The sequence below is a fragment of the Mixophyes fleayi genome, chromosome 9 (assembly GCF_038048845.1).
Source record: "Mixophyes fleayi isolate aMixFle1 chromosome 9, aMixFle1.hap1, whole genome shotgun sequence".
NCBI lineage: Eukaryota > Metazoa > Chordata > Amphibia > Anura > Limnodynastidae > Mixophyes > Mixophyes fleayi.
In genome coordinates, this window is record NC_134410.1 from 74,298,400 (window position 1) to 74,370,488 (window position 72,089).

The window sequence follows — 72,089 nt, forward strand, 5'->3', positions numbered from 1 at the left end:
CCCGCAAGTGGATTTGGGCTTCAGCGGCTTCCACCCAACAGGTTGCGGCCCTCTAGGAAAGTTCCCAGTGAGACAGATTAGAGAAGTGGTTTGGCAGCGTTCAGAGAAATACAGTTCTAATAGCAGATGATGATCATAGCAATTACCACTAAAGAGTGGAACATGTATACAAAGTTCAATGGAATGGAGAGTGAGCAGCATAGGATGAACTACGGCTATACCACTGGGAAGTGGGATGGATCAGCAGGGTTCAACGGTACATGCTGAATAGATAGCGGACATTGATCACACAAATGCCACTAAGGAGTGGAACATGTATTCCAAGTTCAGAGGAGTACAGCGTAGACAGCAGACGATGAACCACGGCTGTTATCACTGGGGAGTTGAAACGATCAGCGGAGGTCAGCAGTGCATGCAGAATAGATAGCGGGCTTGATCACAGCAAAGACCACTAAAGAGTGGAACATCTATGCAGCGTTCAATGGAGTACCGGGTATACAGCAGACGATGAGCCACAGCTATTGCAACATGGATGTGGAATGAATTAGCGGAAATCAGCGATGAAGGCAGAGTAGATAGTAGGAGATGATCACAATGATACCACTAACGAGTGGAACAGGTGAGCAGAGATCAGCGGTATCCAGGTATGTAGCAGACGGTGAGCCACAGCTATTACCACAGGGATGTGGAACGAATCAGCGAAGGTCAGTGGTGCATGCAGAGTAGGTAACGGGCGTTGATCACAATGATACCACTAACGAGTGGAACATGTGAGCAGAGATCAGCGGTGTCCAGGTATGCAGCAGACGGTGACCCACAGCTATTACCTGTCACGACTGATAGTGGGTGTATGACTGATAGTGGGTACCTGCTGTTGTTGGCGCAACTCAGAGGAAGGCGCGGAGTCTAACGTGCCCCTGGTATTCACCAGGAACCCCCGCAAGGAAGTATGGACTCCGCTGCAGGGACACGCTGGTCGCGGTCCTTCCTAGAGTCCACAGCGAGATACAAGGGGGTGTCAGACAGGCCGGTTCAGCAACGTTCAGGTAGAGGAGGTACAAAGGGAAATCCAGAAGAATGGTGAGGCAAGCCGAGTCGGTAACTTTCAGGGAGCGCAGTACAAAGGCAGAATCCAGATAGGGGTGGTCAAACGGTCCGGGTCAAAAGGGTCACAAGCAGCACGAGGAATGTCAGGAACAATACAGCAACTGGTACACACAAACGCTGGAGACAGGAAGACCTGATACTCTGGCACTGATTAGAGGACAGGAAGAGGTTTAAATAGTGTGGGGATCCAATCAGCATCAGCGCTGCAGCGCTGTCATGCCTGCCGCCGGGAATCACATAGCGTCCCGTTGCCTAGCAACGGGGCGCGTCATACTGCTAGGAGATGGATGTCAGGGGGGATCCGGAAGTGATGCGTCTGGTTGCATAGCAACCAGACGCGTGGTCAGGCAGTCAGGCGGCCGTGCGGACGGCGCCTGACAGTATACCCTCCTCTTCTTCCTCCTGTTTGAAGGAACTTTTTGAGAATTCTAGGAGCGTGAAGGTCCTGCTTGTCCACCCATGATCTCTCCTCTGGGCCAAATCCTTTCCAATGGACAAGAAATTGCTGTTTGCCACGAAGAATGCGAGAGGCCAAGATCCGACTGACTTCGAATTCAGTTCCAGAAGAGGTTTGTATTGGTGGGGGACGACCGGGAGGTCGATAGAATTTATTGAGTACCACTGGTCGTAGTAATGAGACATGAAAAGTATTATGACATCTCAGAGAAGGAGGAAGTTTCAATTTAAAGCATACAGGATTAATGACTTGCATGATGGTGTACGGGCCAATAAATCGAGGAGCCATCTTCATAGAAGGAACATTTAGTCTTAGGTCCCGGGTGGATAGCCATACTTGGTCTCCCACCTTTAAGAGAGGAGTGGCCCTCCGATGACGATCTGCAAAGATTTTGTGATGCTGAGTAGCCTTGAGTAAAGTCGTCTTAGTCTTAGCCCAAATGAGAGAAAACTCCCGATAAAGAGTATCTACGGCTGGAACCGGTGAAGAGGACACTGGAAAAGGATCCGGAAACACAGGATGACTTCCGTATACAATAAAGAAAGGGGAGAATCCGGTAGACTCATGAATGTGTTGATTATGGGAGAACTCCGCCCAAGGAAGGAATTGAGACCATTTATTCTGGTTGTCAGAGGTAAAACAGCGGAGGAATGTCTCGAGATCCTGATTGATTCGCTCCGTCTGTCCGTTGGTTTGCGGATGGTATCCCGAAGAGAATTTCAATTCTATGTTCAATTTCTTACAAAAGGTTCTCCAAAACTGGGATGTGAATTGGACTCCGCGGTCCGAAATGATCTCCTTCGGGCAACCATGTAGTCTGAATATCTCCTTGATAAAGATATCTGCCAGACGACTGGCCGTGGGCAGTCCAGTTAGAGGAATAAAATGTGCCATCTTCGAAAATCGATCAATAACCACCCAGATAGTGGTAAACCCTTCACTGAGGGGTAGGTCTGTGATAAAATCCATGGCCACACTTTCCCAAGGAGCATCGGGGATAGGGAGTGGACGAAGAAGGCCTGCCGGAACTCTTCTACAAGTTTTGTGTTGAGCACAAGTAGTGCAGGAAGCAATAAATCTCTCAACATCGGCACGTACATTAGGCCACCAGAAGCGTCGGCAAAGCAGCGATGTTGTCTTCTTTATTCCAGCATTGCCGGCAATGCGGGATGAATGAGCCCACTGCAGGGTCTTGAACCGGAGATGGGGTTCCACGAATGACCGGCCTGGAGGAGGAGAGGACGTTTTGGTCCTAGTAAGGGCTACGATATTAGAAGGGTCAATAATATGCTGAGGAACCAACGGTCTTAAACGATCGGAATCGTCAAATGAGCGAGATAATGCATCGGCACGTCCATTCTTGGCTCCCGGGCAGAATGTGAGCTTCATGTTAAATCGAGCAAAGAAGGATGCCCAGCGGGCTTGCTGAGGATTAAGGCAACGAGCCTCTTGAATGAACACTAGGTTCCGATGGTCGGTAAACACAGTAACAGGAAATATAGCCCCCTCCAACAGATGTCGCCACTCCTCCAGAGCCGCCTTGATGGCCAGTAACTCCTTGTCCCCTATTCCATAATTACATTCACTTGGAAGAAATCGTCTGGAGAAAAACCCACACGGGTTGTGTGAGCCAGCCGGAGACTCTTGAAAAAGCACCGCCCCAATGCCTACCGAGGATGCATCTACCTCTAAGAAGAAAGGTCGTTCTTGATCTGGCTGGGACAGAACTGGGGCTGAAGAAAATGCTTTCTTTAACGTTATGAAGGCAGACATGGCCTCCGAGGACCAAACCCTGGGGTTGGCAGTCTTCCTGGTTAAAGCTGTAATGGGGGCTATAATGGTGGAAAATCCCTGAATAAATTGGCGATAATAGTTTGCAAAGCCGATGAACCTTTGAATAGCTTTAAGGCCTTGTGGCTGAGGCCAGTCCAGAATAGCTGACACCTTGGTGGGATCCATACAAAGACCTTGACCTGACACGATGAAACCAAGAAAAGGTACCTGGCTAATCTCAAACACACATTTTTCCAGCTTGCAGTAGAGGTGATGTTTCCGGAGTCTACGTAAGACCTCCTTTACTTGTTCCCGATGAGTCTTCAGATCTTTAGAAAATATTAATATATCGTCTAAATACACTACCACAGAAGTGTATAACAGGTCATGAAAGATATCGTTAACAAAGGTTTGGAAGATGGCTGGGGCGTTGCAGAGGCCGAAGGGCATCACCAGGTACTCGAAATGTCCATCTCTGGTGTTAAAGGCCGTTTTCCATTCGTCTCCTTCTTTGATGCGAATCAAATTATAGGCCCCACGGAGATCTAGTTTGGAAAAGATTTGAGATCCACTGAGTTTGTCAAAGAGGTCGGAGATGAGAGGTAGTGGATATCGATTTTTGACAGTGATGCGGTTGAGAGGACGATAATCAATACAAGGCCGAAGAGACCCATCCTTCTTCTTAACAAAAAAAACCCCTGCACCCGCTGGGGAAGTAGATTTGCGGATAAATCCCCATTTCAGGTTTTCTGAAATATATTAAGACATGGCTGACGTCTCTGGACGAGATAAAGGGTAGGTCCTCCCTTTGGGGATGGGTTGGTCAGGAGATAAAACAATAGCGCAATCCCAGGGACGATGAGGAGGCAAGATCTCCGCTTCCACTTTACTGAATACATCTTGGAATTCCATATAGGCCTCAGGAAGGTGGGTTAGCTCGGAATGAGCCATTACTTGACATTTTGGAGGCAAGACTCTAGACAGACATTCAAAGCGACATCCTAAACCCCACGACATAACTTGAGCGTGGTCCCAATCCATCTGAGGAGAATGTTTTCTCAGCCACGGTAGCCCCAAGATGAGGGGATTAATGGACCTCGGCAACACCAAAAGTTGGATCATTTCGCTATGAAGTACTCCTACCCTCAACCGAACAGGAGAAGTCACGGAGGAGATGGAGCCGTGAGTGACACGACTTCCGTCGACTGCCGTCAGAGATAACGGTTGGGGCAATGGGTTTAGAGGTATTTGGAGCTGCGAAGCTAGATCCGCCGAAATGAAGTTCCCGGAGGAGCCGGAGTCCACAAAGGCCGTGGTGGAAAAGGTACCCTTGGGGGTGCTCAGGATGACAGCCATCTGAAATTCTGGGGAATTTTCTTTAGAATAGGGAGCAACTGTGGATTCTCCTAAAACGGCCTCCCCGCCACCGTTTAGGAGGAAGAGTTTCCCGGTTTCTTGGGACAAACTCTTAGCAGGTGTCCCGGATCTCCACAATACAGACACAGGCGTTGTTTGAAGCGTCTCTCCCTCTCTTCAAGGGATAATTTAGAGCGTCCTACTTGCATTGGTTCATCCACTGGCAGGATGGGATTTTGGAACTGGGGTGCTAGCCGTGGTATGAACCGTTTGCCAAGAGAGCGTTCCTGCGTGCGCTTTTGGTAGCGCAAATCCACCTTGATGCACATGGAGATGAGAGAATCTAACTCAGCCGGGAGTTCTCTGGAAATTAACTCATCCTTAATCCGGTCCACCAGACCTTGCCAAAAGGTTGCCACCAGTGCTTCGTTATTCCATTTTAACTCGGAAGCCAGGGTTCCAAATTGAACTGCGTATTGCCCCACGGACAGGTCACCTTGGCGGAGGTTTAACAAGCTGGTAGCTGCAGAAGCAACTCTTCCGGGATCATCGAAGACTTTCCTGAAAGCTTCAATGAAAGAGTTGGAGTTATTAAGAAGTGGACCCCCTTGTTCCCATAAAGGTGAGGCCCAGGCAAGGGCTTGACCACTGAGGAGGGAGATGAGAAAAGCTACTTTGGTGCGTTCTGAAGAAAAGGCCCCTGGGTTGCACTCAAATTGGATGGCACATTGGTTCAGAAAGCCCCTGCACTTCTTGGGATCACCGTCAAACTTTTCGGGTGTCGGAATGCGTACACCGGAGGCCGCTGTAGAGACCGTAACCACACTGGATGCTGTGGATGCCGCAGAGGTTATGGCTGGTGTAGCGGGTGCAGCATTCTGAAATGTATCGAAGCGGGTAGCAATCCCTTGGACACATTGTAGAAGATGCGCTTGGGCTGCTTCTTGTTGCTCCACTCGTTGAGCCAAATGCAGGAGTAAGTCACGAGCAGACGGTTCACCAGACCCCTCCGTTGTCATGGCCAGAGTATACTGTCACGACTGATAGTGGGTGTATGACTGATAGTGGGTACCTGCTGTTGTTGGCGCAACTCAGAGGAAGGCGCGGAGTCTAACGTGCCCCTGGTATTCACCAGGAACCCCCGCAAGGAAGTATGGACTCCGCTGCAGGGACACGCAGGTCGCGGTCCTTCCTAGAGTCCACAGCAAGATACAAGGGGGTGTCAGACAGGCCGGTTCAGCAACGTTCAGGTAGAGGAGGTACAAAGGGAAATCCAGAAGAATGGTGAGGCAAGCCGAGTCGGTAACTTTCAGGGAGCGCAGTACAAAGGCAGAATCCAGATAGGGGTGGTCAAACGGTCCGGGTCAAAAGGGTCACAAGCAGCACGAGGAATGTCAGGAACAATACAGCAACTGGTACACACAAACGCTGGAGACAGGAAGACCTGATACTCTGGCACTGATTAGAGGACAGGAAGAGGTTTAAATAGTGTGGGGATCCAATCAGCATCAGCGCTGCAGCGCTGTCATGCCTGCCGCCGGGAATCACATAGCGTCCCGTTGCCTAGCAACGGGGCGCGTCATACTGCTAGGAGATGGATGTCAGGGGGGATCCGGAAGTGATGCGTCTGGTTGCATAGCAACCAGACGCGCGGTCAAGCAGTCAGGCGGCCGTGCGGACGGCGCCTGACATTACCACAAGAATGTGGAACGAATCAGCGGAGGTCAGCGGTGCATGCAGAGTAGATAGCCGAGGTAGATACAACGGAGAGCAGGAAGCTGATACAGACCAGGTGACTTGAAGAACCAGCAGTAAAAAGGTGACGGGAGGAGCCTTATAAAGGAGGACTGACCAATGGCTAGACAGGCCAAACAGGTGAAGCAAGCACAGGTGCAAACTGTTTCTGACAGCCTGCACAATGAGGAAAATTAATGTGAGAGTCAGTGTACTGAGGCTCGGGTGGAGATACCAGGAGAGCGGTGTGTGACAGGCGTTCACAGTTGGTATGGACTAATCACGGCAGCTATAGCTGCAGAGTTGAGCATTGTGGATGAAAGTTCATTCATCTATAATACCCTCATGTTTGCAGCTGTGTCAGAAGAATCATTAACCTGAACATTTTGTAGTATACAAATGGATACTGTGATTTGTTTACCTGATTTCATCGCTATTATAGCAAGGTAAGTACTTTATAGCATGAAACTTTCTGTATTTTTTGTTTTGGTGTGTGTATGTAAATATGACAAAACATGTTTTATGTTTTTTTAAGTAGATATTTAAGATGGCATCTGACAAAAGTGTAGAACTCATGAAGGACTTTATTGAGGCCTACAGATCTAATCCTTGCTTGTGGAAAATTAGATCAAAAGAGGACTCCAACAGGCATAGGAGGACTTTGGCTTTGGATGAAATTATAAAAGTGTTTTTGTGTGCCCAAGTTGGGGTATTTTGACCTCCTGCATTTCACTTGTGATTACGAAATAGCAAGACAGTCTACCTGCAGCATGGAGATGGACAATAGTAAGTAAAACATACAATATTGTTAATGGGAAAAATATTTTTTTATGTAAATTAAGCTGACAATTACATTTACAATCAAACATAAAATGTGAATGCACATACATTACATAATGTCATTCTTCCAGGACACAGAACCCTCACCACAAAAAGAATTCCAAATAAGCCTCCTTCGTTAACTTTGCAATTTTACTGAAATTTCTCACTTGGATAGAAGACTCCAGTGGTATCAACCCCACCACTTCCTCAACTACTACTGTGCTCTCTATATTACTAGGTGCACTGAGCATGCTGTGGCTTTTACACCTAAGAAAGTTGTGTAGGACACAACAATCCATCACCACCTTGTCTACTTTGTCTAGGAGTAAATTTATGGTGGAATGGAAAACTCTAAATCTGTTGCTCAATATACAATATACCTAAAGCATTTTCCACAACTCACTTCGCTCTTGACAATATATAATTAAATATCCTCCTATCTGGTGTGAAATTTCTTTGGGAATAAGGTTTTACTACTTTGGGGTGCAGCGCAAAGGCTTCATCAGCTACAAAAAAAAATAAATTAGTCCAAATTGTGTTTTGGTTCTTGGTGGCAAACTAAGTGCATTGTTTTTAAGTTTGTCACGGAAAGGAGTCTTCTCTATAGCCCCGCCATCTGTCACTTTTCCATTTTTTCTAATGTCAATGAATAGTAATTCATAGTTGGCATCTAGTATGGGCATCAGAATAATGTTGAAGAATCCTTTATAGTTGTAGTAACAGGATCCACTTTTTGAGGATGGCATAATTCTAACATATTTGCCATCTATGGCACCAGCACAATTTGGGAAATATCAAAGGGTTTCAAAATCTTGCGCAATAAGTTTCCATTCCTCTACAGTCGCAGGAAACTGTAAAAGAGAGATTGTTGTAATGCTAAATCAATACATGCGTGTACTGTCATACTAATTACTCTACCTTCTGTTTTAATTACACAGCCAACTGTCTTACGTGAAGAAGGATTTGTTGATGTTGCAGAGCAATGTGGGACAACGTCACATGTCACAAAGCTGGCAAAAGACAGCCAGAAAAGCACATTTCTACCCACACAGTTAACCACAAACAGACCCACACAGGACAATGGTAAAGCTACCCAGTCACAATGGGATCAAACTGACAGGAGGGGCAAATAAGCAAAGTGAAGCTCTTACCAGAAAAATGATATAAGTCTGTGACCCAATTAATGTCAAAGGAGCCTGCTGAATTTTACTTGAAGCAACACTTGCAAAAAAAAGAGGAATGCGAGTGGAGAGATGTGCATACAGATGGAACTTTTGGTTTATGACATCATTTATAGAGTACAGAGGGCGGCGGGATCTCTCATAAGATACTATATTGACACAATCTCTCCACACACAGGAACAAAGCTATTTCAGACCAGCCCAATCCTATTCATTTTGCCATTTACCACTCCACAGGCAAAATCCTGTCATGGGAAGCCAAGCAATTACCAGTCCTGCCTATGGGACTTCAACACCTATGGGAAGCACAAGTATGCTACATTACACAGGGAGTTCGTCATCGTTGAAAAACAGTGAACATTTCCATTATGAGCATCTGTGTTTTGTTTTGTTTTGTGATAATTTTTAAAAAAAAGTTTTTATATGATTAATGTGTGCCCTATTTAAGTTAAAATTTTAATTGTGCTTTCTCTTTTTCAGCCCATGGGGAGTGGGGTGAAAAGCTGAAGCAGGGGTCATTCATCCTCAGGAAATTCCTAAAGTCATGACTCATCTGGATTGTTGTCCTGTACATAGCAGGGGCGGATCTAGAAAAATGCTGTACCCGGGGCGATTTAGGGGGGGGGGGGGGGCGATTTAGGCCCCGTCCCTTTCTAGCATCTTAGGCTGCCGACGGCTGCACACTATGTGCAGGTCCGTCCAGCCGTGACAGGCAGGGACAGCGTGTTGCCCGGCTGCTCTGATTGTGTTTTAAACACAGTCAGAGCAGCCGGGCAGCACACTGTCCCTGCCTGTCACGGCTGGACGGACCTGCACATACTGTGCAGCCGTCGGCAGCAAGTGTCTGCTAGGGGGGGCGATCTCCCCGATCGCCCCCCCCCCCCCCCCCCCCCCCCCTGGATCCGCCACTGGTACATAGGCAAACCAAAGTGGGGGTTTCCTAGTGCCTGGAAACCCCCTTTCAAGCCTGACCCACTGTATAATTTAAGTGGCTGGACCCTGCCCCCGTGACCAGCCACTTTGCAGCTTGTGTGCAGATCATTTCTGTCTGCACTGTTCACAGCCGCCTCTGCCTTGCTGTGAATTTCTCCCACTGCCTGCATGTCTAATGTGTGCAGCAGGAGAACACAAGACACCGCTAGATGAAGAGGGTAAGTGTGTAAGTGTGTGTGTGGAGGGGTTCTCATGTGTTTTTAATGTAAGTGGAGGGATTTTATGTATAAGTACAATAGTTTCTTTGTAGATATAGGCTTGGAGGAACGTTTAGCATAAGTGTGGGGGAAGGGGGAAAAGGGATTTTATTGTAAATATAGGGGGGTATTTTATGTGATGTGGATGGGGTGTGAAATATTGATTTCATAGTAGGTTGAGAGTGGAAGCTTTTAATTGATTGGCGAGGTGAAGGTTGGGGATATTTAATTTAATGATGCGGTTATGGTGCACCTATTAAGAGTGGGATGATGGTACTATTCATTTAATGCTGGCGTGGTTTGGGTGCTATTAATTGAATGTGTGACTGAGTTTGGGGAGAAGGATTGTTATTTCTTAAAAGTGAATACTAATTATTTAATGTTTGGGAGTAAATAGGTTTATTTATTAAATGTAAATACTATTAATTTAATGTTGGGGTTGTTTGGGGGAAAATGGATCTTTTTATTAAAGGTTGAATGACATTAATTTCCTGTCCGGGTTGGTTGCTGGGAGGCCTAATTATTATTTGATTTAATATCGGGCTGCTTTGGGGGTGGGAGGTATGTCCCACTTCACACAGCTATGCTCGAAAAGGGAGAGCTGTGTGCACCTAACAGTAGTGCACGCAGCATTGCCCGTGTATATTACGGGGATAGGAAGAGTTGGAGAGCAGCCAAGCACTGTCTAAAATTATAGCCTCAACCCCATGCATGCTGGCCACGCCCACTGGCAGCGTGGCATGGAACCCCCTCTCTATAAATCCTGCGTTTACCCCTGCCGTTTCTTCTGTAGCAGGGGCATACATTAAAAAAGAGCATCTCATCTGGAACCACTCTTCGGTCCAACAAGTCCGATTCTTTCTTCTTCTTTTCCTCTGGGTCTGTACTTGCAGTGTTCTTACCACAGCGACAAGCAACAGACCATGAGCTTGCTGTTGATCAATTGTGGCCATTACAGAAAAATAAACCATAGTAAATGTGCAGTTGCGAACGAACGAACACTATACATAAACGTGCTATAGAATGAATGCTGATGGCGTTTCCTTTTCCAGAATCTTTGTTTGTGGGAGTTTTTTTGCGCTGAGGTTCAGCCCTTTATTTAAATTGATTTAGCATATTGCTGAAGACGGCCATATATCGGTTCAGTGTGTATGGAGTCACAATCTTTTGAGACGATATTATGACAGCTAAAAATCGCAGCTGGGCTCTGCAGGGCGCCTCGAAATTAAAAAAAAACGGAAATCCACGGGGAGGAGAGGAGGGAAGGGGCTATTGAATCTTACCTGCATGAAGCTGCTCCTCTCTGCTCTGTCTTCTCCCCTCCGCTCACTGACAGTGACAGGCCGTGATGATGTCATCATCACGGCCCGACAGTGTCTGTGAGGGGAGGGGAGAAGACAGAGCAGAGAGGAGCAGCTTCATGCAGGTAAGTTAAAGAAAGACATGGGGAGTGGTGGGGAGGGTAGCTGAGGGGAGGGAAGCGCAGCGGCGATTTTTAAAGGGGGGGGGGGTGCGGCGATTTTCACACTGTGCCTAGGGCGCCAAGGACCCTAGCACCGGCGCTGCAGCCAGGATACTAAATCATGCAAAAAACTTTTAACACGTGAATAGTGTGTACACATGAATCTGCCGACTGATCAGGACTTCAGACATTGGTAAAATCGTTGTAAATAACACATTGGTCACAAATTTCTGTAGTGTGTACCTAGCCTAAGGATGAAGAATAATGGATGGACTTTCACAGAAGTACAATATGGCATACAGTGAACACTTTATCAACGATTGCTGTATCCTGATTATTAGAACGTATGTTTACAATGTTTCCTCTGCTTCTTAGAGTTCAGAGCGCTATAGAAACAGATCACCCAGTAAATATACACTGAGCATTGTCGGTGACACTCTGACACTTCAGTTCACACACATAAGGCAAACCACGCTTTATTGTTTACTGCTTTTACACACCTTCATTTACATAATCCCTCCTATTCTGGTACTCTTTCCAACCACAAGAGGAGGGCGGGGCTGCTGTCAATCCATGTGGATAGGATCTAATGTACAAGGATTTCAGGCGATTTCATCAACTTATTACTCAGGAAATCAAGTCGTTGGACACCCTCAGAGACTTATCAAAAACCCTCAGGTAAGTGAGCACATTCTGTACCCTAGAGAGTAACAATGGAATACTATAGAAATATGCACAAATCAAAGTAATGCTGAACATGCCCGGACTCATACCCCTCCTATGTGCCAGTCACTCGTGTGCTAGGGGTGCTCGATGTGGGTGCTCCTGTGTGTTCACACTCCCAGGTAATGTGCCCGTGTCCAATATAGCAAAAACAGTGATGTAATTGTAATTACATATATGTTAATAACCAATGTATGATGTCATTCATTTACTTAATTTTACAATATTGTGTGTGGCAACATGATAACTTCCAATGACATGTATTAAGTGTTTTCTAATAATGGGATCATTTGTCACTGTTCAATGATACTTTGAGCTGTGCTTCGTGTTTAAATTTACACTATACTTTATTATCTGTAATGTCGGAATGATCTGACGTCGCTTATGATTTATATAAGTAATATCATTTCTGTGTAATGACAATAACGCTATTGAACTAGTAGTGGAATCAAGTAACTTGAAATTGGGTGAGTGGTCCATTCTGAAACCAATTCAGTCAGGCGGTTGTGTAGTATTTTTAGGATGAGGAGGCGGTGATGAAGAGCTGCTCCTGTGACATGTGCTCCAGGACAAGTCAGGGCTTGTAGGCAGCGCCCGCTGAAAGGACCCAGCGCCCAGGTCTCATTCACTAACCACTGTGTGTCCCGAATATTAATACCTTTGAGGCACTACTCAGAAATGTGTCTGGCATTCTGCTACAGGGGCTGCAAGGTGGTGGGCGGATGGACAAACTCGTAAAATATGTTGTGAGGTCCTGTGGGGGAAAGACTAAGTAAGTATTAGGACTGGATAAAGGAATTTTCAGGGAGATACTGCATAGGAAGTGAAAGAAACTTTGCTTATTGTTGGCAACTCTTGAAAATATTTAACTTTATAAAAAGCTTTTAGCTACTTGCATTCTCTCTGAACCTTTAATATGAAAGGGTATGAAAATAAACAGTTCAACAATGACACCAGGTCCCAACTAACTGCTGTAATTTAGTACTGTTACTAGGGGGGGGATTCAATTGACCGTGGTTTTTTTATTTGAGCTGCGGGTTTTGACCTGCTGGCGTTACCAGTTTTAGCTAACGGCGCGTAAAAAATTGTACAATTCAATTTGAAATCTTGTAACGCCACCCCCGCGCGCTAACGATTGGTCAAAGCAAGTTTTTTTTATGGGAGTCGGGGGGGTGAGGAGGGTTTAACGCAGCCATCTTGAATATAAAAAATTACGCTGCCACCAGCAAACTGTCATTTGCTGATAGCTGTTGGTTGATTTGGTGACTGCATAGCATCTGGCTTTGTGAGTTTTCTTCATCCATTGAATTGGCATATATTTGCATTATAGCACACAATACTATTTAAATAAATACATACTGCATTTTTGTTTAAAACTAAATTTTAATACAGAACACTAGTTCATACACATTAGTACATACATACATAATATTCCACATACATACATACATACATACATACATACATACATATATATAGCTATACCTATCTCCATTTTTTATTTTTAGGTGTATTTTTGTGCTGGAGTCTGTATTAATGTAAATTGTTTTTTTAAACTGTTTAAAAAAAAAAAAAAAAAAAAGCATTAGTACATACACATATTACATAAAACCACATACATACCCACAAACTCAGTGTATTTGTTGTTTTTATTGTATTTTTCTTAACCTAGTGCAAAATCATTTTGTAGCATTGTAGTATAAGATAGGTTTGTCTATTGCAGATAAGCCAAGGTAATAATATATTTCTTAACCTAGTGCAAAATCATTTTAGCATTGTAGTATAGGATATGTTTTTAAATTACAGATAGGCCAAGGTAATAATATAGTGTGTCAGTGTATTTATTAGTTTTCTTTTATATAATTAATCAGTTAGGTTAGCAGTTCTTAGTATAGTAGCTATTTTCAATGGGGGAATAAGTAAACTTTAATGTTTTTTTTAACATGCATTAGTATATTTCCGCCTTTTCAGTTTTAAAAATAATAAAAAAAAAATACTTATTTCAGTTTTATACCTTTATTACATGTTTTTTTCTATTTTAATACACTTTTTACATTTTTAGCACACTCCAAAGAGGTGCGAAATAAAACTTCAGTTTTGCCAGTTTACCGCATAACAATTGAATAGCTTTTAACGCGGCTGCCTTCCGGCCACCCTATACTTTCAATAGATATACTTTCAATAGATCTTCTACTTGTTCGCAATAGGACCGTTTGAGAGAAAAAAAGTGCATTAAAAATTTAATTGAATATTGTCTAAAGTTAACCCACTCCAAAATTAGTTAAAACTGTGTTAAAATCACTTAAGGCGGTGTTGAAATAAAACCTGCAGTCAATTGAATTCCCCCCAGGGGGGAATTGAATTCCCCCAGAGTATCGCCAGGCTAAATCTATTACCGTTGTTACAGTAAATTTAACACAGCTTTCTGCTTGCAGCTCAGGGAGCTGCGAGCAAAAGCCGCCATTTAAACTACCGTAATAACGTTATTTAAGCGCACTATTACCGTAATAACGGTAATAGTGCGCATGCCGTGTTACTTTTTACAGTAACGTGGCCAATTGAATTCCCCCCTAGTATATATTTTTACTGCATAATATATTTTTACTGACAGAATCACGTTATCTATTTTTTATGTATTATCAATAAATTTACTTATGCTTGAAAACTTCCATTTGGAGCGTTCTTGACAGGTTTTGTAATAAAAGGGTTCATCCATAGTGATATTACTAATAATATTAATAAAATGAATGGTCATTTTTATATTAACTGTTTATTTCTAATGTAAACTACTGGTAGTATGAAATCAAAGCTTTTTTTCTTGTAGCACCCTTTATGACATTCTTTATTTCCTCTTTACTACACTTTTATTTCATCACTCACTTTTTAATTTTTCTCCACAATTTAATTATCTAATTCAGGCCTGTTATCATGTTTTCCCAAGGTTATTTATATTTAATGCTTAGGAAATGGTTACGCAAATGAAACATCCACAATCCATGTGAAGCTTTTCTGTATCCATGACTTCAATGGCAACATTATATCCATTATTTTATCTTGTCATTGTGTAAGACTTGGACCTGCTCTGCAGACAGTTATAACATATATCCGGTCCACACACTCATGACATTTTTGATAGCAGTAAAGCAGCAGATGCTCTACTGTCATTATCATATCAGGACACAGTAGATGACACAGCACCAGGTTGCCTCTTAGCTTGAGTTACATGTGATAGGGTGACATCATATCCAGAATTCTGAATAATTATCAGTGTAGTTCAACACAAAAGAACATGCATCATCTTTACCATATGAAAACCAGAACTGTTAGACTTTATTAGAAGGTAGCAGGTTTCTCTTGATCAGAATATATCTTCTACATCTATAAATTGTTACTGATGAGCTCGAAAACACTCTACCTTTTGTATCTGTACATGGTTTTATTTAATTTTACCTGGTTAAGTTCAGTAGAAATATTAACACTTTTTAAATGAATAAATAGTAATATTATCAAATATAATAGTAAGCATACCGTATATAGGTACTGTACATTGAGTCTACTAATGTCTGGAATTGAGCAGGAGGGGTGCAGCACCAATCTTTCACAAGAAAGTTACTCAACTATTGCCTGGTTTATGGTCCTAGAAATCACTGTCTCATTCCAAAGTAACCTGATTGGTTTCAGATCTGGTACCTGACAAATGGATAACATCAGTGTCAGGCTCATCAAATCATTAGGGAATGACACATGCTCTGTAGATGGAGCCTTGTCATCCTGAAAGACACACCTCCCATCAGGAAAGATATGCTGTAATACGGTGTGAAGATGATCCATCAGTAACATTACATAGTGAATAACCTTGACTTTGCCTTCAAGGGGAATGAATTCAGAAGCTATGCCAGGAAAATGCACTTTTCACTATTATGGTACAACCAGAACCCTTGAATGTTGGGAACAAGCACTCAGGGCTGTAAAGTTGTTTAGGTTGTTGCCATGTGTGCACTTCACTTGTGCATTTGTTGAGAATATCATATAATATCCTGTCAGACCATCTTTGATGAAACTGGCTGCCCGTGCAACAGGTGGATATTTGCATTCATTTTTTTGCAATTGCTCTCGTGTTTTGACTTGCACTTCAAGTGAATGCACGGATACCACAATTATGAACTATGCACTTCTGCCACCCATTGCCCTTTGCTGATGATGTTTTGCTCCCAGATATCAATGCTGACATTAGCTTTGACACTACTGGTTGTAAAAGACCAGCAAGTTTAGCTGTCTTGGTCACCGAAGCTCCTGCAAATGTGCCCCTACCAAGGCCGGTGATACCATTAGGCAAAACTAGGTGGTTGCCTAGGACGCCATTGATTAGGAGTCGCTTAAAACACTGAATGAGTAACATAATGTAACTCATACAGTGCTTCTTATTTGAAACTGCTTGCTGCTGCGCCTTTATGTCAGTGTTACAGCGAGAGTGGCGCTTGTCTATGATGTCACAACCAAGCACCACACTTCCAGTCAGAGCTTTCCCCCAGTCACATCAAGCCCCCCTCCCAGTATATTATTACACCCCTAGTCCATTGTACTTATCTATTTATCAGAGTGGGAACTTCCTGTAGAGTGAGCATAGAAGTCCTTAGTCTCAGGAGATTACCAAATCTCATGAGACTTAGAGCTCCTCTGCTTGCTCTGCAGGCTCTGTCCTGTCCGGTTACTAGGAGCAACTATCAGCTTCTTCCTGCTAACCAGAGCTGTAATAAGGCTGATGTAGTATGGTTAACAGACACATTTTACACAAATGAAGAGGCAATACTCTGTGCACTACTGTTAGTGCCCCCATGTTCAAATTATGCCACAATAGTGCCCGCAAATCATATTATGCCACAAAGTAGTGCCCCCAAAACATATTATGCAATACAGTAGTGCCCCATTGTTCAAATTATGCCACAATAGTGCCCCTAAATCATATTATGCCACAATAGTGCCCCAGTTCATATTATACCACACAGTAGTGCCTCCATGTTCAAATTGTGCCACAGTAGTGCCCCCAAATCATATTGTGCCATATACCTAAAGAATGTAAGATTGCGTGCAGGGCTCTCTTAATTCTATGTCTGTCTGTATTACCAAGTATTGTTTTATTACTGTTTGTTTCCAATTGTAATGCTCTGCGGAATTTGCTGCCACTATATAAATAAATGTTGATAATTGATGATGATAATAAACATCATAACATGGATGCTTTATTCTTACCTTTCCTATACCTTGATTACCATACTTAACTTATCTTAACTAAATAAAGACAGAGACTGTATACGTGGCAGGGCCGGTCTGGCACTTCTGGCAAATGCCAGAAGGGCCGATGGCTAGATGGGCCGGCCCGACACTTCCTGGTTGCTGGCTCCTCTCCAGGAACCAGCCACCTCTGTTACACGCCGGATGACAGCTTCTCTGCTCCCTCCCTCATCACCTGCATTGTGCCCTGCAATCTGGACACAATTGGCAGATTTTTTTTCCCATGGGGGGTGCCGCGACTTTCGCAAATCGCAGGGGGTGCTGCAACTTTCGCCAATTGCGCGGGGGGGTTGTGCCGCGAGTTGAGAGAGCCAGGGGGGAAGAGGTGCAGGGAGAGAACTGAGAGAGAAACAATAGGAGAGAGAAAAGTATGTATAGTGGCACTCCAGGATGTGTGCAATGTGATAATGTGTCACATTGCACATACATTTTTATTTTAATATTTTTATTTCTATTTTCGCTCATGTATGGAACAGTTTTTAATATATATTAATAAAATGTATTATATTTTAGATCTATTACACATCCTGGAGTGCCTCTATACATACTTTTCTCTCTCCTATTGTTTCTCTTTACATTATATGTAGTAAGAGGGTGCACCCACCAGAATAATTATATATCTATGAATAACTGGTACAAACTGCATAGTCAGTAATATTGGGGATGTATGATATGGAAATCTATTTACTCACTTAGTGCAGTTATGCCCTATAGTCAGAGAACTGAGAGAACCAGGGGGGAAGAGGTACAGGGAGGGGACTGAGAACCAGGGGGGAGGAGGTGCAGGGAGAGGACTGAGAGAGCCATGGAAAAAGGAGGTGCAGATAGAGGGGTGAGAGCCAGGGAAAAGGGGGTGCAAATAGAGGGGTGAGAGCCATGGATAAAGAGTTGTAGATAGAGGAGTGAGAACCATGGATAAAGGGGTGTAGATAGAGGGGTGAGAGCAAGGGGGGAAGGGGGTGCACGAAGAGGACTGAGAGCCAGGGGGGAAGAGGGTGCAGGAAGAGGGGTGAGAGCCAGGGAAAAAGGGGGTGCAGGGAGAGAGGTGAGAGCCAGGGAAAGAGGGTGCAAATAGAGGGGTGAGAGCCATGGATAAAGGGGTGTAGATAGAGGGGTGAGAGCCAGGGAAAAGGGGGTGCAAATAGAGGGGTGAGAGCCATGGATAAAGGGGTGTAGATAGAGGGGTGAGAGCCAGGGAAAAGGGGGTGCAAATAGAGGGGTGAGAGCCATGGATAAAGGGGTGTAGATAGAGGGGTGAGAGCCAGGGAAGAAGGGGGTACAGGAAGAGGGGTAAGATCCAGGGGAAAAGGGGGTGCAGGGAGAGGGGTGAGAGACAGGGAAAAAGGGGGTGCAGATAGCGGGGTGAGCCAGGGAAAAAAGGGGTGCAAATAGAGGGGTGAGAGCCAGGGAAAAGGGGGTGCAAATAGAGGGGTGAGAGCCATGGATAAAGGGGTGTAGATGGAGGGGTGAGAGCCAGGGGAGGAGGTGCAGGGAGAGGACTGAGAGAGCCAGGGGGGGGGGTGCAGGAAGAGGGGTAAGAGACCCAGAGGGTAGGGGGTGCAGGAAGAGGGGTGAGAGAGCCAGGGGGAAGGGGGAGCAGGAAGAGGTGTGAGAGAGCCAGGGGAGAAGGTGGTGCAGGGGGTTAAGTGAGAGGGACAAAGGAGAAGATGGTGCAGGGGCATAGGTAAAAGAAAGTGTAAAGGGAGAGACATCTTAAGAATGGGAATGTCAGGGATGCAGCCATCATAAAACACAAGTAGTAATGAAGAATGGGAATGCACAGAGGGGACAAGAGTTAAAAAAAATAAAAAGATCAAGCCTTCATACTCCATTCACTTATATTTTCTATACCCCCACTTCGACCACTGCCCTCTGTCCCTGCTCCCGACTTGCTGTGTGAGCTGACAACTGCTGATCACTCCTTGCTCAGCACGCCCAGTAGGAGAACAGAATACAGGATGCCATAATTAGGTAAGTTCCTATATTTTCTCCTGTGCAATGTGTTTTTAACCATCCTTTGTTGAACTGGGGGCACTACTGTGTATCCAATGACGTTTAAAACACTATGTATTGCTCATTATTGCACTGTAATGTTTCTTGCATATTTATCTGTACAGAGATTTTTAATTAAGAGGAAAAAACACTGCTTGTCATAAATTGTATCTGTGATTGTGTTAATATATCTATTTCTGTTTGCACTGTAAATGGTGTATTAAGCTGCTCCTGGGACTCACACTGTCAGGGGCATATTCAATTCTCCGGAAGTCCCGCCGCGTAAAAACTATTACCGTTATTACGGTAGTAGTAAGCTGGATTTCAGCTCGCAGCTCAGGGAGCTGCGAGCTGAAATCCAGCGAGAAAATTACAGTATTAACTGTTTTTAACGCGGGATTTTCAGCGTTTCCGCCGAGAATTTAATATGCCCCTCAGTATCTGATATGCTGTACCAATTTTTATTTGTGAATAAGTTTTTGTCTGGGCACTAATGTTATTTGGGGGCACTACTGTATGGCATAATGTTATTTGGGGGCACTATTGTGGCATAATATGATTTGGAGGCACTGTTGTGGCATAATATGATTTGGGGGCACTACTGTATGGTATATGATTTGGGGGCACTACTATGCCATAATATGATTTGTGGGCACTACTGCATGGCCAAATATGAATTGAGGGTAATACTATGTGGCCTAATATTACCTGGGGGCACTACGATGTGGCATAATATGAACTGGGGGCACTACGATGTGGCATAATATGAACTGGGGGCACTACGGTGTGGCATAATATAAACTGGGAGCACTACGGTGTGGCATAATATAAACTGGGAGCACTACGGTGTGGCATAATATGAACTGCTGCCAAAGTCAAGTCTATCATTGTTAAATATAACGGGGACCCAAATAAGTTACTGTACCGGGGCCCAAAATTCCTCGTCGACCCTGCCTGTAAGTCAAGGGGGTAGACGTCTCCAGGTAAATAATCTAAGTTTTTCCTATCTAATCAAACTGATGGATCACATCCAATTATCTCTCACCCAACTCTTCTACCCCCTTAATTTATATACTGTGTTATTCAAAATGAATAGAAAAGACGCATATTCAGTTACTGTGGTAAAAAAAAATATTATTCTCTGACATTTTGCTGTAGTTGGAAATACTTTTAATGCGGCCGCGTGGGTGCAAATAATCATTCAATAGTTATGTTTTTTCTGATATACCTGTATTTGTGAGAGAGCCATTCCATTCATGTGGAATGATTCATGAAAATTCTGCCATTACTATTTAATTGAGGGAAAGGGGTACCTGTTACCTATATGTGTGTAAGTATTCTGTTGTTGCTATTTTGTGGGAGATTTGAAAAAAGCAAAACATTGGTTTCCTACAATGGCACCTGTATAATTGGTGGTATTGCTGTAGTATGGGGAGGCATGGTGGTGGCATTGTTGTAGTGTGTTTGGGGCTTAGTATTGCTACTAAGTAGGAAAGGGTATTGCTGTAATGTGGGGGGTAATGCTGGTTGCTGTAATTTGGGGGGTGATGCCAGTTGCTGTAATGTGGAGGTGATGCTGGTGGCTGTAATGTGGGGGTGATGCTGGTTGCTGTAATGTGGGGGTGATGCTGGTTGCTGTAATGTGGGGGTGATGCTGGTTGCTGTAATGTGGGGGGTGATGCTGGTTGCTGTAATGTGGGGGGTGATGCTGGTTGCTGTAATGTGGGGGTGATGTCAGTTGCTGTAATATGGGGGTGATTCCGGTTGCTGTAATGTGGGTGGGTATTGATGTAGTATGAGTATGTGTGGGAGGTTATTTATTGCTGTAATTTGGGTACTAATAATGTATTGCTATAGTATTTATTGATGTAATTGGGGTGCTAACAATGTAATGTTTTAGGGTCATAAGGAGAAATAAATACCCCCCCCCCCCCCCACACACACACTACGTCATGTTTTACAGCACCAGCAACGCGCACTGCGCCAGCATCAGTGTGCAACAATATAGTGCATGGAGCCCGCAGCAGGTGGGCCTGTGTGCTTTAAATACCTGGGCTGATTTTTAGTCCAAGTCCGGCCCTGATGCGTGGCAAAGTTAGGTCACAGTTTATTAACTATAAAGAACTGGGGAAGGAGAAAGTACATTTCGGACAGCTGACGAACTGATAACCGGAACCAAGTGTGGATGGCAACCTGGGCCTGAATCCACTTAACCAACCGGGGATATACCCCAAGTGCTTGGCTGGCGCTAATCTGGTGGCTGGTGACCATGCCCCTGTAACAATTATGTAGGAATGTAAGTAATGAATATGGAGTACTTGCCTTACTCTAGATCAGCGCTGGCCGGCCGGTGGTGCGAAGTCTAACGAACCCCCTGGTGTTCACCAAGAACCGACGCAAGGCGGGATGGGCTTTGCTGCGGAGGATCGCAGGTCACGGTCCACTGGTCTGCCTCTAGAGGTAAGGATGTAGGAGGTAGCCCACGATAACACTGGAACTGGAAGGTAGTATCAGGATAGCCGATGTCTGGTACACTTGGAGTGGAGATGAATACGTTGTCAGCAAGCCTGGGTCTTGTACACGTGGAGTGGAGATAATACGTAGTCAGCAAGCCTGGGTCTGGTACACTTGGCGTGGAGATAATACGTAGTCAGCAAGCCTGGGTCTGGTACACTTGGAGTGGAGATAATACGTTGTCAGCAAGCCTGGGTCTGGTGCACTTGGAGTGGAGATAATGCGTAGTCAGCAAGCCTGGGTCTGGTGCACTAGGAGTTAATGTCTGAAAAGCCTGCAAGGAACTGGTACAAGGGAGACACACGAGAAGCACCTAGTCAGGGTACATAGGAAGTTGCTCTGACGCTGTCCAGGCGTCAGAGCTAGACTTTAGTAGTTTGTAGATTTGAATTCCCCGCCCCGAATGTCATGTGACAGCGCCGCCGCGACCCGGAAGAAGAGAGGATCGCGGCGCTGGAGCGAGGACAGGTGAGTTGTAGCAGCCCCCTCTCGACTCAAAATGGCTTGCTTCTAAGCAGGCTAAGGGATCCCTCACATGAAAAGGACCAAGAGTCACTTTACTTCGAGGGGGGACAGCGATAGCGCCATATTTACCAGCTGCTGTCCGCAGTGCCCTTCCTACCACCGCTGGGGTTTAATGGACTGGCAGCCCGCCACCCTAATCTAAAGCTCGAACCCAATGAGCTATAAATGGTCTTTATGAATCTATCTAAACGTACTGTAGTGAGGTGAACGCCGTCCTTACGGTATAAATGGACTTGATCTACGGATATCCATTTGTGCTCGATTGCGAAACCACCCAATGAACTATCTTTTTTATGATCCGGTTAACTTTCTTGACAAGGTTACCCAAAATCTTTATGGGGACGTTCATTCTCCAGCTTAATCGGGGGATTACTACGAACCAGATTACCACTGTGGTCGGCCATTTGTTGTTAATGACTTGAAGGTCTTGCCGTATATTTATGATTAAATCAAGGGATTTACCCTGCCCAAGATCGTTTCCCCCCACATGTACTACCAATACGTCTGGTGGGCCCCATTTCTCAATCAGCTTGTTCAGCCAGGGAAGCAGGTTGCGCCAACAGAGCCCTCGCTTGCCTAACCAATATATCTGCATGGGCATTATAAATTCAAAGCAGTCTAAGACCCTGTCATGTTCGGACACCAAGAAAACGTATGAATGCCCTACTATCCATATGATTGTTGGTTTATCCGGGACACCTGTGGAACAAATTATTTTGAGTCAGCATGTTATCCAATATGCTTTGTTGCATGGAGAAACCTAGTTCATCTGTGTTAGTCATTAGCAGTGAAGTAAGGAGGATAGGGAATAGAAAGGGAATAGGGGAGGTCACCCATGTGAAGGTAAAAACCCGAAAAAATCCCGGAGGCACACCACTAATCAGGCCTTTGATCCGTGGAAAAAAATTCCTTCACTCCTTCACGTAAAAGCGACAAGCAGAGGAGCCATGGGTATCTAGTTAGGGAGAGTAAGTGAAGAGGAAGAGACAAAGACATAATAATTCAAACATTTGGCCTGATGTATTTTTTATATGTGGTTGATTTCCATCGACACAGGGTCTTAATAGCTGCTACAGAAGAGCTTGCAAGAGCAGCGGAGGTTGTCACACCTATGCAGAAGGAATGGGTATCAAACATAGTGTTATCTAAACCCAGGAGTGTTAGCGTTTTCTTAAATATGGCCTGAAATTGATACCTAGTTTACGGGGACCCGTCTTGATAAATATATATAACTGTATAACTGGGGCCTGGGCTGTGGTGAATGATTTGGCGTCCCACTGGGCTGAAATCTTCTCTAAAATGGCTGGAGGGAATGGTAATTGGGATAATTCTCCGGGACTAGTATGGTGGTGATCGACTATAATTTTTTGGATGTAGAGTTGGAATGTAATCTGGCTCTGAAGGGGGAGACTCAGGTGACGCCATTCTGCGGCCTGTGAAAATAGTGGTAGAGATATGCTGTGTCTTCCGCCACCCCTTGGCCATCTAAAGACATCATTCCTGGGTGGTGAGGAAAAACTTCCCGCACCAGCTCTCTGAGCGTTTGTAAGTTCATAAGGGGTACAGGTCTGTTGCGTGGTGGGGTATTTATTAACGTAACCCTGCGGTCGACCTGCCTTTATTGGCCTTGCTCCCGCCTGTTTAATTGTTGTTCCTGTTCCAAATGTGATTGGTTGCGATAAAGGGATCTCCTGGCAGTGGGAGGGTTGTCATAGAAGCGGGCACCCCAGGCCGATCCCTTGGGATTACTGGACAGAAAAGGGCTTGCCGGAAAATACAACTGATGCAGTGTAGGACGAAGCAGCTCAATACTGCCTTGAATTCTTGCCGGCATAGGTTAAAGAGAAACGGGGCAGGAGTCTATGTATGGAGGGGGAGGGGTGAAGAGGGAGGGGATAAAGAGCTTTTGGCGCAGTGAAAATAGATGGGGAAAGCTGAAAATAAAGATGGGGTTAAAAGAGCACAGTGAAAACTAACTAGATGGGTGAAACAAGCTTCAGTTAAAATGCAGGAAAGAAAAAAACAGATACAAATCCTTCTCTGTGTCTTCCTATGTCAGGGATCTGGTGAAACCGATTGGAACCTATAGAATTTCCCTGGGACCTATATAATATGCCCTGGCTTTCCCACTTTCTTCCTATTGGTCGTTCTGGCCCAGGGAATAATTTAACCCCTTAAGGTAAGTGTTAAGCTAAAGAAATGCCCACATGTCTGTTGTTTAAGTGCGTTTGTCTTTATGTACTCTCTTATGGTGTCTTTTATGGGCACTGAACAAGGCAGGAGCCACTGCTGTCAACTTTTGACTGATGCCAGATGCGAGCGCCCGCCGGGAGCCGGGGACAGGACAGAGGAGGCTCTGAGGATCTGGGGGGGGGGGGGGGGGGAGATGGAGCAGCGCTTTGCTGATCCGGGTGGCACTCTTAGTAAAGTGGCTGGTTCCAGTGGAGGAGCCAGCCACCAGGAAGTCAGTCAGTGTCAGGTCGGGCACTAATAGGCTAGGGCAGTCCCTTTAGCATGGCTGCATAGACTGCCTTGCTGGCACCTGACATGGTAGTCAGATCCTGGAAGAATGTAATGGCGTAAACCACAGCGGCCCTTCTGGCATTTGCCAGAACTGCCAGATTGTCAGTCTGGCCCTGCTTCCAGTCCCAGAAGCAGAGGATTCTTGCTAAGGTAAGCTACAAGGGTAGAGTGCCACATGAGGGGACACCACCTAGGACACTTCTAGGGGAACTCCTGACTCTTGGCCTCAATAATCACCTTGTTGCAGCCCTTTTAGCCATAATTATAGGTAACCAGGGGAGTCCAGTCTTTTTATACATGATCCTGACCTTGCTTGGATGTTATTTGCTTAATTACTGTATGAGCCATACTTCTCTGGAAGCCCGGGCTTTCAATATGCTTGGTGTCCCGCATTTACCAAGGTTTTTCCATTTATGTTGTCCACTACCTGTATGTATCCCAAAGCTCACTAGTTAGGAGCATTTTTTGACTCTGCCCTCTTGTTCACTCAGAATATAAAAAATCAGAAATGATTGAGCAGGAGAAAAATCAATAAGAATACGATTATTACCAAGTGTAATATAAAATATTTAAAATGTGAATTTTATTAGACTTTCTGCCTTTATATACATTGCTTCATATTTTCTACCCTACTAGAAGTAAAACGATTAACCATATCTATGCCAAAAGAACTGAGAGTTATTGGTGAACAGTATGTTTTCGATTCTTACATTTCTTACTTGTTTTAAAGAAACTAGTTATTACAAAGTGTGGTATTGTTAATTTATTGCTATTGGTTGGTATATTTTTGTGCACTTTGTGACATTCCAGTATAAAAGTGTATAACTAGATAAACCTGAGCTTTAATGTGTATATAAGGTGTGTGATTGTAACATATCTGAAGGAGGAATATTCAGCATGTCTGTACAGGCTTGATTTACCAGCACACATTTCCTTTCCTGTTTCAAAGTTATAGGAATTGATCCTATATGTAAAGTTTTCAAACATATCTGTAATTTTGGCAAAAATTCTAACACATTGTTTTAGAAACAGCTTATGAGCATTGAAAATCAAAAAATTCACAAATAATGCAACCTGTGAGCTTACCCACTTGAGCCGTATGATGATGTTGCCAATGATATTTGGCTACACTCCCGGAATATTCGGGAGACTCCCAAATTTTGGGGTGTGTATCTGGAATACTGGGTAAACAGGTCACCCTCGTGGACCCCGCTTTTCTTCTTAGTGCCATGGACATGGCCTTGAAGCAGTTTGTGTCATCATACATTGTCAACATAAAGTTAACCATACTTGCCAACGTTATGTTGCTGGCACCCGGGAGATACTGGGGAGGGGGTGTAGTGGAGGGTGGAAAGGGGCGGAGTGGGTCAATTTGTATAATTTTGGGCCCCACTTCCTTGACAAAATGACAATTTCTGTTGCGGGGACAGGATTTTAGTACCCGATGGATGCTGGAGACTTGCCTGCTCTCCCAGGAGTCGGGTAATTCAGTAGTCTCCCAGACATTCCGGGAGAGTAGGCAAGTATGAAGTTAACCTATCTTATTTTTCTATACTTATCAAGGAATCTGGTATTTAGGCAGCTATCTGATTTCTAACACCAACACAGGTAGACAGAAATTCTAGTTTCTTTTTAGCACTTTCTATAATCGCATAGTAATTGTAAATGTCTTAATTATCAAGGTAGACTGTTGACTTTGAGACTGTTATACTATCTCTACTAAGAACATTCTAAAGCCCTTTGGCAGTGTAAGAAACAAAACCTGCAGCAGCCTGTTTTCTCCCACACAATCCCTGAAAATGTATCCACTGAAATCATTTCACTGTCTTGGCTTTCCACTTCCCACTCTTGCCATGTTGAGATCCTAGAACATTCAGGCCTAAAATGGAAAGCCTAAGGATAAATTACAGGTACAATCCCTGTATCAGTTTCAGTTTAAATAAAGTCCACTTGTTTATTTTAGTCCATCACATGTAGATTTGTACTTGTTGAAGCAAACAAAATAATTATAAGTGATCCAGTACAAATTGCTTTGCGAGTTTCCGTCGGGTTTGAAAAGTGAAGATATTACCAATAGCAACCAATCAGATTCTAGTTATCATTTATTTAGTAGATTCAACAAATCAATAGCTAGAATTTAGCTAGTTGCTATAGGCTGGTAGTATATTTACTAAACTGTGGGTTTGAAAAGGTGGAGATCTTCCCTATATCAACCAGTCAGATTCTAGTTATTATTTAATTAGTACATTTTACAAAATGACAGCTAGAATCTGATTGGTTGCTATAGGCAACATCTCCACTTTTTCAAACCCGCAGTTTAGTAAATATACCCCCTAGTCTTTTCTGTACACCAAATTACCCTGGTCCCTTGAAAAACATAAAATGGAGGTTTAACTGTATGTTAAATAGGAATTACTGCTTACATTATATGTTCACAGCCTTAAACACTGCTTCAAAATAATATTCCTTGTCATTTACAGGGTTAGACTATTGAAGATCAACAGTTGTTTTTTGCCATTTTCCAGTCTGGCTGCACTAAAATCACAGATCATCCGGAAAGATGACCCCTGTTCATCAGCTACTCTGTATTCTTGTCATTTTTAAGGTATGACTCTGGCTGAGTATGAATGGAAGTCTATTCTTTCCATATGGGTCTAGCATGTTTTAAGACAAGTGAACAGTTGTCATTCTCGGTGTAAAATTAAAGTCTGTTTTTTCTGTCATTAAAGTTAGGCATGGTTCATACAGCCTTTGCAGACTGCCAGGAAAGTGAATTTGAGGATGATCATGGAAACTGTGTCCCATGCAGACAGTGCAGACCAGGCCAGGAGCTTTCCACGGTGAGCATGGATATATCAACGAGTAGTATTCAAAGACATATATGTATTTGATGTAGACAGTATATTTTTTTCCCCAAAAGTTATGAGAGTTGTTCAGTGTAAATAAGAAAATGTTCTTCTTTTTTTTGACACAATAATACATTTCTCTTTTGAAGTCAGATAAATTCAAAAGTAAGTAACAGATGTATAACAATGTAATAGTAATGACCCTGGGCGCATAGACAAAAGCAGCATAAAAAATAAACATTTATTGTGGTGAACAATGGGTAAAAAGGTATCAACCCTATAAAGTAACTCCAAAGTGCAATTGGGAGTATTCGTATGTCAGAATCTCCTGATTAGCCTGTCTTCGTATATATACACAGAAATATTGACATGCAGGCACTTAAATAGTGCTAAATAAACAGGATAAACATACAGAGAAATATAACAGTAGCAAATAATTTTGGTTACAAATAGCAAACTGTCTCTAAATTCGAGTACTGAGCAGATAAAGCACTACAGTTATAAATTGGTAGTCCACTGAATCAGATTGGCAAGGATAGAGCCATATTTGTAAGTTAGTCGGATCTTGAAATAAATATTTGTGATATTCCACTGACTCAGATTCGCGGTTGTGAAGCCGTTCCCATGCGTGGGAAAGAAATTTCTTGTATAACAATATTCAGTTCTTATGTATTTTTTTAGGACTGTGACAGTGGAAGAGAAAGTCAATGTGTGCCATGTGCCCCTGGCAGGTATAAGGAAGACCGTGGACATCACCCCTGTCTCCGGTGCCTCCCCTGTGCAGTTATAAATCGGGTGCTGAAAGCTAACTGCACTCCAACTGCAAACTCTGTGTGCGGTGACTGTCTTCCAGGGTGAGATTATTGCATGGTTATATATGATACATAATATATCTACACGGGGGGTATATTTTTACTCTGTCACATTCTTGGTGTTCCAACATTATAGGCTACCTGGCTGTAATTGAAAACATGAGGTATTAGTTCATATTTTGATCAAAAGACTTAAGCCTGCATCCCACGTCAAGGGTACCTCATTATATGCAGGTCCTACACTGACCTATATGCTTTAAACACTATTAAAATGCAGTTAAAATCAGATGCACTCACCTCCCAGGTATAGGGGTTTACATCTAGCAAAGACTGGCTTGTGAGTCACACCCAAATGTGCCTTAAATAGGCTTGATGGACAGCTGCTATGACAAAAAGGCAATATTTTGAAACAAAACCAGAGAAAAATAAGCCCGCGCTCGGTATATCCCACATTATATATGGTACCAGCTGCTTGGCAACAAGCCTGCGCTCGGTATATCCCATATTGTATGTGGTACCAGCTGCGTGGCAATATAAATGCCCATATATGTATACAAAACAGAAAGAATGTTGTCAGCGCTTATCCTTTACACTGCATATCTGTGTGTCTAGCAAAATGAAAACATGAGGTATTAGTTCATATTTTGATCAAAAGACTTAAGCCTGCATCCCACGTCAAGGGTACCTCATTATATGCAGGTCCTGCGTGTAAAGGATAAGCGCTGACAACTTTCTTTCTGTTTTGTATACATATATGGGCATTTATATTGCCACGCAGCTGGTACCACATACAATATGGGATATACCGAGCGCGGGCTTGTTGCCAAGCAGCTGGTACCATATATAATGTGGGATATACTGGGCGCGGGCTTATTTTACCTGGCTGTAATGCAGTACAACAAGCTGCTGTTTTTTTTTTTTTTTTTTATTCTACACACTGTAACTATCAAGGGCCATATTTAGTAAAGGGAGTTTTTTGGGGTTTTTTCAGTAGTTTGAAACCACCACAAGTAGCCGGCACTGTAGTGTTCCAAACCGAAACATTTACTATAGGGCGATTTGAGGCTAAAATTTCAAACTGCCGGTGGTTTATGAGGGTAAACATTATTTATTGATAAAGGGACAAACTTAAGTTATAATTAACTTATTAATAGCTTTTGGTGCAAATTTAATTTGTCGTAATATTAAGGGGCAAAATTAAGTTAATAATCAATTCATTGTGTCCCCTTAATTCATAAGTCAATGGTGCCATGTCTTATGTTCTAAAAGGCAAGATAGTTGAAACAGCATGCATGTTCTGTATGTTATGTGTTGGTTTGTAAAACGGCGGGTTTCAAGTGGTTAGGCATTTAGTAAATCTGGTGGTTTTGAAACTGCCAAAAACCTGCCTAAAACAAGCAGTTGTACAAACCCGCTCTTTGGTAAATCTATCTCCAAGTTCTAAGATATGTTTTATAAGTAATTGTCAGGAGTATATTTATATTTAGAGGTGGAATACTCTTTATATGATTAGACACTTCTTATGGTTCAGTTTAAATTTTGCACCTAAATGCAATTTTATCAAATGGGCCATACAGTGTGAGGGTCATTTACATTATGCAGGACATATGCAAAAGTGACATCCTTTTAGTTAAAGAGAAACTCCACCCAAAATTTTACATTTGGTTTTGTGTGGAGTTTCCTATGTTAAGTTATAATGCAGAGTTTTGCTTAACTTATCTGGGGTATAGCATTCTCCTAATCCAGCAGATGCGCTGATGTTTCCAATCATCCAGCAATATATGTGACAGATTTGTTTTCTAGCACAGTTGAGCCTATAGATTTTTCTAGATGACTCATTCAAGGTCATAAGGAGCTGACACTAATGTTAGAACTGGAATCTTCAGGAAGTTATATGCAGTCAGCACCCTTAATTTGTGGCCTCTAGGTCACTTTTGCCATACTGAACCTTCACACTTCACTTCAAGCCCTATGGCCCCATCCTCTACCCATTACATTAAAACCATAGTGAATCATTAATTATTTTTCTTAGCAGCCATGAATTATCAAACAAACCTGAACCCTCTGCCAGCAGAGGTCCAAATATATAATAAGTGTAACAAGTACATATATTAAATATTGAGGAGAATAAATACATAAATAACTGCAATATTTCTGCAATACTTAATAAACAGTCTGTCACACTAGTAAGTATGCGGCCTTTGGCCTGGGTCAGTATAGTCTTTCCTTAATTTCGAGCAACCCTTAAATACAGGGATACTTCTTCAGTTACATTTTTGCAGTTAATTTACCTTTCTGACACTCTGTAATCTGGTTTCTCTTTAATATAGTCAACCAAAATAGATATAACAACATAGAATTTGTGGAAAACTTAAATATTGTAACTAGGATTTGTCTTTTTTTAGGATTTGTATCCTGGATTAAGTAAGCTCCATAACAGGAGTCAAATTCACATGCAGAGAATAGTTCACAGTGATGCAAAATGCTTGTTGCTTAGGCAAAGGAGTGTGCACTGAGCTGTCGCTTTAATTCCCCAACATACACCTGTATGTCAAGTGTCTGTCAGAGAGGAACAACTGAACTGCTATCAAAGAAGGTCAGAGCTACTATCAACCAGAACAGGCTGACAGCAGTGCCAATAACACTCTGAGGGGTATATTTACTAAACTGCGGGTTTGAAAAAGTGGAGATGTTGCCTATAGCAAACAATCAGATTCTAGCTGTCATTTTGTAGAATGTACTAAATAAATGATAATTAGAATCTAATTGGTTGCTATAGGCAACATCTCCACTTTTTCAAACCCGCAGTTTAGTAAATCTAGCCCTTGGCCTGTTGTGAAGGTCCCCCTGGTGTCATGAACTGCAAACACATGTGGTTCTTTTTTGCCCTAGTTAGCAGGTGGCAAATTATACCATAGGGCTTCCCGAATACATGGGTGTTTAATACAATTCAGACATGGCTGTGGATGCTAGTGTGTACGTGGTGCAGTCCAAATAATGTTTGGTCACCAGGCCATATCATTTCAAATACAAAATATAAAACTTTATTACAGCTCCTCTTTCTCCATCCAGCATAGTAAGCATAGTAAGCATAATGGTTAAATTAGTAATAATGTATAACTCCAGCACATAATCATGATGGTTACACTCACAACTTCTCCAAACATCTCCGGCACATTAGTTACAGATGTAAATGCTATAACAAAACTCCTCAAACTCCTGCACAGTATTTGTCACAATGATGTCACAAAGGCAGATTACATACCAGCAGACGCGGGTTGGGAGAGGCGTGGCCGGGGGGCACACAGGCGGCCGCATCTCATGAAAAGGGATGCGGCCGCGTCATTGATGACGCGGCAGCATCCCCTGTCATGTGACGCGGCTGCCTGTGCGCTGACGCGGCCGCATCTGATGTCATCAGATGCGGCCGCGGGGGAAAGAATTGTATTTTGCAGCCGGGGGGCGGTCTGTCGGCCTACCCCCGGCCCTAATAGCGGCCTGACCGAGCGGCCTGGGGGGCCGATGCCCCCCTGCCCCCCGGGCCAGCCCGCCACTGCATACCAGTAGGTTCCCCGGGAGCAATAGTTCCACAAGTCCTCATAACACAGCTAGCAGCCATTCCTTAAGCCAGGAATGGGGCTGCCACCAGGAGAAGTACAGGCAGCACAGCTGTAAGGGACCTAGAACCCATCTGGACCCACTAATATGACTGCTGTGAATTTACATCCCTCCGTGATGCGGCGGCTCTCAGTCACTGATAGGATGGGAGCATGCAGCATTTTATACCAAATATGGTCATTTGTGGGCAACATTTGGGGAGCACTGGGCATATTTTGTCCCACTTTCAGGATTCTGTGACACAGAGAATCAAAACCTAAAGTCTGCAACATCACCCACAGTTTGTCAAAACTTGGCTCAGTATTCTACACTTGGTGTACCACAGAGAGTGGGCTGTGCACTGTGTATCAAGAGAGTAGGACCTACCAACCCTCTCTGCCCTACCCTACACAAAAATAAAAAATCCCAAAACAGGAAAATGCAAAGCGTGTTATTTGTTTTCTCCTCATTATTTAAATTTTTAAACGCTCAGTGCTTGATTCGGACATGGCTGCATGCGGTTGAGTTTCGCACTCCCTTACTGTACATTGACTTGGGCAAAATACCCCAAAATTGTTCACTCCCCGAAATCGTAGACTGAAGTAAGTGTCCTTTGCATTCAGAGGCAGAGTGGGCTAGGTTTACTGGCAAATGTCCCGGTTCTGGGCAATCGCAGAGTGATTTTGGTGTAAGATACGCTCAAATATCGCCATTGATAAATCAGGCCCATAGATAGATAGATTGATAGATAGATAGATAGATTTGTTCGGAACTGATCAATATTTTTTATCTATTTTTATCTATTATTTTTCAGATTCTATAGTAAGATCCGAATAGGAGGACTTCAAGAGCTAGAGTGCTTCCCATGTACATCTTACACACTTCGTACAGAGACTCAGTGTAAGTTCCTTGACCATTTAGAAGATAATGGAATATGTGGTTATTTTGGAGAGCTTGATCCTGAATAATTTTATGATTTATAGGTTACCCTAAGCCCGGGTTCAGCCAGCCAACAAGCACAGTACCTCCTCCTCGGGATCCTGTAGTTCTAGTGGCTGTTATTATGGTGGCTCTTGCACTAATTTTGGTTACTTTGGTGACCTTCTCAGTCATCTGCTGTGGACCTTTCTTCAAAAGCCAGTGCCAGCGAGGTATGTCATGGGGGAATATCAATAATTGCGGGAAGGGTTGAGTAGTATGCACAGTGTGCCCATAGACCTTTACAAATGACACAATATGTGTTTAGTACTCGCATACACTTTTCTTTGAGTGAATGGAACTTTTTCTGCACAATCTGTTACCTGTTATTTACTTTGATAAGCGCCAGATCTTAAGACTAAAAGAATGTTGCGCCATTTGTTTATACAGTATATTACTAAGGATTTTGTTTAAGTTCATATTTAGACTCAATTAAGTTAATACAGGCTGGGTCTGTGCTGAAATAAAAACCCACAAAACTATCCAGTTTAAGAACACGATCCAAGAACACTTTACTGCAGACACTTCCATACCATGATCACTGGACATGATTGCTCATTTATATATAATTATTTGTATTTTATCTTTATGCAAACCCTAGGTACTTTGTAAAAATAGCAGTGTGGGAGACCCAATCAGACTTTTATGTAAAGACGTATAAGCATTTTTTTCAGGATTCTAGGCCATTTTTTGACAGATGGATTCAGAGAAAGCCTTCTCCAATTTCAGTAAATCAGGCTTAACTAAAAGAAAACTTTGCAATTGCCTATGGCACAAGATGCAAGTTTAGGTAATAATGTACACTAAAACCACTATCACAGAAAGGAGAGTTCCAGTTCTTTAATCATATGTGCAATAATATGGTGGAAATTGAGGTAATGTTGCTGATGTAGGCAGGGCTGCCATTAGCAATCGTGGGGACCAGTACAAATGAAACAAGCAAATGAAACACTGTGCCTGGCTGTCATAGTGACAGCCAGGCTCAAAGAAGCAGACAGCAGCAGGGACACAGGGGGGACAGCCATCATCAGGTACAGAGGGCCCCTGGTAAGCCGGTCCCTTGGTGAGCCCGTGGCCTATACGTCAGTACCTTTCCTCCCAGTACCCCGTGATGGCAGCCCTGGATGTAACTCCCTAAGGGTACTAATGCCCAGGTGTATAATATTGTTGCTGTATAATTATAAGAGAATGCAAAGTCTTGGGAAGTGGTGTTGCAGTATACACAACCACATCACCTCTGGGTGGAAAGAAAATACAGTGCTTGAATTGCCTGAAGGGAGGGACACAGAAAACCAACTTTGGCTATAGACCACTACTTCCAGTCAACCAAATCAAATAGTTTTTCGGCCTCTAAAGTTACTAGGCGCTAATATTTCCTGATAGTGGAAGCTTTCAGCTGTATTTAAAATGCAGAAAACATCACTCTCCATAGGTTATATAGGGAATATTTCATTGGTCATATATAAAACTCATAAATAAACGCATTTAGTGACTTCTAATTGGATAGCTGTTTAATAATCTAGATAACTTCCTCTAATGTAAATGGATAACTCAAGCTTTCATGTGTACTTGGGTGCATTATTGGGACTGATATATTTTTCCAAAATGTATCTATTCACCTCCAACCAAGACCGAGCATCCTACAACTTGGTGTAAAATGAGAAGAGTATATTGCCCATTCTGTCCAGATATGAGTTTCTATCTAAGCTGCTATATCAGAGTTGCTATTTCACCATTTGAAAAATCTTGCAAGCAATCTCCCAGGTCTATTTTCATATCTATGGAAATTAGCTTGAAAATGGCTGTGCTGCCAAGAATCAGAATACTGGAATAGAGTCTTGAGCTCTTGTTTACTGTATAGAAAACTGTCTCTGTTATTTGCATTATTACTGAACTTATATTTGAATAAGCGGTCGTAGAGTGTTGTGTTTAGGAGTCATTTATTTCCTATGATGAGTGTTGTGATAGTGAAAACAATATCTCATCTAATGATTGCTTTGGTGGTATCCCAAAAAAGGACGGATATTTGCATGAGCAATGTTATTGGATTAATAGGTGTGCAGGCCCGGCGCTCCCATTAGGCAAGGTTAGGCAATTGCCTAGGGCACCGGGCTCTGCAGGGCGCCTCAAAATAAAAAAAAAAATGACTATGGTCGTTTAAAACTGTGCGGCGCTTCCGAGAAATCCACGGAGAGGGGAGGGGGGAAGGTCCTATGAATCTTACCTGCATTAAGCTGCTCCTCTCTGCTCTGTCTCCTCCCCTCCGCTCACTGACTGTCGGGCGTGACATCATCATCACGGCCCGACAGTGTCTGTGAGTGGAGGGGAGAAGACAGAGCAGAGAGGAGCAGCTTAATGCAGGTAAGATAAAGAAAGACGTGGGGAAGGGGAGGGAAGCGCCAACTTTAACAGGGTACCCGCGGCGGGGGAGGCGCTGATTTTTAAAGGGGGAGCGCCGATTTTTAAAGGGGGCCGGGGGGGCGCCGATTTTCACAGTGTGTCTAGGACGCCAAGGACCCTAGCACCGGCGCTGTAGGTGTGACATGCATCAAGTAATATAGTTTTGAACTTAAAAGGAAAAATAAACTATATAGAAAAAAAGAAAATATATAGAAATGAATAGCTGTACTATAAAAGTCTATTACTCCTCTTTAGAAAGCAAAAACAAAATTTCACAACACTGAATTTAAAAATGCGTAAATTAATGACACATGCCAAATATTAAGCAATAGATATAAATCAATAATCCATCTAAAATGATTTCAGAAAAAAATATTAAAGTAAAAATACTTCTATTCTTCTGCTACATACAGCCCAGTAAGTACACTTGTATTTAGTCTTGCTGCTTTGTCAACATAAGACTTTCAGTACACTATTTTATCTGTTTATTATGCGTGGCTTTGAGCCAGCAAACTTATTTTCATTCATTCAGATCTATTGTTCAAATATGACTCTGTATAACTGCAGCAGTAATTCATGGGAATAACCCTTTGAATGTTAATGGGCTTGTTCACAGTGATGGTTGTAATAGAATTCAGTGTATTCCTTTTTTTGTTACAGCAATCTGGTTCAGAGATACTCTGTATACATTACTTTCACAGTTTACAATATTATATATTAATAATCTTTTGCCGAGGCATTCAATTCTAGGTGTGTATCACTTTTTATTATTGCTTATTGTTTATAAATAAAAATGTGTGTGTGTGTATATATATATATATATATATATATATATATATATTATAATATATTTTCGTTGCAGCTTTCCGAAGATCACAGGATTTTGCAGGCCAGCCTGGAAGGTTAGCACGGCAATGGGAGTCTACACACAGCCCTTGCGAGGAACAACCAATTCCTCCTTGCTGCTTTGGAACCACAGACATCTCTGTTCAGGTGCAAGGTGAGTTTTCTTTATTGTATCTGACCCACCGTACAGTGTACTGTTTCATTAGGAAAGCATGCAGAGTGGTCTAATTTATCACTGGGCGACAAAATATATATATATATTTTTATGCTTCAATGACATTGAACTGGTGGGATTACTGATTTACGCTTTGCCTATTTTTTCCACTTTTTCTTTTGTAATGAAGATCTGATTTATAGGTTTCTATATTTTGCTACTGATTTGGAAATAACAATTTTTCTCATGTGTGCTAAATCACTAATATAAGATAAAGGATGCAGACATTTTACTTACTTGAACAACAGTTTAAGTAATAAATTATCCAAACCAGTTTATTTGCCAAAATGTTTGAACAGTTGTTATATCACATCTATATCGCTGTTATTCTGTGTATTGATCACGATGCCTTATCTACCGTGGGGCTGATTTAAAGGCAAGTCTGACCAAGCAACTACTGCGAGTTCAGACCACACTAACTTTTATGGACAACGCTTTTTTAATAAATCAGTTAGTGCTGCCACTCTAGTGGCAAAGTGACTGATGAATTTTCTATAATAGCCCACTACGTCTGTGAGTTCTTTTTTGGCCTTGGCCAATTCCTAACTGATTATCCAACTGTAGCTTAATTAAACCCTGTCAAATGACATTGCCCAAGGATTTGGCATCTTTTATTGAAAACGCACATTTTTCTGGCTTCGTTTTTAATCCTGCCACCCTTAAAGAAGCTAAACCCGCCTCCACCTGTGACTCCCAGTCCGGAGTATAAATCAAAATGTCATCTAAATAAGCAGAAGCATATGCTGTATACAACCTCAACAAATTGTTCATGGTATTTCTGAAAATAACATTCGACCGTGGGGCTATAGTCCCCAACTTAATTGTACAATCACGGCACACAGACACCTGCCCACTGAACAAACCCACCGTAGTCAGATACCTGCTACCAGCTAGCTTTGTTACCATTTTGTCCACCTGGGACACCGGACAAACACTGCACTGATAGTCTTTGACTAACTGTTTAAACTGATCATCTATACAAACAATCCTGTTATTTCCCAATGATGTCACAATCGTTCATTTAAAGCTGTAGGCACCGGAATAAAAACAAAGTCAACACTATTACAGCATGTCATTTTGTTCACCTGTTGTTTTAAGACCAGAGACAAGGAAGGTCCTATTGTCATTTTAAGTGTTCTCAAAACCATGCCTACCAGTACATGAATGGAAACCTTATCTTGTCAACACTTGAAAACACTATTTTGAAACACCTCGTCTTCTTTCTCTCTCACCTTATGGTTTGCTATTTTTGCAAAGGATGCTTGTGAGCTCTTTTCAACCGTGGTTGTACTGTAACAGTGGGACTGGTTTTCTGGCATACAGAACAAGGCCTGCAAAACCATTTTATGGCAAGGTGGACTTCGGGCTAGTAAAACATGCATAGAACTTGTTCTCTAGTTCTATGTTCCCCTAAGTGTCCGCCACCCACCTGTGTGCAGTTGTTAACACTTATGATACATGAGCCTGTAGAACTACTAATTGTTCTACCTTTCTCCCCTTTACAGTAGCAATTTGAAACAACACATCATTTTTGACAATATAAAATGGCATGCAGCATGCTGAGATGACAGATTTTGCAATATCACCAACATTATTAGCCAATTTAAAGACATGTTGTAAAGTCACATCATTTAACTGGTCATGTGCAAAGTTTTGCAAAGGTAACAGTTCTGGAAAGTCAAACTAGTCTATACCCTCACCTGAAAGCAAGGCAAGTTCTTTTACACTGTCACCAGCTTATGCGACTATTGGCTGCTCCGGTCTGTATAACCAACGACGCCTTTTATGTTGTTTATTCACAAGGTTTGAGGCAGGCTCTTTAGGATTGGACTTCTGACCGGTGAATCAGTTTTTGATATGGCCATCGGGGATTGCCCACAGAGAGCTTCATGGAATAGTGGGAATACTCATCCCAGAAGAAGCAAAAAAAGTAGCTTAGAGGCTGCGGCAGCCACAACCTTCGCGTTTTGCTCCTTGCACTTTGACCCTGAGCAACTGCAAGACCTTGGCTCCAGCCAGGACAGAGCTGGAGACCGGTGTATGCTCACTCCCAGAGTCTATGACCATGCCAGGACAATCTTGTTCACTCATACAGTCACTTTAAGTAAAGAGGGACCACTGGTTCTGGAACTTGGGGAAAAGAAACTTGGAAAAAGAGGCCCTATCTGGGCAAATTACCTGTTCATAGGCTTCTGGAGCCTACTACACTTGGTTTTAAAGTGGCTAAGCTTCCAGCACTTGAAACACCCCTGGTCATACACCCTTACAACTGGACCATGATTAGCAGCAGTGTTCTCTTTAAGGACTTGGATTTGAGGTTCAAACATTTGAACACACTCATACTTAGTGTTTATTAAGTCCTTTATGTCATCATGTAGCTGCTTGTTGAGTTTTTCTAACTCCACGTTAGTTTACCAATGCGTCTTTCAGAGAAGATGCCATGGCTACAGCTTTGACCTATTTATTGAGAGACTCTGCTTCAGCTTGGACATGTTCCTCGACATATCTAAAAGAAAGAGTCTTTTCCTCATGGAGCAATCTTTCAAGCTCTTCCTGCTTTACAGCCAGAAGAAGTCTCTCTAACTTACACTCCACAAGTTCTTTTACAGAATCTCTTAATGTGAGCATGTCTTGAACCATGACAAGTTTGTGTTTCAAAACAACAATTTCTTGCACTTTTTCTGCTACAATCCCTTTTGCAGTGTCTTTAAGAGCTTTCACTTCTTTTCCTCTTTTCTCCTATGACTTTTGCAATTCATGCAGTTCATCTTTCAATGATTCAATAACAGCTTAATGGACCTTTATCCTTTTATCAGAATGTTGCTTTAATCCACATTTCATTTTCCAGCAAGTAGCTTTATTTTCTAGATCCAAAAAACTTTTCTCCATGCAGTCAAACTCTTCCCTGGCCTCATTATCTGCTCTAGGTACTAACAGGTTTTTGAGGAAGAGGTTTAGAGGTTTTTCAGCTTTATCTCACACTTGCAAACTCCAGCGCAGGTTTTCCAAAACTTCCTGCTGGGACTGAGCTTCCGACACATACGTCTGCAAACCTTTTTTTTTTGGCACACTTCATTCTTGTCTTTACTTCAGCTAATATGGGCAAGAACAATTTGCATCGGCAACAAATACTGTTTTATTGAAGCATTTAAACAACAAGCTTGATCTTTACATACATCATCATCATCATCACCATTTATTTATATAGCGCCACTAATCCCGCATCGCTGTACTCATTCACATCAATCCCTGCACCATTGAAGCTTACAATTTAAATTCCCAAACACACACACAGACTAGGGTCAATTTGTTAGCAGTCAATTAACCTATCATTATGTTTTTGTAGTGTGGGAGGAAACCGGAGTGCCCGGAGGAAACCCACGCAAACACGGGGAGAACATACAAACTCCTCACAGATAAGGCCATGGTCGAGAATTGAACTCATGACCCCAGTGCTGTGAGGCAGAAGTGCTAACCACTAAGCCACCGTGCTGCCCAGCATTTTCCACAGGCAAATAGCCAAACTTCTTAGCACAGGTTTCTGTGCCACACCCAACTCGCAACTTAGTGAATCACCAGGTGTGGCACTACAATAGCCAGCAGTTTTTTTAAAATTGTTGCTTTCTTTGCTGAACAAACAGCTGCTGATCAGTTTACAAGTATGTTTCTACTTTCTCTGCCTCTCCACAGAAAATAACATTTGCTTTATCTGCAACACAACAATTTGTTTCCTACTACAACTGACAGTTTTGTAGCAGTTTGTTACTCATTGGTGATATTCAACACATTTCACTCACCCCCATTGCATCTTAATGGTTGGGCAGTCAGCAGTGCTTTGGCTGACCTTTGAGATCCAAACTTCTGACACCTCTTGTAACACTAACATCTGGCAGATGACAGTTACAGAGCCTTCTTTCTTGAATAGCTTTGATTTTGTTATAAACATCTCCAATAACACAGCACACTCTTGTCAGGATGGCACCAGACGGCCCTCGCTCTGGCTAGACATAGACCTCTTGTCTAGTCACCGGCCAACTAGCTCGGCATCGGTTGTACTGCACAAAACAACAATAGAAATTTAAATACTTTACAGCCCCCTCCACCTAGCTTGATTCACAGGTGACACTCACACCTGTACCTTAAAGTGGACTCTTCAGGTGCTCTGTTTGATCAGTCTCACTGCAACCACATCCAGTCAGCTGCTGTTAACTGTGAAAAAAAATTATATACAAACCACCTCAAAATATGTAAGTTAAATCACACACTGTACTTTTACTTTGCACACATATTTCATCCACGTATATATCTTTAACCTAGGTGCACCGCTGTACAAATGTGTAACCCTGTCTACAGCCTTGCCCATGCAGACTTTCAGCTGAATGTTAGGAACCCCTCCAGTCAGCACGACAAAACCCGGAGTCTGCTCCGAAGTCTGGTGTTCGCTGGAGCCCCTACTGGTGGGTACAGACTTGGCTGCAGACGAACGGAGTGTTGTGTAATGTGTACTGACTGGGGAGAACCCTGGGGTAGTGAAGTAGTACACAGCAGTGTGAGATCCAAGCAAAAGGTCAAGGGGCGGCAGCAGACAGCGATACCAGATAACAAGCCAAGGTCAGGGGTCACAGGCAATACAACGAGGTCCAGAAACAAGCCAGGGGTCATACACGGGAAATCCAAACTAGAATACTGCACAGGAGCAGGGAAACAGGAACAGGAGCCTAGCTACACAGGAAGCTATAACTGGCAATGAGGCTCTGTCCTCACTGCCTTAAATAGCAAGGAGAGCCAATAGAAATGCGAACCAAATAGACTCCTCCCTACTACATCATCTAAGAAACAACATAATCTTATTCAAAAAAGCACCAAGAGGACTTCCTACTGAAAGACTCTAACATAGAGTCAATATCCACAATATTGCAGCCAACATTAGCTTTTCCTGCTTGCATGCGTCCGGGTGTCAGATCGCTGGCCGGGCGCTGCAGCAGTAGTGTAACGGCGTCCCAGTTGTTGCCCAGGCAACCGGGACATAGGAGGAGGAAGTGACGCCCCGGTCTTCATGGAGACGGCCGGGACGCCTGGCGCTGGCGGATGCGAGTCGCGGCGGCCCTTCGGGCAGCCGCGGCTCGTAACACTGAATAACTAACGTTTTTGTTTGAGGCCTGTAACAAACCACTTCCTTTGTCACAATATATACAGTTGTGCCCTATTATATTGGTACCCTGGCACTTTTTTTCCGATGGCTCTCAAAATTCTCTAAACATAAGTTGAAATTAACAAAAGTATTTGGTCTCCACAATTCCCTGTTAATATTACAGAACCTTTGTTTTGGTTCTGTATATGATACTGTATATCCTTTAAAATCAGAAATGAAAAGAAATGGCATTGCCAATAAATAAATTGACTTCCTAGACCTAATATTTGGTAGCACAGTCTTTGGTTAAAATATCTTCAATCAACTGCTTCTGTATCCATGGATTAGTTTCCTGCACCGTTCTACTCTTCTTGTGTAAACTGCCAGATCTCTCAGATCGGAAGGGTGCCTTCTCCCAACTGTTTTCAGGTCCCTCCAGAGACTTTTTGTGGCATTTAGATCTGGACTCGGTGCTAGCCACTTAAGAAAAACCCAGCATATTGTCTTGAACTATTTCTGGGTTCTTTTTGAAGTGTGTTTGAGGTCATTATCCTGCTGGAAGACCCACGACCTTCAAAACCCAGCTTTCTGACACTGGATTCAACATTGCTCTCCAGAATAGCCTGGAAATCTCCAGATTTCACGATGCAATGCACACATACTAGTTTCCCAGTGTCAGATGCAACCCAGAGAAAATCACTGAACCTCCTCCATGTTTTGGAAGGTGTTATTTTCTTTGAAAGTTTCATTTTGGTTTCTGTAAACATAGGGATGAAGTGCTTTACCAAAAAGCTCTAATTTGATTTAATCTGTCCACATAAGTAATTTGACTTGTTCAGCTGTGTTGTGGTAAACTCCAGTTGGGCCTTCTTATGTCTCCCTCTCAACTGTGGCTACCAACATTTTTTAATGTCAGCAATTTTCTGGAAGAAAGGGTACATATTAGATTATTAGGTTTTGGCAGAAGTGAGGATAGCCTATTCTAAACTTGGATTGGGTGAATCCACCAGATCAGGTGGATCGATGGACCTAACAGATAAGATGGATCACTGGACCCCAAACAGGTAATATTCTGTCTCTAAGCTTAACTAACTCAACACCACTAAAAAGAAAATTATCAGTTGTGGCTGGCATTGTCCTTTCAGGAAAGGCTTGCCATTGCCATAATATACCCTTTATAGAATATTGGTCTCTTCCCCAGTGTCAGTGATTTCCTCATTTGACAAAAGCTGCTAGCTCCCCCATTGCCACAGTTTTTATGCTCTCTACAATGTTGACTGCAGCAATAGAGGAAGTTGTATTCTTTTGCTCTCCTTCTTAGGCACCATTCTATTAAAGTTTTTATTAAAATGTGGGGAACCTCTCTCTCCACGGAGGATTAGGTGGTAGAGGGAGACCAGTGTGGGGGAGGTTTCATTGGCTATATGTAAAATCAGAAATATACCCAACAGGCTTTGATGACTTGAAATTGGTGTTAAATAGAAAAGTATGTCTCCCATTCTGCCCAGATTTGAGGTTCGCATCTGTCTTTGCTACTAATTGTAATGTGCTCCGCAGCACAATTAAGAAAAACACAGTAATAAAGCAAAACCTGGTATTACCAGACAGACAAAGGTGAGAGTGCTTTATCTACATATCTATAACCAAATATCCATTCTACCGGTTACTGCCCAGCAATGCCAGACGCCTATGGCTGCTTTATTAGTGAAAGCCGATAATGCAGCCTTACAATAGCCACATACACTTTCCCCACCAGAAGCAACAATAGTTATTCCACGACTTTATGTTTCATGTGTTCCCCACACCTTAGAGTGTAAGCTCACTTGGTCGGGGCCGCATTTACCTTTTGTTTTTTGTATTGGTATGTCATACAAAGGATAATAATATTTGCAGAAAATAGCGGTGCTGTAAAAAAAAGTTATATAGTATAAGCGTCTCAAGCTCTTTGGACTGACCTTGAGCTCTCTGTTTTGCACAGTAGGCCTGAACTTGTATTATTTTGAAATGGTGCTATACTTTCTTAGCGTGATGCATTTATGAGTCATATATTTCCTACGTGCTGTGATTGAAAATTTTATTAATAGGTGTGGAACGCAAAAATAATACAGCTTGCATTTTGTACTGGAAAATCAACATCTTTTGAAACCCCAAATTGATTTATTGTTAATATGCAGAATAAATTACATTAAGTTGTTAAAAGTATACATTTTGATAATATAGACTATTGATTATACTAATATTGAGGTCTAGTACAGCCCATGAACACAAAAGGCATATAAGGGTGCTAAATGCAGCCAGAGAGGGAGTACAAATAGGTAAACCTGTAATCCTATTAATGCGGTCAAATATAAGAATGGAACTCCCAGGTGCAACTTAAGAACATTGTTATTATACATTGTTCTTAAGTTGCGCCTGGGAGTTCCATACTCATACTTTTAAGCAGACTATGATCTTGAGTTTTATATATTTTAGGAATGTGTCACTTACATGCTCTATCTCTCTGTGAATAGCAAGTAATGTAAACAGCAAGTTCCTGTCATGCAGGCCAGATATACACTATCTGCAGCGTACAAGAGATTAACAGTGTTAATGGGACAGGAATTTTCATTTAGACTTTCTGCTATGTGCAAAGCATACAAATTCTTTATTCTGTATGCAGGTGCATAAAGTGTCCTTGTGACTCTAGACTTAGAGACATGTATAAATGTTTTTCTTTTTAATATGTCAGTTTAACAATGTTTGAAAACAGGTCCAGTGGAAGAAGTGCATGTAATTTCAGAGAGTGTTTCCACCAACCACCTTACAAGCTCCAGTGCATTATGTTCCTTGCCACCATCTGTGGAGCTGTGTGCCATACCTCCTCCACCTGCCAAGCCTCATTACACTCGGAGTGTATCAGAGACACAACCTTTGATCCGAAACTCAGGTTGCAGTGACTGCTTTTCAGGGTGTGGACCTTCTGCTGAGCCCAGCCAGGGAGCAAAAGAGCCACTTAGCACACAAACTCACTCCTGTGCATCGGAGAGGCAGCATTGGTCTCATGCACCTGTGGAGTGCACAGAGCTGGATTTACAGAACTTCTCCTCAGAGGATGGATTTTCCAATACTGGCAGCAAAGTTCACTCAGTAATCATCCAGGGATCTCATGCAGCACCAAGACCCCAGACCTGTTCCTGCAGTACACAGAGTGGATACAATACAAAAATCCAGGAAAAGGTAAAGTCAATCACCTGTAGAAAATTATCTTGCCAATTTCAGGTACTGTCACCCTTATTCTTGCCATATTTTCTGTTGAAGGTATGCAGCATCAAATAAATGCTAGGGAGGGTGTTCATAATCAAATGTTGCTTTTTATTACCATGGAGTTTTGTTTGCCACTTTTATCAGCTTATTTACAATTTATGTGGTTTCAGAATTAAAATTGAGTTGTTCAAACAGTAAAAGTACCAATACAATATTCTACAAGTTTCTGGGTATTTACATGAACAAATATGACAAATGCTGACAATACTCTCAGAAGTTTTAACCATACTTACCAACTTTTTTAAGTTGGTGTCCGAGAGACTCTCTGCGCGGGGCGCCGAAATCGCGCCATTTTGATCCCGCCTCTGCGATGTAATGACGCAAATCGCGTCATTTGACAGAGGGGGCAGGGCTAAACGCCGCGATTCACCGGGAATCGCGGCATTTGGAATCTAATTCTGCCCACTTCACTAGGAAGTGGGGCACTTCCTAGTGAAGTGGGCAGAATTCGGGAGATTGCCACACTCGCCCGGGAGTCCGGGAGACTCTCGTAAAATGCGGGAGTCTCCCGGACATTCCGGGAGAGTTGGCAAGTATGGTTTTAACAAACATTGAATATAATGTTAACACAACTTCTTGTGCATCTATTATTTGTACATGGATATTGAAACTGTATTTCTCAGAATCAGAATCAGAACCAATGTTAACAATACTTGATCCCTTAGTTCAGGGGTTAGTAACCCATTGGTAGGGACCACTATTGTGGGTCTCCATGCCATTTTTGATGGTTCTCATAATTATCTCTTTCAAACTTTTTTTATAAACTATGATATTTTAATATTTTTATTTCGAACAAATCACTAAACAGTATCCATTAAATTTTTAACATTTATATACTTAACCCATAGATAGCAGTAACTGTAGTAAATGTACAAATGTACAATAGGATGTAAAAACTAATTTATGGTTAGTAAAGCTGTTGCATAGGCATAATTTGGGACCTGACTGAAAAGGATTAAGAACTCCTGATGTAAGTGTAACCTGTATTTTGTTTAAGCACCAGGGGGTAAATGTATCAATCTGCGGGTTCTTCAACACCCGCGTGTTCAGCCTCTTCCTCGATTAAATTTCAAGCGGCGCTGCATTGTAAAGGGAAGTTAACCCTTTACAATGCAGCGCCGCTTGAAATTTAATCGCGGAAGAGGCTGAACACGCGGGTGTTGAAGAACCCGCAGATTGATACATTTCCCCCCAGAACTTATTATGTATTACTCCTATCTAGCTTGATCCCCCTTGCATGAATTTGTAGTAACTTTTAATGACTCTAGTGGACACTGAAAAATAGAATAAATAAATGATTTAGTTCTCGGTAATCATATAGCATCTTAAAATATGTTACAAAATAAATTGTAATATATGTCATAATTCATTTACTTATTGTTCTTTTAGGGAGCTTTTGTGCCTTTTATGATACTACACTTTTATAAGCAATGAGGTACAACATTAATGTTCACTTAACAGGGTAGTGATGTAGTTTATACCAGTGATTGCAGGGATACTGCATAGATCAATTTTTGAATGAAAACATTTAAATTGAGAACATCAGCTTTAGGTTTTCTATTCAAATATTGTATTGCATTTCTCATTTTATTGACACTCTAAAACATTTATTTTTATAGACATGTGACGATCATGTATCCTGCTTGAACAGTACCACTTTAGGTAAGTGTTAAAATTATTAATTATTTTGTCCACAAGAGGGAGCATTCAGACAGTATATGTGTCAGCTGTTTCTGTGCCTGTGCCTGTGCCTTTTAGTATCTTTTCGTTCTGTGTGTACATTTTCTTAGGAATACATCCATTGGCGTGCCATGTAGAGCGATACCTCTGATGATATGGATTTAAATGAAACCAATCCGTAACAACATATAGTATTCATAAATTGTAAAAACCATGTACTATAAAAAAAAACTGTACAGCCCTCCCTCTATCCCCTGTCAACTTTAAATGAATCAATCTGCACATTGTAAACTTATCTCCCATTGCAATAGAAAATTGCATCTTAAATTTGGATTTACAATAACTAATTGAAACCCATAATGTGTAATTAATGAATTGTTAAACAATAAACTGCTATCAGAATGTTATTTTCAGATATTGGAAAGTATGCAGAATATTGCCACTGGATATAATAACATAACTTATTTCATTGTATGTTAAATACTCATGTTAGACAAAACATGATGGTAAGAGTAGAAAGACCATTCATTTCATAAAGAGACTGTTCAAGGAAATGAATTACAATACTGTATGTAGACAATCATACATGACATGACACTGCGCTAGACCATTTCATTACCATCTTTATCATGGTCCCTCTTTCAGCTTTTGTGTCCTTCAGCTCTGTAGCAGACAATGAACTCCTAATATTACTCTCACCTTACCAACTGCCTATTTGGTCCCATGCCTCTTTCCTTGTCAACTATGCATGAATTTTACCATACTAATGCCAGCCTATATTCATATATCCAACCTTTCTTCTCAGCAGGTGTGCATGAAAGGCAGACAGATAATCATTCTAAAGAGTCAAGTCAATTAGACGTGAGATTCCGTAGCAGCCTTGTGCGCTCTGATTATTCACACATTACTGGCAATCACAGTAATGAAAACTTGGCTCATTTTTGCTTGCACCTCTATGAAAATGAGTGAAGATCATTACCAAAACATTGGGAGGTAATACATGTGTGATGCTACTGCAGCACCTCGCTGCCAATTGAATCGGCCCTTTAAAAGTGACACTATTACTTTGGGGGGGATTTTTTTGGAAACACTTTACTGTGGGAAGGATCTATACTGAACTACCCCCACAAACAAATAGCTGTACAGATTAAGTTCTTGCTATGCATCATATTTCCTCACTCTACTACGTTACAGGTTGCATTCTGAAGATGTTAACAAGCAAGTGTAATATAGAAATTAGTATCCATACTGATCTTCATGTATCACTGGACTACGCTCTCCCCAAGGCCATGTTCCGCCATTCCCTCCAGGATTCCTCATGTTCCTCTTCTCTAATGCTGCCTCATTGCTATGACCACTGCTTCTCCAGCAGTCGCCAGTTTCTGCAAAGATGTTGGCTGCAACTTCTGCACTTTTCAGTTGTGCATTAGTAGTTTATTTATTTTTTGTTAGAACATGGCACAGATTTTAGTAACTTATTGTTAGAATCCACTATGATAGGATTTATAGACTAGTTCTACAGCAGCTGATAAGCAACAGGTTGTCTAATGGTATTACATTTTATTAGGTAACTTGTAGTTATCCATGATTTGTGGAACTAGAAATAGCAGCATATTACTTGAAATTGTACACAAGAAGGAAGGTATATCTGTTATATTATATGAAGCTTAATAGCAAATATAATTTAAAACTTTTATTGCCATTTATGACCTGGTTCTGTCTATTTGTATATGGGTATAAATACGTCCGCTATAAACCTGACGCATATGCTACAGTTGATGGACGCAATTACACCCTCAGCAGTTGCAACTTCAGTTGTAAAACATTCAGCTTTTGTAATGATCTCTGGAGTGGTCTTGCTGATGACTAACAACATTTTTATCTTTTCTCAGGTCTTCCCATATCTCAAATCCCAGATGCCCTGGTTGTGTTACTTTCACTTAAGCTGGACACCTCCACACCTGGACAAAAAGATTTCAGGGATGTTGGAGTCGCACTAGGAGTACAGCCCCAGCTCGTAGATCACATGCAAGGGTTTAAAGCACTGCATGCTCACTTGTCTACCAGCATCTCTTGCACACTGCTGCATTTGGTACAAACTCTACAAAGACTTGAGTGCATAGATGCCTTAACCTTAATTTGCACACATTTCAACCAGTAGTGTTATGTAATTCTACAATTACACTCATGTGTTAGCATCAGGGCACAAACAAAATGTGCTTCATTCTGTGTGGGATCTGCAATGCCTCTGAAAACTGATTCAACCTACTTGTATTATTTTTATTACACCACTAAAAAAACTGAGCCTACATGGCTGTGGAGATATGTCCGATTGCACCTGGCAACATTCAATCATCTGGCGATTGAAGCACATGGCAACATCCCAATAAGCAGGATATTTTAATTGTTCCATTGACCTTAGTTTGGTTGTTATTATACTGAAGAACAGAGGGGAAATGGTGTTCCAGAAATTACTTTTCTGAACTATATATAAAAATGTTATGAGGTTTTGTGTTTAAAGGATTCTGTGTTTTGATTGAAAGTAATTCTCTATGTCCAGTATTTAACTTTACTTCCATTATTAAGCCACAGTTGGCAACAGTAATTAAAGACAGGCTCCTGCTGTGAGAGCCTGGCCAGTCTTTTTACATCATCAAGACTGGTTTTATTGTTACATATAGTAATCATTTTACCCATCTAAAGGGAATTTTGGTCTTGTAATTGGTGAAGTCTTAGACCTTTAAAGCTACTTTGAGTTGGTTTAGATTTATGTGACTTCACCAGTTAGTGGAGTAACACATACAAGGGACACACAAACTCAAAGAAAAGAATATGTATATTTGTTATGAATAACATCTAAATTATGTTTCATTTTCTTAAGCATCATTGAGTATTACATTGCATTGACAGTAAGAGTTTTACGCTGTATGCAAGGCTGGATTAACAAAAGCAATGGGAGAACTGAAGCTAACATAAAAGGAATAGCCCATAATAATTTAATGAACCACTAAAATGTACCTTGCTTTAATACCCACTGCAGAGTATTCATATTTAAAGGTGCATATAACATATGTCATTTTAGAATACCAAGCATTAAGACAACTTGGTGATTTTTTAGGGTGATATATTATAACCCTACCAAGAGACAGCAGGGGGCAGGCTACCAATGAGCACATCTGCTTTACTTGCTAAAATCAATGAAGGTTGCAAGAGCTCAGGCTCCACAATCACAATCGTTTACCTTCGTTTATAAGTGCAGCTTGTTATAATGTTAAATAAACAGTATGTCACATTTTCTAAACTTTTAGTATACGTATAATTTTTGTATGATTGTCCTTTTAATTTATTGCCATTTACAAGATGTGTAGGTGGTTACATTGTGCAAGATGTCATTAATGGGTACCGGAATAATTCAACACTTGAAATTTCATCATTTTCTATTTATATTCAGTCTGTTAGTGACCAAACTGATCTTTACGGGTTACAGGACATTTCTAGCTGTTTTTTATCAGATTAAATGTAGATAATTTAATTGTAGATATTGTGCTTCATTATCTCATCATAAACAATGTATTTACTGTAAAAATATTCTCTTGTGTTTTGAACAGTGTAGTAATTCCCTTTCTATTCTGCTGGATGAAAGCACTTGCTTCTTTAGGCAGATACGCATTCAGTTTATAATTCACTTGTGCTTAGCACATGTCTTGGTTTTAATAAAAAAAATCAGCCATTACAGGTCATGTGGTCTATAGCATTAACATAACTTGTTGTATTGAATATGGGTAGAGCAGAGGAAATGGGAAATATTTTACACACTAAGGGACTCATGCTGAGTTAGGCGTATGCCCATTTGCTTAGCGTAAAATGCGCAAACTTGAACTGCATGTGACCACAAAAAAAAGTTTATGCCGAAATCCATATGCAGATTTGGTACTTGCAGCTAGTTATGCTTAGAAAGGCAGAAAGAGAGAGGGAAAGGGTCTGCAAACTCAGAATGAGTACAGTATGAGCTCATTCACGTAATTTCGTACTAAGGCAGACTCTCACAGACTTATATATATGCCTGTCACTTTCAGGTGCTTGAGCGCTGGTTCAAATACATGCTGATAATGATGACAGTCGCCAGTTCTAGCTAACCACTTCTGATTTTGCAAAAAAGTACACTCAAGAACGCTCCAATGTTATGGCGCCTACAAACACATAAAGTGTCACCACACGATATACTAAATATAAAACGCAAACAGATACTGTGGATCTATAAGTGCTCACAATTGTAGCACTTACTGATACCTTTCTACCGTAAATAGAAATACAAAAATATGTTTCTCAACATTCATTTAGCATTCCCAATACAAAGTGTGATGTTTATCCGATGAATCGAATCATATTTTAAATACAAAACAAAATCTAATTAAATCTGTAGTCTTTCTTTTTCATCTATATTGAATATTCCTCCAATAAAATTCTTTGTCCGATGATCTCCAGCACTATATAAAAGATAAAATTGTAAAGATAATATAGTGTAGTACTTTTACCTAAAAATAGAGGGATGGACACCTATAAGTGACTGACAAATATTATAGGTGCATAGCCTCAACCACCTCGTGGAAAACACAGAAAAATCTCAAACCACCTAATAAATCCACAATCTCTGAGCAAATGTTTACTTCAATGCAAAGATAGCAAATGCCGAAAAGTAGTTAAGCTTAGTGGGCCAGATTCATCAAGGCACTCATTCTGAGCACAAATTGCGTTTTTTTTTTAAAAATGCACGTAAATCAGTTCTGCGTACTCTCAAATTCAATAAGGAACAGATCTGAAGATGTCTGCGCTGATCAATTCAGGTGTAGGTCCGCTCTGTTCTACTACATAAGACACTGCAGGATATGTCCCAAAGAATATCTTTACAAGAATATCTTTACAAGATGCTAGGCATGTTTATAACATATTAATGTTGCATTTTAAACAATCTAGTTCAACAAATCTTTTTCTGTTTAAGGTAAGAGCATATGATCAGAATTACACAAAACAACATTTAGAAGATATTAATTAAGCTCAGTAAACTTGTTCTGTGCCAGTGGTTATATTACAAACCAGGGTGACATATGTCAGTAGATTAATCTGGAAATAATTTACAGCAGCTACTCTACAGTATGATTTTTGTCTTTAAATATTCATATACTAGCTTGCTCAATGGTTACTACTCCCTTGTGAGTATATTTATTTCATGTGAAACACCCATCAAAATGCATTGATTTTGCAGTGGTAGACTTGCATGGTCTGCCCCAGATACTTAAAAAATGCGCATTTAGGGTCTCATTTAGAGTTGGACACATTTCAGGCACATCCTGCACATTTCCACTGACGGGCATGTGCAGTAAGCAACAGTTCCCTGCAGTTCCATCTGTTTTTCAGAAGCAGTGTACACTTGCGACAGCTTGCGTTTCAGTACAAGGGAAAGGGCAGAACACGGATTTATGTAGACGTGACCATGAATAATTTAGATACTATGGGCGTCTACCCGCAAAAACTACCCTAGTTAGATCAAGACACAGGCGGAACACACGTCAAAAAAGACAGAAAAAGTGCGGCAAGAATTAGGTGGCGCAAGTAGTTAGCTGTGGTCGCAGCTTGGTAGGTTATTACTAGTGGGACGCAACTAGGGTTGCATGCCACGTACATGAAAGAGCTTCCTGCTCTTTCATGTACGTCTTAGACGCACATTGCGTCCGACTCTAAATGAGGCCCTTACTGTGCTCTCAGAGTCGTAGGCAGACAATTTGAGATACTAGGCCTTAGTCATTAAGGAGAGTCAGGCAAAATAAAGGAGTAACTTTTCTCCTTGACAAGCTATGTTACAATGTGAGGGGTGCAAATTAGTTTATTATTTTGCATTTAAGAAAAATACTGGCTTCTTTTTCATGTAGCACACAAATACCTGATAGCTTTATTTTTACACTGAAATTTAAAGTTGATCTAGGACACGCCTTACCCCAAATATAAATCTGTCTCCACAACTTAAATTTACCTCCCCCCTCCAATGCAACATGGTTTTGCCAAGGTGCAAAGTTACTCCTTTTTTTGCTTTGCTCTCCTTAATGACTCAGGCCCACTGTGTCACATCAAAATCCAACATGTTCATTTAGAAACCACCCTTTCATGAAACCACCCTTTCTTTTTTGTCCTATTGCTCTGCTCAGTGTAGCCAATTAATGAAAAAAATGTGTGAGAACACATCGGGACTGTCTTTATTACATGTCTCTTGTGTGTGTTTGAAACTGTTTTCTATTTTAAATTGGGCAAAGTGTGGTTAGAAAAATTCTTCTCCACAAGCATATAGGTGTGATTTTGTACTTAACAAGGAAGGACCTTACTTAGCCAAATCCTCTCAAGTACTCTTCTGCAAATCCCACTATGTTGCTCCAAAAACCCATGTGTTTTGGTGGAAATCTAGGCACACTTGCAGAAATTCAAATGTACAGCACCACTAGGGGATTTGTCAAGCATACCACATACATTTGTAAGTTTGTAAAATAATTTGAGTCTTGTGAATAGCTAATGTTAGAACAAAAATGTTTTCTCATATTTGGTACAATAGCATTATAAGCATAATAAACTATTAGAGGATTTACATCTGGCAATAATTGACTTATAGCTGTAGCTGTTTACTGTGAATTCTATCTATGCCAGTGATCTTTGTGCTGTTATATAATTATTGTGTAAATGAGGTCTGGATGTGATATATATATTGCGTTTTTTTTTTAATATAATTTGAACCTTTTATATTGTATACAGAGATTTTCTCTGCATAATTGTGAAGGATGTCTCCTTCAAATATTTGACATTCTTGTACTTAAAATAAAGTTTGTGCAATAAAATATATGGTGACTGGTGTTTTCTATAAATGTCTGGAGTTATTTCACTTTAGCATCCTTATAGAGGATATTTAGTAAAAATAGAAATGTTTTTTAAATTAAATCTAAACTGTATAATGTAAGTGATTTGATTTTGCTGGGGTGCAACATTTTGCTAGACGGATTGGGGTGTTTCTTGCTGAGTGTAGGTTTAGCACATGAACGCACTTAGTGCAGCACGTGCAAAAACAAATTAAAGTGGTAAAGAGGGCACCTCTAGCGCAGGCTGGAGTGCATTTTTCCCCACAAAGCAACTTTTTGCTGGAAACCAGATAACATTCCTGATGCCTTCTCACTCTCAACATAAGGTTAAACTGAGCAGGTTTTAAGCAAATTAAAGGGAAAATATGAAATTAATAAAAGGGGCCCGGAAGTGGTTCCTCAATTGACATTTTCACAATGCTCATTTTCAACCGTGCCACAAAATTTTCAAAAACAGATGTATATTAATGTTCTGGTTGTTATAACTTTGGCTAGCAGATGAGCCTTTAGAACCAAACTATTAGAGGTCTTCACCTTTACCAGCTGCTTTTCCCATAGAACTGATGTTGTTCGGAGGTACTCAGATGCCCTCAGGACTTATGCTCTAGGGTGGCAAAGGCTTATCAGTATAACCGCGGTACAGGATGGAGGTAATCGGAACACTGGAGGCTTATATCCGTGACAGGCCAGGGTCGTGAGTCAGAAGCGAGCAAGGAAGGTCGTGAAACAGGCCAGAGGTCGGTGCAGGCAGCAAACAGTAATCCAGGAAACAGACAAAGGTCAAAAGGACACAAGCGTAGAAGCATCCAATAAACAAGCCAAGGGTCACAGTGGGTTATCAAACTAAGTAAATAGAAAGTTTCCTAAGAGGCTGTTGATTAATTACTTGTGCAGGGCTAGGACTGGTCAACACCTAACCCTGGAATATGAATGCATAATGAATTGGTCTGCTTCATAAAAGAGAAGACTCCAGCTGGAGTTCTGAATGTCCCCTGCTGCCAGTCTAATGTGCCTATTAATAAATAATACTACTTGCGCATGCTCCCAGCTAGATCACGCCTGGCAACAGTCAGGATGGAAGAGGAAATGACGCAACTGAGGGACAGGCAGAGAGTTGCGGTGGCTCAGGGCATTGCCGCGGCTCATGACACTGGTGACAGATGCACACACCAGGGTTTAAGAGGGAACTAATGAATGAACTTGGTAAACAAATTGTCATCATCATCATCAACATTATATAGCGCCAGTAAATTCCATAGCGCTTTACAATTGGGGACAAGCACAGTAATTAATATATTGGGTAAAACAGACAAAAAGATGAGGAGGCCTTGCTCGCAAGCATACAGTCTATGGGACAATAGGGATGTAAGTGAGTTTTCTGTACAGCACTGTGGAATTAGTGGCACTATATAAATAGCTGATGATGATGATACATGAGGTTAAGTGTACATATTGCATTTCGGTCTAGCCAGATTACAAAGGTAAAAAACAAAACAAAAAACAAACAAAAGAAATTAGCATGCTATATGATCCAGTCACACAGCAATGTCAGTGTGTAGCTGTCTTGTGTGAATCGTAGAACAGGTAGAAATCTAATGAGGTTAAGAAGGTGGTTGAGGAATATTATAAGCTTGCCTGAAAAGGTGGGTTTTCAGAGAACGCTTGAAGGGTTGTAGACCAGAAGAAATTCTTACTGTGCGAGGGAGGGAATTCCATACAGTGGGTGCAGCTTAAAAGACGTTCTGTAAACGGGAATGGGAGGATGTAATGAAAGTGGATGAGCGACGCAGAACGTTTTGTCGAGTTGGGAGATATTTCGAAAAAAATGAGGAGATGTATGTTGGTGCAGCTTTGTTGATGGCCTTGAACACTAGTAAAAGTATTTTATATTGGATTCGGTAAAAAAAAGGCAACCAGTGTAGAGACAGACAGAGTGATTCAGCAGTGAAATGACGATTTGAAAGGAAAATCAATCTGGCTGCTGCGAGCAAAATATATTGTAGGGGTGCGAGTCTGTTTAGGGGAACCACAGTAAGGAGGGAATTGCAATAGTCAATGCGTGAAAAATTAATAATTTTAAGTTCCATTTACTACCTTTGCTATCTGTGAAGTGTAGAGTTTACAGCAAGCAACAGAAACACAAACATGATAACATCCTATGATCATATTTCTGACGGGGAAAATACAGACAGAAATAATACTGACACCAGAAGCCTGACAGTGTGACTACTGACATGGAGAAAATCCCAACAGTCTAAACACCTATATAGACAAAATACCAACATGGATAAAGTACCGACAATATAATTGCTGACAATGAAAATGTCGACAGTCACAGTGTTGGTATTAAAGCGGCAATGCAAGCGGTTCCAGCAGCAGTAAACAGTGAAAAAAATAAATGTTAAAAAAACGCGTCCCCCCCATCCCCAGTCATAGTAATCCTAGTGTTGCCAGCCTAATGCTGGTCGGAGGAAAATCAGGGGGATAAACAGTGTGGGATCCTCCTGATTCTCAGTCAACCAACCTAAAACTTAGGCAGGGTCCCTCTGCCTTGATGGCAAAAAGCTCTAGGCTGATCAGCACAGAGCTAGATTTCCTAGGGAGTTGGGGTTTGCAAAAAAAAAAAATGCGGGCTCCCTCCCGAGGGGTTCACAGCCCCATGTTGATAGCACAGGGCTATCCCCACACCCCTGGGCAGTGGGTGTGGGGTGATGCAATTGTTAACCCTAATGCTGGCCAGATGAAAATTAGGGGGATAAGCAAAGTGGGGTCCCCTCAATTTTTCTCCAATCAGCCCTAGGCTTGACCAGCCAAGGCTATGGCACCATAACAGGTGAACCTGCAGCAGGGGGTCCTCCTGCCATGATGAAAACCAGCCCTTTACTGGTCAGCCTGGGGCTGGATTTCCTAGGGAATTGGGAGTCTGCACAAAAAAATGCGGGTCCCCCCAACCCTGTGCTGACATCACTAGGGCTCTTACTACTCCCCTGGGCAGTGGGTGTGGAGTAATAAATGTGTAAAAGAAAAATGAATAAAGCAATATTTTACATTGCTGAATTACAGGTCTCAGCAAGCCCAAAATATATGAAATTGTAATAGCTAGCAGCGTGGAAAAAGTGCCACTGACTAGTGTGTTTACATTGTTGGGATTTTTGTGTCAGTATTATTTCCGTCGATATTTTAACCATCATAAATTCTTACCCAACCAATAACATCACCTATAGCAGGCAATACAAATTGAAATATATCCAAAGGTACCCAAAGTGCCACTAGCTTTTTGTGTTCTCTGTGTGTGAATGTGTGTGTCAGATCAAATTTACAGCAATAGAATTGGTCATACCTTCAAATGACATTATATAAGAAAAACAGAGATTCTTTCCAGTCAGGGCTCTTCTAGAATTCGCAAAGTGGTACAGTAAAAACAGTATTTTCAGGAGTAATCTGTATATATAAAAGGCTAGCGCTACTCCTCACCTTTATAAATACACACACAAAACACAAACAAATTTGGTAAAATGTTTACAAATGACTATATTGTGTACTCGACTATTCCTACTGAGTAGATTTTCCTCATTTCTTGGACTTTTTTGTTTTGTTTTTAAGGCTTTTTTGGGTGGCAGTTACCTTTTCTAACGACCTTTGCTATTCCAAATTGACTCGATTTTCATTCCATTCGTTTTATTTGCTCCTACTGTTAAATTAATAGGAATATACTAATTAATTTAAACAACAAAGTGTAACTGCAATGCCACCTGAAAGGTAAATGTCTGCTGTGGGAGTAACTGCACAGCAAGAAGCAGCAAAAAGACAAAGGGCGAAGCGAGAAAAAGCCATAGAACAAACTATGACTGATGACCAAAGAGAACGTAAACGTGATCGTCATCACCATGCAAATATGCCTCTTCAGCAAATTGCCCGTCACAGAAAAAACAATCGAAGAGAGAACAGAACAGAGGTAATATCACGTCAACATCTGTAAAGTCAGTGTACAAAATGCCACGCCATTCTTGATGTCGGTAACGTTGATGAAACCAATATTAATGCTCAAAACTGTGGTCTTATGAACAGTATTTGTGAATTTTGCCATGCTAAGCATTTAGTGGCTCAGCAGCCATCTGACAAACCATTCAATCAATGCTTCCACATGGGTAAAGTCAGATTGGGTGCAATAAGGTCTGATCCTGTTATTGAGCACTTAATGAAAGGACAACACGAACATTTACAAAAATAACACTCTTATTTTTTTCCCGTCATTTTGACTGGTATTGTATAATTCTGCAGAATTCTGCTCTTCAAAATTGTCATAATTATGTGAATAGTATTGAACAGCGTGGTGCATATAATCACACTTTATACTGAAGATAAGCCACAAAGAAACAAATATTTATTAAAAGCTTGAATTCATACATTGGGTCCATAGAGAAATCCTATAAGAAAAGTTCAAAATGTTCATAAGTTCATTGCAAAAAGGAATAAAGAACAGCGTTTTGATAGTGTGCTTCAATTGAATATACACAGAAAAATACAGAAAACACACAAGATGTATCCTTGTGAGCAATATTTAAATCATTATGAACTTTAATAACAGCTATAATAACAATATAATTCATTACTGATAGAATTTATTTGATAAGAAATTTACAAATGCAACAGATATGATTTATTAATAAAATACAGATGTAAAAAAAGCAAGGAGGAGTAATAGTAGTAATTTAAGGTAAACGATATGAATAAGTTGATCAAACACATATACAGCATATCATGACACACATTTGATGCATCTAGAATTCTGTAAGGAGCTATGAATTCCCATAAAGAAAGCTATTATGACAGTGCAGAGTAAATGAAGGTCAATTACAACACAAACCAGACCACAGGAAGTAGTAGGAATACTAATGCTTTCACATTCCTAATCCTATAGAATGGTTTACAACTATGTTAATGAAAGTCCACAGAAGTAGTGAGTGGTCAGCTCACCTCCTAGTTTAGGAGCGAACAGTCCCATACAAAACAAGACATTTTTATCCAATTCATCAACACTATTCAGTACTCAGTGTTCAATCAAAGTGTAGCATAATCACCTTTTCTTTTCTTCTTTATAAGAAACCCATCTGGCCTATTTCAAAGATGCAGGTTATAGCAAGTTTCCCTTGATTGTTTATACCATTCTACTAAGAGACAGTAACCAATCAACTGAAGTCTCTCACTATTCGCTCCACTGCACAATATAGAAACATAGAATTTGCTGGCAGATAAGAACCGCATGGCTCATCTAGTCTGCCCATTTTTTATTAACCTATGGTAACCAAAAACATTATTTGGTCCTTTAATCTTTGTAAGGATATTGTTAAAGTTGTATAAATAATAATAATAACATTTATTGTCAGCAACCTGATTTGCAATATTATTATATATTATTGTTATAATACATATTATTATATTGAGGAATTGCTGGTACAATACTGTGAAAAAGCTAGGAACTATAACTTGTGCAAATATCTCTTCTAAGAAAGTAGATCCGTGAAGTTAATGCTGATTCATTCATCCATGTGACCTCTGTGATGACATCATTCTGTAAACACACCCACCATTGTAAAAGTTTTTAAATTGAACTGCAGCCAACTGAGCTCATGTAACGCCCCCTGCGGGGAAAACAGGGACAGACGCAACACAAAAGAACTTACCTTGAAAACGATGGTCACCTCTAGTCCGCTTCCGATATCCCAGCTGATCCGCAGCCGCAACCCCTGTCACCTCCAACCACGTCCCTCTAAGAAAGAGACAGAGATTACGGCCGTGCCTACCAGGTAAGGGCTGTCCGAGAATACAGCAACGAACAAGGACACTCTCAGTCCAAGCCCACTTGCCGCCTCCTCGCTTTGCTCTTGCCAAGACGCGGGGGACTACAGGCACTTAAGACCAATACTAGTCCGAGGACTAATCCCGCCTCAAGTACCTCACACACCTGCCGGTGAGGGCCTAACCGAAAGGGGGAATCGAGCGTGATACTCACCGGGACACTCCCACTTCCGATCCGGTTCTCCTGCACCTTCCCGACTCCTGCGGATGACAAGAACACACAGCCTCCCTCTACGCTCTCAGTGAGACTAAGATGGCACCCACAAAACGGGACTGACTACAACAGCGACCCGACCCTAACAACGTTCTAATGGTCGGCAACGCAACTAAGTCAAACCACTATGACTAACTAGGTGTGGTGCACTAACGGAACTGTTCACTTACACACTACGGGGAACACCAGCCGGTGTTCACGGACTAAACCGGAGGGCGGTTCCTAACCCCCTCACCCAGGTCTAACCAAGGAGACTGTCTCCTTACGATGGGGTCACCCACGGACCCTAAGGACCGGCTGCTTCAAGCCCGGCTGAGGCTCAGTGGAACAGCACACTAACCCGCGGGTCGACTGCCACACGGAACAGCCGATTGAAGTGAACCGCCCGACTGCCTGTACTCGGGTATCTCACACGTGTCCTTACGTTCGGAACCACAAGTCCACCTGCACGGAACCGGCCTTGGGGACCCTCAATCAGAACCACGGCCGCCCCTGGAACTGCCTCAAGGTGTGCTGCACTGCCACCAACTCACTCAGCCACCCCCTCTGGGAACCAGTGTGACCCCGGGGACCTAAGGGACAGGAAAACTACGTGTGTTCTCCCCTGACTATGTGTATGCTGGTAACTACACTTGTCCCCACAGCACGGGTTAGCACAGAACAACACAGGAACAAGAGCCTACCTTTAATGGAGGCCTGACGTCTTGCCCCTGGACACAATTATGTAGCACACCCAAAATACCGTAATTCAACAATACCCACCGCACAGACAGAATACAATATACAGTACTTTGTAAGCTACTTACCAGAGCACACCGCTGCTAGCCAACCAGCCGGTTGCTACAGCACCACAGGAGCCTCCGCTCTACTGTACCTCCTAACTACGTGTGCTCACCTCACACAGGACCGCGCCTACACTCACGAGGCTCTCACGCCTCTATCACACCACCACCAGGGCCTTCTGCCCTTCACACCATGGGCCTCTTGCCCAGTTGCACACAGAGCCTTGTGCTCTGCTTAATGGGCCTCAGCCCCCTCTCTACCTCAGGGCTCTGAGCCCACTAACTAGGGCCTTGTGCCTTGCTACCTAGGGGTCCTAGCCCCTGCCTACTGAGGCCTGTGGCCTCCCTGACTAACTGAGGGCCTTGTGCCCTTTATAGCCTACGGGCTACCAGCCCCTACTCAGGCCCTCTGGCCTTCCTATGGCCTCTAGGCCACGAACTACCTAAGGGCCTTGTGCCCTTTTATACCTGGGGCTCTCACGCCCCCTGCCTAACTAACAGGGGCTTGTCCCCTTTATCACAAGTAGTATGGCCTACTGGCCCACTAACTCGTAGGGGCCTAGTGCCCAGGTCCCTGGGCCTTGTGCCCCTAATTTACTCCGTCCCAACGGCCCTTGTGCCCGACCGTGGCCCCGGGCCTAGTGCCCGAATTTAACGTTGAGTATACTTACCTGCTCTGCGCAGGATACTCAACTTGCCACGCCGTCTTCTTCCTTCTCCGGGTCTTCCAGACCCTCCAGCCGGCGGCGCCTCTTCTCCTCTTTGGCGCGGGTCTTCTGCCTTCTCTGGTGGCGGGGGCGCTCTCAGCCCTTACAAGGGCTCCCCGCTGACGATCTCCGCTGCTTCTGTTCTTCTTCCACTCCGGACGTCCCACGACGTCCTTCTTCCTCCGCCGCCGGACTCCTTCTGTCAAAATGGCGCCACCCGGCAACTTATATAGTCGCCGGCGTGACGTCATCAGCCGGCGCGAGCGCTGATTGGCTCGCGTCGGCGCCAATCTTTTGAATGGCCGGGCGCGAGCCGCGATTGGCTCGCGTATCCGGCCGCTGATTAGCCAGCGGGGAAAGATGAGCCCTGATTGGCTCATCCTTCCTCCGCGGACGGGACCTGCAGGAAAGAAGCCACGATACTCACCGCTGGATCGCTGGACGGGTGAGTACTTCTCTTCTTCCCTCTTCACCCGCTTGTAGGGCACCGCCATCTGGGGAGTCTTCAGCCCCTCCAGGGGCACAGCGACAGCCGGAATCTTCGCCCTCTTCACGAGCACCGGCTCCGGAGGCATCTTCTGTCCCTCCAGGGACATAGCGCTGGCGGGGGTCTTCTCCGGGGACACCTCCACATTCACACTCTCTGCTAAGAAATCATGGTCTGCAGGCTGTATGGTAAATTAACTCTGTCTTTGGTAACTATGTAACTTAAGATCTAAAAATTAAGTAAATCTCTTTTTATTGCAAAATCTACAATTGGACTGGACAATATTGATTTATTCTGGAAAATGAATTCAACAATATCCATATGTGTAATACAAGCATGTTTACATTGCTCTACTCTATTAACCTCTACCACCTCTGATGGGAGGCTATTCCACTTATCCACTACCTTTTCTGTGAAGTAGTTTTTCCTCAAAATTCCTCTGAACCTACTTCCCTCCAGTTTCAGTGCATGTCCTTGTGTTCTAATACTTCTCTTCCTTTGAAAAATGTTTCCTTCCTGTACCTTGTTAACACCCTCGATGTATTTGAAAGTTTCTGTCATGTCCATTCGTTCCCTTCTGTGCTCCAAACTATACATATTAAGATCTTTTAGTTGTTCTGGGTAAGTTTTGTGCTATAGGCCATGCACCGTTTTAGTTGCTCTTCTTTGTAGAGTCTCTAGTGTATTTATATCCTTCTGGAGATATGGCCTCCAGAACTGAAAACAGTATTCTAGATGAGGCCGTACCAATGACCTATACAGTGGCATTATTACTTTTTTATTTCTGCTACTGATTCCTCTCCCTATGCAACCAAGAATCTGATTTGCATTTTTCATTGCTTTGTTACATTGCTTACTTGCCTTTAAGTCACCTGAAATAGTGACTCCTAGATCCCTTTCCTCATTAGTTTCCATTATAGTTCAATTATTACTATACTTAGTCTTTGGGTTTTTGAGACCTAAGTGCATGATTTTGCATTTATTGACATTAAACTGTAGTTGCCACTCTCTTGACCATTCCTTTAGTCTACCTAGATTGTCAATCATTTGTTTTACCCGTCCTGGTGTGTCTACCCTGTTGCGTATCTTTATGTCATCTGAAAAAAGGCATATTTTCCCTTTGAAATAATTTGCAATGTCACCAATAAAGATATTAAAAGCACTGGTCCAAGTACAGACTTTTCGGGTGCTCCACTGGTAACCTTTTCCTCCGGTGAATGCACTCCATTTCTTATAAGTCTCTGACAATACCAGCTAGATCAATCAGTTGCCAAGACAAAAATCACACAGCTTCCAAAAGTGGGAACAATCTCTCCCCAATATTACGTCAAATTTCAAACCGGGAACTAATCCCATAGTGACTACCATATGACCATAATGTGTTTCTACTTGTACCTCTGTAGCATCATAACGCAGTGTATCCCCATGTATGCATGTTACGCCAACAGATTTCCCTTGATGCTTTAAGGGACTCATCAACTCTGCTTTTACAAGAGAAACCATGCTGTCCGAATCTAGCAGTGATTTTACCTTCTACAGAAACTTCACACATTAATTTGTCAGGCTTATCCTGTCGGTCTGCAATACAGGCTAACTGGGCACATAAAGACCTTCTATGAGGTACATAAGCATTATTACATTGCATAGATTCAAAGGTACGTGAACAGTTAGCAGCAATATGGCCCAATATGGCCTAAGCCACCATATCTAATAGGTAATAACATTTCTGACATATCTCTTATGAGGCCGGAACCTTCTTAGCATAACTGGCCAATCTCCAGGTCCTGAGCCTACAGTCTCCGTAAATTTCAGTTCATTCCACCGGCCAGCACCATTTTCCCTGGAACAGTCTTACCAGAATCTACTGGAGATCGACGTTTCCGAACTAGAGGCTGGCAGGGTGTATTCTTCATTTCTTTTGTTGCTACATACTTGGTCTGTACCAATTTCAATGGAGCCATAGACGAGGACAGGAACTCGGCTTCCTGGCGTGGATGACTTTTCAACTCCTTTAACTGTTGTCGACGTAAGTTGGTAGTAATCGCAGTCTGCGGTACCATTTGAAGCATATTATTAATTTCCTGAGTTCTTGTGACTTGAGGCTCAGGTAAAATCTTGGATAATCCTAGATCACTTGACTGCTTTTCTTTTCCGGAAACCCAAGTGGAAGGTGTCTCAAAGCCATAGGCAAACTTCTCCCAGTTATCCTTATCAGTTTGTATTCTGCTGACATTGTCTTGAATAGCTTTAGTAGAGTACTGTAGTTCTTTTTGAACTGTGGACAAATCTGCTAGAATTTTTGGGGGTTTGCGCCAGTTGACCTTTTGTTAGGGTTCTTAACCACCAGCTCCGTTCTGCCGCACTTCCGGGTAGGTCCCGGCGGCAATCATGTGACCAATGGGCTGGGAATTCAAATCCTACTTCAGCGCTGCTCTGACACACTGTGTCAGTGCAACGTGTTTTCAGCGTCTGGCTTCCTCCCCTGTTCTCCTGTCTCCTGTGTGTTCCCCTGTGCTTTTCTAGATTCATGTGTACTGACCCGGCTATGTTCCTGGCTAATCTCTGGTCTAATCCCTGGCACTGCGTATTGGACTGATTCCTGTGTACTGACCTGGCTGTGTTCCTGGCTACTCTCTGGTCTCATCCCTGGCACTGCGTATTGGACTGATTCCTGTGTACTAACCCGGCTGTGTTCCTGGCTACTCTCTGGTCTCATCCCTGGCACTGCGTATTGGACTGATTCCTGTGTACCGACCCATCGGTGTTTCTGGCTACTCTCTGGTCTCATTCTTGGCACTGTGTATTGGACTGATTCCCATGTACCGATCCGGCTTCCGTTCCAGGCTACAATCTCCAGGACATCACGGTTCTCCGGCAGCAAAACCCATCCTGCCTTGCGGCGGTTCTTGGAGAAGACCGGGAGAGCCGTTAGACTCCGCATCCTAGGAAGGCCGGCGTAAATACTGACTAAGGTAATCCTGAATTGTTACACCTTTATCTTCATTTCCTTTTTCTCTTGACTTTTGTTGGTCTGCTAGTACAGATATCTCTATTTCAGCCTGGACATGGGACTCTCTTACCTCTGGTACTTCTGTTTGAGAAGCTCGCTCTTCTAATTGTGCTGTCTGAGCTAGGAGGGTTTCAGCAACCAGCTTATTATGCTGAATCTTTAATTCTTCATATTGAGTCTTATATTGCTTTTCAACATTTTAATCCTGGGATATGATCTTAATTTTCTCTTGTATATCTGTAACTTTGGCATCAAGTTCTTTCTGCAGATTTTCCTTCTCATTCCTCAGTTTTACTGTTTCTATTGTACTCTGACATTGACCTTGACTTATGTTTGGGTCAATTTTACTGCGTTCTGCAATCAGACATCTCTGCTGTAGTTCCTCCTGCTTCCTATAATCTCTTTCATTCACCCGGCTTTCTCGATACATCTTTTCCAGCTCTTCCTTTGCAGCTCGCTTTTCTCTTAAGGAGCGTTCAATACGGCTTTGCTTCTCTCCACATTCCATTTGCAGCGCTGAGAGGTCATCTGTTAAACGTGAAATCTGCACATTACAAAGTTTTTTGACATTTTCTACCTCTTTTCGTGTCCTCGTAGCAACTTCTTGAGTTACCTTAGCTATTGCCTGAGTCATCTTTTCAATCTCTTCCTCCTTTTGTTGTTCGCTACGAAGTGCCTGGTCTTTCTGAGGGTTGGCTTCTTCTAAAATCTGCATACAGTCAAGGACTCTGGAAATAGCTACATACTTCTCCCCTTCCAATTCTGAAAATTTTGCCTGTAGCTCCCTAATGTGTTTTTTCAACCTCATTTTTTCTACATTTAACTGTTCTACATTTTGCACTGATGCTCTCAAACTTGTTTCTAATTGCGTTACTGCAGTCTGAAGCTGTAGCACCCGTTCATCTGACACTTCTGCTTTGCCCCGGGCCGCCAACACCTCTTTCTCAAGCCACTTCTTTTCCGCCAGCAGCATCTCCCTTTTCTCAATGAGTTCAGAGTTAGATTCTTGCAATAGTAATATATTTGCTTCAAGATTCCTCATCTTAGTTTGAAGTTGCGGTATTTCACCGTTCCCTTTTTCTTTATGCGAGGCCACTGTCTTTGCAGCTACCAGAGCTTTTACCCGCTCTGTTTTCAGATTATCTTATAGCTCATTTATTTCTCTTCCCATTTGCTCCATACGCTGCTGGTATTTTAAGCAGTCTATTTGTGCGGCTTCAAACCTTGTTTCCGCAATTTCTTTTTCTTGTTTCAGCATTTCTATGGCTTGTTCCTGAGACTTTTCTTTCGCTTTAATAGAGCTCACATATACGGAGGGCTTCAAGGTCTTGTTGCTGTTCCCTCTGGGACTCCTGCTGTTGCCTCTGGGTCTCCTCTAAGTATAACTGTTGTTGCCTGAGGTCTGCCTGTTGTTGCCGCTGGGTCTCACCAATATCCAACTACTGTTGCCTTATGGCTGATTGCTGGGCCATAGCAGCGTGTAGCAAGTTTTTAAGCAGGTCCTTCTTTTCAGGGCACTACAACACAACCTCTTCCAAAAGTCCAGACAAATGTGCATCTAGCCCTTTATCAGACATAGCTGCAGCATCTTGTAACAACAGTTGCCTAACAGCTGTCTACTGGGCCATAACAGTTTGCAGTAAGTCTTTATCAGAAACATCCTCCTCTTTCAACCAAGCACAATGTAAAGGGTCATAAACTACCGCCGCACCAACGTGCTCCAAGTTCTGATTTTTGCCTCTCTCCATATCGACACTTTGACACACCTGTATGCACTCTTTCTGGGTTGAGACAATTGGCTTCTGCTTTTTCTTGCCCTTTGTAGCTTGAAACGCATCCAATTTATCTTCTTATAAATTAAGCACTTTCGTTATATAGAGGAATCACTTCACTTGACTTTTTCTTTAAAGTCTCTTGCTCTTTGCTTATGCACAGAACCAGGCCAAACCCAACTTGTGCTTTGCAGAAATACACATTTCCTAGACTTCAGCAACATATACTTGGGTTTTCTTCCTAGTCTTAATGAACACACCTGCTTTAGAGCAATTAACAGACTCAGTCCATGAAAACACTTGATTTCTTTGTCTTTAATCTGTGTCTCATTGGTCTTTGCATACACTTCTGTTTTTCCAACACAAAAATCCACTTTTCACTGACAACATTTAGCTCCTCTCAAATCTTTATACACACAGCAAATCTGTTTAAACAGTATTTCACAGCAGGATTTATTACTCACATCCACGTGGTTCTCTTTTAAACTTTCCTTTTATCCACATGACAAGACATGCACGTATTTCTCCACGGTGTCTGTCCCTTTTAAACATTCCCAGCACACACAAAGAGCTGGTTTCTGCAAGTATCTCCAAAGCTGCTGCTATTCTTTATATGCACAGATCTTTGCAAGCCAATTCTCAACCATATGTGACATAATCAGGGGAATAGGTACTATCTCCAGGGGAAGATGCGATGAACAACAGCAGTAAACCACACAAGTCCAGAGGTTTCAGGTTAACAGCCACAGCTAGTTTATTCACCAGCTTGCAAACAAAACAAAACATAACCAAAATCCTAGCCGTCTGGCTGCTATCTAATACATTTTAACAAGACCCTCTGTCACGGGCACTAGGAGTCTTTACCCAGGGATCACCAGATGGTAGGCTTACCAGAGCTATGTAGATGGTAATCGAATACTCTGGTAGCTAGGTGATCACGGAACATGAAATGATGGCCGATGAGATGCACAGGAAAGTCTATGACTAGCAACACTGGTAATAATGAGGTAATAATACACAAGGAACTGTATGGACAAGGATACGTGAAGATAGTCAGTGGTCTGCGATAGCAAGTTGTACCACTGCTATAGTGAGGAGGAATGTCCAACAGAAACAAGGAGGTGATGAGAGTCAGCGGTCTGCGGGTAGCAAGTTGTACCGCTGTCTGAGTGAAGGAATGGAATCCAAGTGGAGGTATCCAGGTAGTCAGTGGTCTGCGGTAGCAAGTTGTACCACTGCTATGTGAGAGGATGATGGAACAGGTGATACCGGAAACAGGGATCAGTGGTCTGACATCAGCAAGTTGTACCACTGAATATATATGTGAGGAGGTGCACAGGGGAAGACTGCAACACAGGATATACACAGGCACCTTATACACGATCCATAGTAATATGCACAATATAGATATATATATATGGATATAAATGACTGAGCAGGTCTGCAATCTAGAAAGTCTCTTGAAGTAGTCCAGCACAATTATAACACAGTCAATGATGGCAATAGACTCAGCGGATAGCAGACTCCAGAGAGAACCAAACACAGTCCAGCAAGATATGCAATACACAGCACAGTCAATGAGAAGTATGCATACCGTGGTTCAGCAGTAGCAGTCAGATGAGATAGCAGCGGTACCTGAGCGGCGGGAGGCCGCCTGGATAGGAAGTCCCTGGATAGGTGAGGCAGCGGTCTAGCAGGTGCAGCGCACAGGTGAGTAGACCAACAGGGACACGAATTCACAGGAGTCAGCAACACGTGGAACTGGACTCATAGGAGACCCCGGAGAATGGAGATGATCCAGCAGAGGGTAGTAGATGAGATACAAATCAAATGCTGACAGGAGGGTAGAGACCAGTGGAACACGTGAAGGCGTGGAGAGTGGATCAGCAGGAGATGGAGGATAGTGCTGACCACAGCAGCAGGACTCAGCGGCACACGGAGGTAACCAGTAGCAACCACAGGAACCAACAGCGATGGGAAACAGGAGTGCAGCGCAGGGCAGGAGCTGTTGATCATGAAGCGTAGCAGATGGTAATGAAAGCGGCAGGCTCGAGGAAGTCACAGCAAAGATGAGATGAGACTGTAGTGCACGGAGGCAGCGGATAGTAATCAGCTGGCAGTCACGATGTTGAACACAGGCGAGTTGACAGCAGGAGACTGTAGTGCACGGAGGCAGCGGATAGTAATCAGCTGGCAGTCACGATGATGAACACAGGCGAGTTGCAAGCAGGAGACTGTAGTGCACGGAGGCAGCGGATAGTAATCAGCAAACAGACTTGATGAGAAGCAGGTGAGTGAAGTAAAAGCTGGAGTGCACGGAGGCAGCGGATAGCAATGAGCAAACAGTCACATAGATGTAAAATAACGTAGAAGTGGTTTAGAAGACTGTAGTGCACGGAGGCAGCGGATAGGAATCAGCAAACAGTCCTGATGATACAGTTGATGGTAGAAGTGGTATGGAACCACAGTAGTAGAAGTGGTTAGAAACCACAAGAATCAGCAGCGCTGAATACACGAGAAATACAGGAACACCTTCAGAGACTCATGAGGAATGAGACTCCAAGATCAGGCAACGTGGTGTTGACCACAGGTGCTTAATATAGGGAGGTTGCCTGATCTGCCAATTGAGTTAAAGGGGTATACACTGAAGTATAGAAAAGGGCTGCGCATGCGCAGACCCTCAGGATGGTGGACGACCACGGTTCCTAAATGTCCGGGAAGAGGCACTCACGGTCCGGTGAGTGACAGTACCCCCCCTTTTAAAGGTGGGCACAGAACGCCTGGAACCGGGCTTGTCCGGATTTTTGGAGTAAAACTTCTTCAAAAGGGCAGGAGCATTAAGATCTTCAGCTTTGATCCAAGAGCGCTCCTCAGGACCAAAGCCCTTCCAATGAACGAGGAAGTGGAGGACTCCTCGCGAAATTTTTGCATCTAGTACCTCTGTAATCTCAAAATCCTCCTCCTGATGAACTTGAACTGGCTGCGGAGCTGAGGGAGGAGTTGAAAAACGGTTGATAATAAGAGGTTTGAGCAAAGATACATGGAAGGCATTAGAAATCCGAAGACTCTTAGGAAGAAGGAGTTTCACACATACTGGATTGATAACTTGAATGATCCTATATGGACCAATAAAACGAGGGGCGAATTTCATGGATGGAACCTTCAAACGAATATTTTTTGTGGATAACCAGACACGATCTCCAATTTTTAGTGGTGGAATAGCCCGCCTCTTCTTATCAGCGAAAGATTTATATTTGACAGATGTCTTCTTTAAACAGGTTCTGACCTGAGACCAGATATTTTTAAAGGTCTGACAAACAGTTTCCACCGCAGGAACTTGGGTGGGCGGGAGGGCAGGAAATTCCGGAAAAGACGGATGGTGACCGTAGACCACAAAAAATGGAGTTTTGGATGATGACTCATGGTACATGTTGTTATGGGCGAACTCAGCCCAAGGGAGTAACTCTACCCAGTTGTCTTGATTGGCTGATGAAAATATCCTTATAAAAGTCTCAAGATCTTGATTGACACGTTCGGTTTGTCCATTGGATTGTGGATGGTAAGAAGATGAGAGTGCTAATCGTATGCCCAAGGTTTTACAAAGGGCTCGCCAGAATCTGGACACGAATTGTACTCCTCTATCAGACACAATCTCAGATGGACATCCATGGATACGGAAGATCTCTTTAATGAAATGTTCAGCCAGGATAGACGAGGAAGGCAAACCAGACAGAGGGATGAAATGAGCCATCTTCGAAAATCTGTCCACTACCACCCAAATAGTGTTATGGTTCTTACTAGGTGGTAAGTCAGTAACGAAATCCATACTAATATGGGTCCATGGTTTGGACGGAATGGGTAGTGGTCGCAGCAACCCTGCTGGGGTTCTGCGGGAGGATTTGAATTGCGAACATAATTCACAGGAAGCAATGAACTCTTTGACGTCTCTCCTCATTGAAGGCCACCAGTAACTTCGAGAGAGGATCTCAAAAGTCTTGTGTTCACCGGCGTGTCCAGAAAAACGAGAGGCATGGAACCACGAAAGGATTTTCCTCCTTAGAGTAGGAGGCACAAGGGTCTTCCCAAATGGTAGCGTTTTGGTGGATGAAGCAGCCAGTGAGATACATTTGGGGTCTAGAATGGTATGGTTGGAAACCTCTTCTATATCAGAGGACGTAACAAAGGCTCTAGATAAGGCATCAGCTTTTTTGTTCTTGGCAGCTGGTTTGAAGGTAATTATTAATTCAAAACGGGAAAAGAAAAGAGACCATCTTGCTTGACGAGGGTTCAAGCATTGGGCAGACTGGAGATATGACAAGTTCTTATGATCCGTGAAGATCGTCACCGGATGGCGAGCTCCCTCCAACAAGTATCTCCATTCCTCTAGTGCGACTTTGATAGCCAGTAATTCCTTGTCCCCGATGGTATAATTTTTCTCTGCGGGTAGGAGACCCCGAGAATAGAAGGCACAAGGGTGGAATTTTTGCTGTTCCGAGCGTTGGGAGAGAATAGCTCCTAAGCCCACATTAGAGGCATCTACTTCTAGGAAGAAGGGGAGTGTCACATCAGGCTGTCGAAGGATTGGAGCCGAAGAGAAGGACTCTTTTAATGTTTGAAAGGCTTGAATAGCCTCAGTTGACCATTGCTTAGGATTAGCCCCTTTTCGAGTCAGGGCCACAATAGGAGATGCAATGGAAGAAAAGTCTTGAATGAAGCGTCTATAGTAATTGGCAAAACCTAAAAAATGCTGGATCGCACGAAGAGTAGCTGGCTGGGGCCAATGTAGTACAGCATTTACTTTGTCAGGATCCATCTTCAGGCCAACTCCGGAAACTATATACCCCAAGAATGGAATCTGGGGTAATTCGAATGAACATTTTTCTAATTTACAGAACAATGAATTTTTCCGTAGTCTGGAGAGGACTTCTGCCACATGTTGATGGTGAGAGGGCAGGTCCTGTGAAAAAATCAATATGTCGTCCAGGTAGACGACGACACATACATATAATAAGTCCCGAAAAATCTCATTGATGAAGCCCTGAAAAACAGCGGTAAATGAAGCATATTGAGGAGGGAGTCCTGGTGAAATAGCTGAGATGGAAGCTTGCTGTACCTTGAGAGGAATGACTTGGGAAAGGCAATGATGGTGACATTCAGACCCCCACGACGTGACTTGAGGGGTGCGCCAGTCAATCTGGGGAGAGTGACACTGAAGCCATGGAAGGCCTAGGACAATCGGACTTGTCGTAACAGGAAGAATTAAAAACGATATCTCTTCATGATGCAGAGCACCAATCTGAAGGGTTACTGGAGACGTACTCTGGGTGATGAGACCGTTGATGAGACGTGATCCATCGATAGCCGTCACAGTAATGGGAGTTTTTAAGGTAATCACTGGTAGAGACCATTGATTTACTAACGATTTGGAAATAAAATTTCCTGCTGCTCCGGAATCAATCAATGCCTGTGACTCAAAGGTTTTGGTAGCAAAGGAAATAGTCACATCAAAAGCGCAGACTTTAGATTTCATAGACGATGGAGAGGACTCCAGGGACCCTAACTTCACCTCTCCAGAACTAGTTAGGGCCTGGCATTTCCCGATCTCTTAGGGCAGGAGCTGAGAACATGAGTGGAATCAGCACAATAGATACAGAGTCTATTCTTGACTCTTCGTTTCCTCTCCTCAGAAGATAACTTGGAACGTCCTATCTCCATGGGAATCACAGCGGGTGACACTGGACGAAATTGAGGGTTAGAGCGAAGAGGTGCTTTAGCAGAAGTCGTTTTCTCAGCCTCTCTTTCACGAAATCTCATATCAACACGATGGCATAGAGAGATCAAATCTTCAAGTGACGAAGGAAGCTCTTGGGTAGTCAGTGCATCTTTAATTTTATCGGAAAGCCC

At 42.5% G+C, this 72,089-nt stretch overlaps 1 protein-coding gene across 1 annotated transcript; it reads left to right on the plus strand.

The window, feature by feature from the left end:
- Positions 1-11,672: 11,672 nt before the first annotated feature.
- EDA2R (ectodysplasin A2 receptor) lies at positions 11,673-49,975 on the plus strand. Its single transcript, XM_075184542.1, has 10 exons — positions 11,673-11,760; positions 27,132-27,256; positions 27,381-27,491; positions 28,179-28,351; positions 32,721-32,806; positions 32,890-33,057; positions 36,147-36,284; positions 44,225-44,691; positions 46,398-46,440; positions 48,351-49,975. Exons 2-10 carry the CDS (start codon positions 27,212-27,214, stop codon positions 48,617-48,619), a joined length of 1,500 nt encoding a protein of 499 aa, XP_075040643.1. The 5' UTR covers positions 11,673-11,760; positions 27,132-27,211; the 3' UTR covers positions 48,620-49,975.
- The last annotated feature ends 22,114 nt before the right edge of the window (positions 49,976-72,089 follow it).

What these genes read in the sequence shown, in the direction of transcription:
- EDA2R (XM_075184542.1), top strand. Translation starts at nt 27,212, where the DNA reads ATGACCCCTGTTCATCAGCTACTCTGTATTCTTGTCATTTTTAAG. An exon ending in TGCGGTGACTGTCTTCCAGG is followed by an intron (nt 28,352 to 32,720) that starts GTGAGATTATTG and finishes ATTATTTTTCAG; the next exon opens with ATTCTATAGTAAGATCCGAA. An exon ending in CAAAAGCCAGTGCCAGCGAG is followed by an intron (nt 33,058 to 36,146) that starts GTATGTCATGGG and finishes TTTTCGTTGCAG; the next exon opens with CTTTCCGAAGATCACAGGAT.